The sequence below is a fragment of the Phyllobates terribilis genome, unplaced genomic scaffold, assembly GCF_046119375.1.
Source record: "Phyllobates terribilis strain yellow unplaced genomic scaffold, ASM4611937v1 Scaffold_94__1_contigs__length_6153435, whole genome shotgun sequence".
NCBI lineage: Eukaryota > Metazoa > Chordata > Amphibia > Anura > Dendrobatidae > Phyllobates > Phyllobates terribilis.
The window spans coordinates 2,030,295-2,102,383 of NW_027362854.1; positions in this window are offsets into that span (position 1 = coordinate 2,030,295).

A 72,089-nucleotide genomic window follows, 5' to 3' on the forward strand; every position below is an offset into this window, starting at 1 on the left:
TTTTTACAGTGGAACAGCAAAACCACAGTTATAATTTACTGGTGTATACCAGACTTTTTTAAATATATATATTTGCGGTTGAACAGTGAGTGACACACTCAAACTGTTTTTTTTAGATACAAATGGCCCAAAAGTGGATGATACAGAGGTTTGAACCGTGGAACTGCAAAACCACACTTGTATTTCTCGGGCCTACACCAAACTATTTTCAACAGATATATTTGTGTCTGAACAATCAGGAGACACTATTATTTATTTTTTGCAGCAAAAAATGCCAAAAGCAGGATAATAGAGATTTTTTACCGTGGAACAGCAAAACCACACTTCTGTCTCTCTGGCCTACACCAGACTATTTTCAACAGATATATTTGTGTCTGAAAAATCAGGGAGACACTATTATTTTTTTTTTTACGGCAAAAAATGCCAAAAGCAGGATAATAGAGATTTTTTACCGTGGAACAGCAAAACCACACTTCTGTCTCTCTGGCCTACACCAGACTATTTTCAACAGATATATTTGTGTCTGAAAAATCAGGGAGACACTATTATTTTTTTTTTTACGGCAAAAAATGCCAAAAGCAGGATAATAGAGATTTTTTACCGTGGAACAGCAAAACCACACTGCTGTCTCTCTGGCCTACACCAGACTATTTTCAACAGATATATTTGTGTCTGAAAAATCAGGGAGACACTATTATTTTTTTTTTTACGGCAAAAAATGCCAAAAGCAGGATAATAGAGATTTTTTACCGTGGAACAGCAAAACCACACTTCTGTCTCTCTGGCCTACACCAGACTATTTTCAACAGATATATTTGTGTCTGAAAAATCAGGGAGACACTATTATTTTTTTTTTACGGCAAAAAATGCCAAAAGCATTTAGATGAAAAAAAGGGACTTTTCCTGGCCCCCGAGACCTGGAGCTAAGTCCAGCAATTTCAGCAACAGGAGCACACAGGACTGTAATGCAGCGTTTGCTGGTATAACCACTGCGTCTCCTATACAGCCTGCCTGCCTGATATCTGGGATGGATATTAGTCCTTAGAAGGACTGTTTGTTTGATCTGGCAGCCTTTACAGACCCTACACTAACTATTTCACAGTTTATATCTCTCCCTAAATCAACAGCGCTGTCCCTACACTGTCTGTTCTGGAGCGACTGTGTCCAAGATGGCGGCGCCCAGTTTTAAATACTCGAGGTGACGCTGTGCGGCTAGCCAATCACTGTAATGCCCACAAACAACATGGCTGCGGCATTAAAGTGACTGGCTGGCAATCCCTGCATGTTCATTGGCTCTGTAAAGAGCGCCAAACATGCAGGGCGGAGACCCGAGCTCCCGCCCGAGTAACCCGGAAATGCTCGGTGCTCGCCGAACATCTCGAGTAGCGTGATGCTCGGGCGAGTACCGAGCAGTGTCGAGCATGCTCGCTCAATACTACACATTGCACCACAAACTGTCCAGGAATTGGCGGATGCTTTAGTCCAGGTCTGGGAGGAGATCCCACAGGAGACCATCCACAACCTCATCAGTAGCATGCCCAGGCGTTGTAGGGAGGTCATACAGGCACGTGGAGGCCACACACAATACTGAGCCTCATTTTGACTTGTTTTAAGGACATTACATAAAAGTACGATCAGCCTGTTGTGTGTTTTTCCACTTTAATTTTGGGGGTGACTCCAAATCCAGGCCTCCATTGGTTAATAAATTTGATTTCCATTGATGATTTTTGTGTGATTTTGTTGTCAGCACATTCAACTTTGTACAGAACAAAGTATTCAATGAGAATATTTCATTCATTCAGATCTAGGATGTGTTATTTGAGTGTTCCCTTTATTTTTTTGAGCAGTGTATATACACAGTGTGTCTATCTGTGTCTGTGTGTGACAGCTGAGTGTGTGTACACTTTATGGAACATAATACTATGTTGTGATTGGGGTCTGTGGGGCATCATACAGTGTGTGGGCATTGTTAGGGCTGTATACTATGTGTGAGAGGCTGTTGGGTATCATGCAGTGTTGTGGGCACTATTGGGGCCATATACTATGTGTGGAGGGCTGAGGGGGCATCATAAAGTGTTGTGGGCAAAGTTGGAGCTGTATACTATATGTGGGGGGTTTCAGGGGCATCATACAGAGTTGTTTGCACTGTTGGGGCTGTGGCGCCCCTGAGGGTTCGGTCGCCACAGAGGTATTGCATCTCATCCAGATGTGTGGTACTTCACTCTCAGGTAAGGAAGGAGTATGGCTCAGGATCCTAACACCAGCATTCGCTACACCACATTTCCGGGGGACAGGGCAAGATTGCTCCTACGGGAGAGCACAGTCCCTGATCCCTGGCTGGAGTGGGGGGAACCACCTAGAGAGGGGGAACCATGTAGTGGATGGGGTGAAGGATGCAGATCCTGGGAACACTTGAGTGGGAGCAGTATAAAATAGGGACACCATCTTAGAGAGTTCAGTCAGAGGAGGAGAAGTGAAGGAGCAGAGGCTCTGTATGAGCTCTGCTCCAGAGGTGGGCCTAGCCTGTGAGGCCCAGGACTGAAGGAGAGAAGAGAGGAGTGGGAGCAGGAAGGCTCCATGAACTGAAGGGACCCTAGGGGTATGGGCCGTGCAGAAGGCCACCCGTACGCCCGCTGCTACCAGGAGGTAGAGGGGTCAGGCCAGATAAGGGGAACCGGTCCCTCAACTAGCAGAGAAACAGCAAGGCTCAACTAGAAACCGGAAGCTGCAGCACTTTATGTACCGTAAGCCAAAAGTCCACACCAGTCTCACAAAGAAGGTAGCCACATAGGACCCAGGGGACGGAACACACGTCGCCCGCCAAGGCCCGAGGGTACCGGATAGAAGTGTCACTGAGTGTGAGGTGCAGGGAGAAGGCCAGAGAAAAGACACACAGAGGAGGATCCTGCTAAATACTCCGGAGTTACCTGGGGGTCGGTTGAACCCCTCACTGACTGAGCACAGAACGACGAGGGCCGTTACATGGGTCCCTGTAACCAGAACTGCAATAACTGTGAGTAAAGACCTTGGGACTGCATCACACGGACTCTGTTTTCATTACTGACTCCTTGCCCTACAATCACCATCATCCACTCACACTGCCCTGAAGCTACACTCTTCCTGTGGGGAGTTATACCACATGTGCTGCCAAACCATCAGCTTCAGAGGACTGTTCCGCAGCGGCGGCCTCATTGCCCGCACTCCACAGGTGGCGTAGTCGGACATTGTAAAACCCCTACAAACAAATACTACCCTTAGATTGACTGCCCTGGGTCACGGACCGGGTCACCGCCACAGTGACTACAACCCCCAGCGTCTACCGGCCCGGCTCCGGGTACCCCACGGCCCAGGGGGCACGTCAACTTTGGCGTAGTCGGCAGGATATGAGCCCACCCGTTATCACCGGGTATCGCGCGCCTAAAGACTGTTTTCTACTAAATGTGGCGCCCGCCCCAGAAGAATGGGCGCCATTATGTGCGTGCTAAAAGACGACAAGAAACCACCTCCCATCGTGGGCCAAGTCCCAGAATGGTGCCAGAAGCGGAGCCCGCCCCAAACAGCAGTGGTCATGTATGCAAGTGTGTCCATCAAGGTGGGGGGGCTGACCATGAAAGTAACCGACAGCAGATTGCCATGGGACCACAACAAACTGCCCTGGGACCGCCCCCAAAAGGGGAGAGGAGAGAAGAAAACTGGGAGACAGGGCGTGGTCTGGATCAGTCTAGACAGACCGCACCCTGTAGGGAAGATGGAGGACGGCAGCACAAGAGCCCCAGTCAGCGGCCTGCTGCAGGCCGCAGCACCCTACACCTTGGAGGAGCTAGTGGCTAAGCTGCCCCAGGAGGACTCGGAGTTCCTCCGCTCTGGGATGGAAGATCAAGGCCGGAGGATGGAGAGGGCCTAGCGAGACGCCATCACCGGGTGGAGACGGGAGATGGAACAGCAGATGGCGAACCGGCAGCCGACGACGCTACCAAGCACCGGCGGTGCCCCAGCCTTAGCGGAGCCCGACCAGCACCAGGAGGCGACACGTGACGCAGGAGCGGCCGCGGGAGCAGGTAGGAGGAGTTTCCCTGTCCCGGGCGCTGCCAGCGTCGACCTGCTCCTGGGCCCCCTGGTGGAGCCGCTGACCCCGGGCGCTACCAACACCAGCCCGCTCCTGACCCCGCAGCAAGGCTCCCAGCCAAGCCCTCCAGCCCCGGGCGCCACCAGCGGCGGCCCGCTCCTAGGCCCCCAGCCAAGCCCTCCAGCCCCGGGCGCCGCCAGCGTCGACCTGCTCCTGGGCCCGCTGGTGGAGCTGCTGACCCCAGGCGCCACCGCAAGTCCCGGGCGCGCCTGCCCTGCACGCCCCGCAAGCCCAGGCACCGCCACCTCCGGGCACCGGCACAGCCAGCCAGCTTCTGGGTCCCCTGCAGAAACCAACTCCCCCACCAGCCAAGTGGGTATACAGACGTCGCCGGTGGGACTGGTCCACGGAGGTGGAGGACCAGCGGCCCTCGCTCCTACCCGCTCCGCAGCCTGCCGCCATCTCCCGGTTGCCGGAAGACGAGGCCCAGTTTGAGTGGGATCACTCTGGGGAGGACCTGATGGGGTTGTCCCAGGAGACCAGGGCAGCCGCAGCCCGTCGCAAAGAGTTCTGCCACCAGCAGCTGGTCCAATTTCAAAAAGGAAAAAGAGCGCAGCTCACGGCGCGTGCGGTGGGAGAAATTAGAGGCCCAGAATATGCAGGAAAAGACCCGGGCCTGCCAGGCCAACAAAGCCACCCACGGTCCCAAGGAAGAAGGGACCGTAGTTAAATTCAATTTGGATGCCGGGTGGGGATTCATCCGGGACCCATACACAGACATTGATCTGTTCGTCAACAGGAGGGACGTGGAGTCCCACCTAATAGCAGGTCACCCTGATAGGGACCTCTACCCCGGAGACATCGTGACCTATACCCATCACAAAGGAGTCAGAGGCTGGTATGCCTTAAATGTCCACAAGGTGGTAGAAGAGCACGGCTTCTACCAGTATGAAGCTGAAGACCCGGCTGGGTCAGCTTGTGATGAACTAGAGCCTCCCTGGAGGGAGCAATACTACTAAGGACTGCCAGTAGTAATCAGTACCTGTACAGCAGCATAGACGCTGCAGGTTCACCGTTTGTGTTTTTACTAGGTTGTTTAGTTACCCGTAAAGGGTCCAGAGACTAACCGGCTGAGGACTGGGAGCAGCCGCTTCTTGTAAATAGTTGCACCTCTTGAGGTGCCCCTTATTGGTTTTATAAGAACTACAACGAGTGACCTCAGAACAAAAACCCGTTGTAGGTGACCGAAGACGAGGTCCAGCATCTGGATCGTCTAAGCCCTGCAGCCACCCCAGGGCCTCCGTTGAGGGTTTGGGACGGGTCCGTCATATTCATGTTTGCAAGTTTGCACTTTATCGAAAAATGGACACCTGGTTGCAGCCATTACTGTGACCGGTTGACCAAAAGTTTTACTTGAAAATGTGTTGATATGAAGAATGTTTATATTAAAAATGTCTTATATGTGTGAAGAAATATTTTATAAGTGTGAAGAGAAATGTCCTTTAAAAAGTATCCATAATGTTATATAATGTGATGCATCCAAAAATTTGCATGTCCTAATTTACCCTGTCTTTTGCTCTGTTCCAGCCCGTGGATGTGCTGTGTTTTACCAGGGGGGTGTGTGGCGCCCCTGAGGGTTCGTTCGCCACAGAGGTATTGCATCTCACCCAGAGGTGTGGTATCTCACTCCCATGTAAGGAAAGAGTACAGCTCAGGACCCTAACACCAGCATTCACTACACCACATTTCCGGGGGACAGGGCGAGATTGCTCCTACAGGAGAGCACAGTCCCTGGTCCCTGGCTGGAGTGGGGGGAACCACCTAGAGAGGGGGAACTATGTAGTGGATGGGGTGGAGGACATAGATACTGGGAGCACATGTGTAGGAGGTATAAAAGTAAGGAACCATCTTGGTTCAGACAGAAGAGCAGGTGGAGTTCCAGTCAGACAGACTGAGGAGAAGTCAGGGAGCAGAGGCTCTGTATGAGCTCTGCTCCAAAGGCGGGCCAAGTCAGGAGGCCTGAGCCTGAGAGAGAGGAGAGGGAGCAGGACGGCTCCAGGAATGAGGAGTGAAGGGACCCTAGGGGTACGGGCCGTGCAGCAAGCCACCCGTACCAGGAGGTAGAGGGGTCAGGCTAGAACAGGGAACCGGGTCCTTCAACTAGTAGAGAAACAGCAAATGCTTAACTAGGAACCGGAGGCTGCAGCATTTCAAGTACTGCAGACCACAAGTCAACACCAGTACACTAAGAAGGTATCAGCACAGGACCCAGGGGACAGAACACACGTCGCCCGCCAAGGCCCGAGGGTACCGGATAGAAGTGGCGCTGGGTGTGAGGTGCAGGAAGAGGCCAGAGGAAGGTACACAGAACGGGGTCCTGATAAGTGCTCTGGAAATACCTGAGGGTGGACTGAACCCCTCACTGAGTACGCACAGCACGACGGGGGAAGATTGCTTGGTACCTGTAATCTGAACTACAACAACAGTGAGTAAAGACCCTGGGACTGCATTATCCTGTCTCTGTGTTCCTTGCGGCGCCAGCACTCATAGCACTAGAACGCCCTGCACAATCACCACCATCATCCAAGCACGCTGCCCTGAAGCTACACTCCTCCTGTGGGGAGTCACATCACCTTGCTGCACATACCACCAGCTTCAGCGGACTGCTCCGCAGTGGCGGTTACCAATGACCGCAATCCACAGGTGGCTTAGTCGGACATTAACATTTGTACATATAGACTACCCCCTTGGTTTGACCGCCCTGGGTCACGGACCGGGTCACCACCACGGTGACTACAACCCCCAGCATCTACAAGGCCCGGCTCCGGGTATCCCCATGGCTCAGGGGGCGCGTCATCATGGCCAGGTATTTTTGACAAGGAAGGAAAAGTTTTCAAAGATGGTCAAGCAATACCTGGCCGACCAAACCAGCTTATTTGTTAATTCCTCTGCGACCTTCAGCTATTGGGTCTCAAAGCTGGACACCTGGCATGAGTTGTCCCTCTATGCCTTGGAGGTGTTGTGCTGCACTGCCGCTAGGATCTTGTCTCAGCAGATTTTTAGTGCCAAAGGGGGGTCATAACGGACAGGCGCTTTCTCCTGCAACAGAAAGGCTGACTGATAACAATGAACAAAGCATGGATTATACCAGGCTTTTACACACCACCTGATGACAGCAGCATATAAAGTGTTTTTAATGTTCTATATTTGAATGAGGCCTGCCAGTTGTTGCCTTCTAGGGTCTATGGATGACCTTACTTATAATTTGTTCCTGCCTTTGTACTTGTGCAAAGCCTTTATGAATGTAGGAGTACCACAACTACACTTTGTTCACAATATTTGAATGAGGCACTACAGTTGGTGCCTTCAAGAGAGTATGGATAACCCTGCTTGTAATTTTTGGCAGGATTTGCACTTAGTGCATAGCCTTTATGAGTCTAGGAGTACCACTACATGACAATTTGAACAGAATGTGTATGAGACCCTCCTTTATGTCTAATACAGGGTGTATCCGAGTCGATAATTTTTGGCAGTTCGTGCTTCCTTCATAAATTACACTGAAGTTTACTATTTTTTCATAAAAAAAACAATTTTGGTTTACTTAAATTATAATTTTTTTAAAATGCTTTTTAAATTTTGCCTTATATACAAGTTATTATACAAGAAACATATTTCTTAACATTTTTTTTCATCTAAAATGCAATTTATCGTTGATTTGGAATGTTTTATTGTCAGTCCTTAAAGTGGAGTAAAAGTGTGAAACCATTGTTCTCAGCTGTGATCTGGGAGTCAGAGATGCTTCCAGGGGTCTTCCCCATGCTGTTCTCCTTCCATTCAGCACCTTTCTCATCCATTTGCACATTTTCTCTGCCCCCCAGACCTCCTTGTAGGGTCTGCCGGAAAAATGCTCAGATTTCTCATTGACTCCCATTATACTCGTTACTCGAAACGAGCACCCGAGCATTAGGAATTGTTTGGTCCGAGTAAGGAGCATTTTAGTTACTCGTGCGTGCGTCCTGCAGTCACCGAGCACTGATCAGTGACACAAATCACTAATCGTCACTCGTGCTCGCTGTTTTCCAGTAATTTTTTTTCCTCTAATCCCCAACCTCCACCCTTCCTTTACACCACTTCCGTGCATGCGTCCTGCAGCCGCCGAGCCGCTGATCAGACGCGCATCACTAATTGGAACCAATGATCACATTTGGCTAGGACTTTTTTCTTTCCTTTCTATTTTTTTTATCCTCTTTTTTCACCAGATCTGTGTATGCGTCCTACAGCCATTGAGCGCTGATCGGCATCCGATTATTTATTTTTTTTGTGTGTGATAAAACAATTAAAAAAAATGAGAGTAATTAATAGGACTAGAATAGGGACAGCAAAAATATACATGGTGTGGTAGCCTTTTTATACATGGTGTGGTAGGTCGACTTGCTCGGCCGCTTCCGGAAGTAGACTCAGGAACCAGGTTTTCTCTGCAGGCTTTATTATATGGCATAATGCTGTCACATCAGGTATTAGTGCAATACAGAGGGAAAAGGGAAAGGGAGCCCAGACACTAGGGAAAGGGGGAAGTGGAGACCTCCTAGTCTAGTCTAGCATCACTGTTTCTCAACTACCGCCCCTATATTGACTCTTCAGCAATCGCTGCACGCGTGCCTCGCCCTACTTTCCCTCATGTATGGCTACGGCTAGGGATGGAAAGAGATGAGCACTAGTCAACCGCCACTAAACACTATAGACAACAAGGGAAGACAAAACGGGGAAATTGCTTAGCTTTAGATCAGTTCAAATATACACACGGCCTCAAGCTCCAGAAAGGACTAAGTGCTGCTCCTGATAAGCCTCACAAGTGGAAATGAATATAGCCGGCGACTCCCTCTCAGACACACCAGGTATATATATGACACGCCCCCTGGGCCGCGCGCGTGTGGGGAAACCCGGAACCGGACTCATTGCGGATGCTGGGGGTTGTAGTCTTCGTGCGGCGGGGACCCGGTCCCGTGGCTCAGGGTGGTCAACTCAAATGGCAGTCTATTTGTGTGGTTTTTATGATATTAAATGTCCGACTACGCCACCCGTGGATTGTGGTCAGGATGAACCGCCGCTGCAGGGCAGACCGCTGAGGCTGGTGTTGTAAGTGCAGCAGAGTGTAGTACAACTCCCCACGGGAGGAGTGTAGTCTCAGGGCAGTGTATGCGGAGGATGGGAGTGATGGTGCAGGAGTAGCAGTGACGACACAGAGTCAGTGATGCAGTCCAGGGTCTTTACTCACAGTTCTTATTATCCAGACCACTTCTGCAGGTAACGGCTGCCTACGTCGTACTGTGCTCACCAGCCTCTGCTCCCACCTCCTGCTCCCTCTTCTTCTCTCACTGAACTGTCTTCTCTTTTAGTGCTTGCTGGGCCTCACAGGCTAGGCCCGCCTCCGGAGCAGAGCTCCACAGAGGCCCTGCTCTGTCACTTCCTCTCTCAGACTGAACACTGATCTAAGATGGTGCCCACCTTTTATACCTCCCTCTAGGTGCACCCAGGAACTACCTCCTCCCTGCTCCTGCACTACAGGGTTCCCACTTCCTCGGTGTTCCCTCCCCCCACTCCAGCCAGGGACAGGGACTGTCGTGCTCTACTTGGAGCATATCGGTCGCCCTGCCCCCTGGAAATCTGGTGTAAAGCATGCAGGTGTCAGGGTCCTGATCCACACTGCATCCATACCTGAGAGTGAGATATCGCACATCTGGCTGAGATGCAATACCTCTGTAGCAACCGAGCCCTCGGGGTGCTACATATACACCCAGGCCAGAGAGCTAATTAGCAAGAGAGAGGTAGCCACTTGGTCCTAAAGACAGCTTCTTATCTACAATCTTATCTTATCTGTAATGCCAAACGTAGAGATCTCCTGCAACCCACTGCAGGGCGACTGTTTGTCACCTTTGACACACTTGCGATAGTAGCCCCCCCTCTACGAGTGGCCTCAGGACCGGGTTTCTCAGGAAAAGAGGTGTGGAATGAGCTAACCAATCTGGGAACGTTCACCTCTGACGCTGAAACTCACATCCTCTCCTCTGGACTATGGCCTTTTCAGTGCACCAAGTATTGTAAAGAACAACATTTGAGATGAGAATCTACAATCCTCAAAATCTGGAACTCCAGATTACCATCAACCAGTACTGGGGGCGGTGGTAGACTTGAGGGTTCAAGAGGTTCCACATACCTTTTGAGTAAGGATATGTGGAACACATTGTGGACCTTTAAGGGCCTGAGGAAGTTCAAGATGAAACGCTGCTGAGTTAATGACGGTGGTTATTTTATAGGGCTTATTAGCCTAGGTCCCAGCTTCCAAGAAGGAACTTTTAATCTTATATTCGTGGTAGACAACCACATAAAATCATTCACATTCAGGTCCAGACCTGGCAAGCTTTTTCTGTCGGCCATACGTTTATACCTGTTTCACATGGTCTTTAAGTTTCAAAGAACACCCTGCCATATGGAGGAGAGCAATGATGTAAACCGTTCCTCCTCAGAAACTCATGAAGCTCTTCCCCCACTGAAGGTACCAAACTGTGGATGATAACCATATGTACCGAAGAACGGTGACCTGCCAGTGGATTCTTGACGATGATTATTGATGGCAAATTCTGCTGGCGGTAAGTAGGATGTCCAATCCTCCTGATTTGCGGAAACGAAACACCTGAGGTATGTCTCCAAGTTCTGATTGACACGCTCGGTCTGACCATTCGACTGAGGGTAGAAGGCAGATGAAAAGGACTGCTGCACCCCCGGTCGAGAACAGAATGCCTTCCAGAACTTGGAAACAAACTGGGTCCCCTGATCAGACACCACATCAGAGAGAACCCCGTGAAGCTTCACAATATAATTTATGAACACCTGAGCAAGTGTCTTGGCATTGGGAAGTGCAGGTAATGCGACAAAGTGAACCATTTTACTGAACCTATCTACTACCACCAAAACCACTGTTTCACCTGCAGAAACCGGTAGGTCAGTAATAAAATGCATGGACAAGTGTGTCCATGACCTACTAGGGATAAGTAGCGGAAGAAGAGTACCAGACGGAGGGGTATACGAAACCTTAGAACGCGCGCAAATACTACAAGCAGCTAAGTGTTCAATTGGATCCCGATGCAACCCCAGCCACCAAAAACGATGAGAGAGGAGGTCCGCAGTTGCCTTACCACCTGGATGCTCAGCAAGCACAGAGTTATGATGTTCCTTGATTACTTTGCGGCGCAGGTCAGATGGTACAAATAACTTTCCTGAAGGGCAGAAGGCAGGGGCGTCCCCCTGAGCCTCCAACACCTCACCGTCCAGTTCAGGATAAAGAGCGAAAATGACTACCCCTTTCTGTAATATCAGGGCAGGGTTCTCATGGTCACCACCACCAGGGAAGCTCCGGGACAAAGCATCAGCCTTGACATTTTTGACCCCTGGACGAAGAGTGACAACAAAATTGAACCCAGGGTTGAGACATTTAGCTGACTGGAGATATGACGGGTTCTTATGGTCAGTAATAACAGTAATAGGATGGACAGCCTCCTCCAACTAATGTCGACATTACTTGAACGCCAATTTGATCGCCAAAAGTTCCCTATTACCCATGTCCTAATTTCTCTCTGCTGAAGACAATTTTTTAGAAAAGAAGGCGCATGGATGCCATTTACCAGGGGATGAACCCTGAGACAACACAGCCCCAACCCCAACATCAGAAGCATCAACCTCCACATTAAAGGGTTGAGAAACATCGGGTTGACTGAGTATACATGCAGTGGCAAAATGGTTCTTTAAGGAAGAAAAAGCCTGGAGGGAAGAATCAGGAAGAGGGTTTGGATCATGGATGGTAATTTGATGTAATTCCCGGAAATCTAAACAGGGACGTAGACCGCCATCTTTTTTCTTCACAAAGAAGAACCCTGCCGCCACTAGCGAAGATGAGGGTCTGATATATCCCTTCTCCAGACAAAGGAAAAAAAATTACAGCTTTTTTTTTTTTTCTTTTCAAAACGTGCTCGGCCGGCTATAATGTCACGCCAGGAGTTAGTGCAACACAAAGGGAAAAGGGAAAGGAGGAAGTAGAGACCTCCTAGTATGGTCTAACGTCACCCTGTCTTAACTACCGTACCTATATTGCCTCTTCAGCAATCACCGTATGCGTGCCTCGCCCTACTTTCCCTGGCGTACGGCTACGGCTAGGGATGGAAGGAGATGAGAACTAGTCAAACTCCACTAAACACTATAGACAACAAGAGAAGACAAAACAGGGGAAAATTGCTTAGCTTTAGATGATTTCAAATATACACATGGCCTCAAGCTCCAGAAAGGATGAAGTGCTGCTCCTGATAAGCCTCACAAGTAGAAATGAATATAGCCGGCGACTCCCTCTCAGACACACCAGGTATATATACACCCAGGCCAGAGAGCTAATTAGCAAGAGAGAGGTAGCTACTTGGTCCTAAAGACAGCCTCTTATCTAAGAAGCTGTCTGCAATGCCAAACGTAGATGTCTCCTGCAACCCACTGTAGGGCGACTGTCTGTCACCTCTGACACACCCGTGACAAAAGCTCTGCAACTCCAGCAAAGATAAACACAGCCTTACTAGCAAAACAACATAACAAAAGATAAACAATAGCACAGTCCATATGTGTATGTGCCATTCACCCACACAGGTTATGTCCACCCTTCAGCTCTGTCCTGAGCTATGGCTGTCCAGCCTGGAGACCTTGCCTCTCCAAACACAACACAAAGAAAAAAAAACAGGACTGAACATTTAAAGCTTGCTCAGCCACACCCTGAGGAGGAGATATGGGGAATGACTTCCCTCCCATCTCTACATCATTCCCATAAAACCACACCCTTTAAAAGAGGTAACCCACAGCATATAACATGCTGGCAGAGATTCAGTAGGTCTCAGTTCACACAGGAGAGAATCCTGAGTGACGCATACCTCCCCTCGCATATAATACCAGTGACTCTGTCACATATTCCCCCCCTCTGCCAAAAGCTGGGGGCACCTTCAGTCACCCAGCAGGGAATTCTGGAGAGGGCAGTAGCATTAGCGTGTAACTTCCCAGGTCTATGCTCCATGTGAAAATTAAAGTCTTTGAGACCTAAGAACCACCTAGTTGCTCAGGCATTCTTACCCTTCTTTTCCCTCAACCATCTCAAAGGGGCATAGTCTGACACCAATTTAAACTTTTGGCCAAGTAGGTAATATCTTAGCGTGTGTATGGCTGATTTTATGGCTAAGCATTCTTTCTTCACAATGGCATAATTTTTCTCACAGGATGAGAGCTTCCGGCTCATATACAGGATGGGATGCTCTTCCCCATTTATCTCCTGTGACGGCACGGCTCCTAGGCCAACTTCTGAGTCATCTGTCTGGAGCACAAACTCTTTAGTAAAGTCTGGTGCAACCAGGACCGGCTGCTTACAGAGTGCCAGCTTCAGCTGTTGGAACATCATCTCGGTTTCAACCGTCCATTTCGCCCTCGTTGATTTTGTGCCTTTCAGAAGGTCCGTCAGTGGTGCGGCAATCATAGAAAAATTTGGGATAAACCGCCGGTAATATCCCACGATTCCAAGAAACGCTCTCACCTGCTTCTTGGAGAGCGGTTGCAGCCAGTTCTGAATTGCCTCATTCTTATTGACCTGTGGCTTAATTTCGCCTCTCCCAACTACGTAGCTTAAGTACTTGGCCTCCTTTTTTTGTTATTTTCTGTAAAGTAGTTAAAAATTATATACATTTCTCTTCATGTTTTGAATTAGAAAACAGTGTGTAATGTTCCCAATGCTGGAAATAAAAACTAGTAGAAAGATTTTGTGCTTAACTCATGTTTTTGGACACACTGCTATTGTTTTGAACACTACTGTATTAAAACGAAATCTGTGTTCTAAAAGCCAAGTAGCGCTCCTTCCTATCCAACCCCTGCTGTGTGCTCAAACATTAGTGTACAACCACATATGGGGTATCACTGTGATCGGTAAAAATTGCATAACAGATTATGGGGTCCATTTTCTCCTATTACCACTTGTGTAAATTATAAATTTGGTGCTAAAACAGTATTTTAGTATAAAAAAATAATTTTTTGTTCTCACGTCTGGAAGTTATAAAGTTTTGTGAATCACCTGTAAGTTAAAAATACTCAATACATCCCTAGATAAATTCCTTGAGGGGACTAGTTTCCAAAATTGGGTCCCTTGTGGTGGCTTCTGCTGTTTTCGCATGTCAGGGGCTTTCCAAATGCGACATGGCCTTCACAATATATTCCAGACCAATAGCTCTCTTTCCTTTCCTAGTCCTGCCATGTGCCCAAATAGAAGTTTTTGATCATCGCGTTATTTTTTAACCTATTGTCCATTGTGAAAATAATCAATTTGGGGCTAAAACGTCATTTTTGTGAAATAAATGACAATTTTCAATATGACGACCTAATGTTAACAAATTATGTGTAGTACCTGTGGTTTACAAATGCTCACTATACATAACCCTGGATAAAATCCTTGAGGGGGGTAGTTTTCAAAATGGGGTAACTTGAGGGGGGATTTCCACTGCTTAGGCACATCAGGGGCTCTCCAAACGCGACATGACACCCGCAGACCATTCCATCAAAGTCTGCTTTCCAAAACGTCACTCCTTCCTTTCCGAACCCTGCCATGTGCCCAAACAATAGTTTTCCCCTACATATGGGATATCGGCGTACTCAGGAGCAATTGCACAACAAATTTTTGGGTCCATTTTCTCCCATTACCCTTGTGGGAAAAAAATTTGGGGCTAAAAGTATATTTTTGTGGTAAAAAATAGATTTTTTTTTATTTTCACGGCTCTGCGTTATAAACTTTTGTGAAGCACCTGGGCGTTCAAGGTGCTCACCAGGCATCTACATGCATTCCTTGAGAGGTCTAGTTTCCAAAATCGTGTCACTTGTAGGGGTTTTCACTGTTTAGGCACATATGGGGCTCTCCAAACGACATGGCGTCTGCTCTCGATTCCAGCTATTTTTGCATTCAAAAAGACATTATGCTCCTTCCCTTCCGAACCCTGCCGTGTGCCCAATCAGTAGTTTTATCCCACATATAGGGTATTGGCATACTCAGGACCAATTACACAACAATTTTTGGTGTCCATTTCTCCTGTTACCCTTGTGAAAATAAAAAAAATGGGGCTAAAGTAAAATTTTTGTGGAAAAAATGTTTATTTTTTCCTTGCCATTGCTTTAGTTCCTGTGAAGCACCTGAAAGGTTAATAAACTTCTTGAATGTGGTTTTGAGGAATTAAGGGGTGCAATTTTTAGAATAGTATCCCTTTTGGATATTTTGTGTCATATATGCCCCCCAAAGTCAATTCAAATGTGATGTGGTCCCTAAAAAAAATATTTAGTAAATTTTGTGGTAAAAATGAGAAATCACTGGTCAAATCTTGACCCTTATAACTTCCTAACAGAAAAAACGATGTTTCAAAGAGGACGCAGATGTATAGTAAGCATGTGGGAAATGTTATTTATTAACTATTTTGTGCGACATGACACTCTGATTTAAGGGCGTAAGAACTAAAAGGTTGAAAATTGTGAAATTTTAAAAATTTTCGCCAAATTTCCGATATTTTCACAAATAAATGAAAGTCATATTGAAAAAATGTTACCACTATTATGAAGTACAATATGTCATGAAAAAAACAGTCTCAAAATCAGTGGGATCCGTTGAAGCGTTAAAGAGTTATTACCACATAAATTGACATTGGTCAAACTTCAAAAATTTGGGCAGGTCATTAAGGTCAAAATTGGCTTGGTCACTAAGGAGTTAAGGAAGATTTGGCGGTATGAAACATGTTGTTGTTTTGCTTTAATAATAATAATAATCTTTATTCATATAGCGCCAACATATTCCTCAGCGCTTTACAATTCAGGTTCATATACAACAGTCATAAGTAACATAGCTAAAGATAATACAATAATTAAAGCAAAACTAATGAGGACCCTGCTGGTAAGAGCTTACAATCTATAATGAGGTGGGGGGACACAAAGTACAGGGGCTTATTTACAATGATGGTCCGCCATCTTGAGGGGATGAGGGAGAGATAAAGGCTGCAGGAGCTGTCACCAGCCAGGATTTGTAGGGGTTTTGGGTGCGGTGGAGTGACTTATGTTTGGAGAAATAATGAATGGGCTATAAATATATAAAAGGACTTTGATTAAGGAGCGTGATAGGCCGCCCTAAACAGATGTGGTTTTAGGGAGCACCTATCTTCGAGGAGTTAAGACTAAATCAGGGCCGGCGTCAGCACCCGGCGCACCCGGGCAAATGCCGGGGACCTGAGCAGGCAGAGGGGCCCACTGGCGGTCACGCACCCCGCTGGGCTATGGGCGGAGGAGAGCGGTGTCAGCGCCCGCCCTTCTCCGCCGCTTGCTCAGGGCCCCGGCAGCTGGATACTTACCTCTCCCCGTGCCGCCGCAGATCCGCTGTCTTCCTGCTCTGCGCTCCCTGTGACGTCTCAGGTCAGAGGGCGCAGTGACACCTTTACACCGCGCCCTCCCCTGAGCCGTCACAGGGAGCGCTGAGCGGGAAGACGCCGACAACGCTGGAGTCCGGACCCGAGCAGCGGCAGCAGGTGAGAAGGGAGGTGAGTATTTGATTTTTTTTTTTTATGTATGGAGGCATGGGGCATTATAAAGAGGGGGAGGGATTCCTGCATGGGGCATTATAAAGAGGAGGGGTGACAGCCTGCATGGGGCATTATAAAGAGGGGGGGGGGATTCCTGCATGGGGCATTATAAAGAGGAGTGGTGACAGCCTGCATGGGGCATTATAAGGTGGGGAACAGCCTGCATGGGGCATTATAAAGAGGGGGGGGGCATCCTGCATGGGGCATTATAAAGAGGAGGGGTGACAGCCTGTATGGGGCATTATAAGGTGGGGAACAGCCTGCATGGGGCATTATAAAGGGGGGGGCAGCCTGTATGGGGCATTATGTGGGGGGGTAACAGCCTGCATGGAGCATTAAAAGGGGGGGGCTGTATGGGGCATTATGTGGGGGGGAACAGCCTGCATGGAGCATTATAAGGGGGGGCAGCCTGTATGGGGCATTATGTGGGGGGTAACAGCCTGCATGCAGCATTATATGGGGGCCAGTATCCTGTATGGAGCGTTATAAGGGGACCGGTATCCTGTATGGAGCGTTATATGGGGGCCAGTATCCTGTATGGAGTTTTATAAGGGGACCAGTATCCTGTATGGAGCGTTATATGGGGGCCAGTATCCTGTATGGAGCTTTATAAGGGGACCAGTATCCTGTATGGAACGTTATATGGAGGCCAGTATTCTGTATGGAGCCTTATATGGGGGCCAGTATTCCGTATGGAGCCTTATATGGAAGCCAGTATTCCGCATGGAGCCTTATATGGGGGCCAGTATCCTGTATGGAGTTTTATAAGGGGACCAGTATCCTGTATGGAGCGTTATATGGGGGCCAGTATCCTGTATGGAGCTTTATAAGGGGACCAGTATCCTGTATGGAACGTTATATGGAGGCCAGTATTCTGTATGGAGCCTTATATGGGGGCCAGTATTCCGTATGGAGCCTTATATGGAAGCCAGTATTCCGCATGGAGCCTTATATGGGGGCCAGTATTCCGCATGGAGCCTTATATGGGGGTCAGTATTCCGCATGGAGCCTTATATGGGGGCCAGTATTCCGCATGGAGCCTTATATGGGGGTCAGTATTCCGCATGGAGCCTTATATGGGGGTCAGTATTCCACATGGAGCCTTATATGGGGGCCAGTATTCCGCATGGAGCCTTATATGGGGGCCAGTATTCCGTATGGGGCCTTATATGGGGGTCAGTATTCCGCATGGAGCCTTATATGGGGGTCAGTATTCCGCATGGAGCCTTATATGGGGGCCAGTATTCCGCCTGGAGCCTTATATGGGGGTCAGTATTCCGCATGGAGCCTTATATGGGGGTCAGTATTCCGCATGGAGCCTTATATGGGGGTCAGTATTCCGTATGGGGCCTTATATGGGGGCCAGTATTCTGTATGGGGCCTTATATGGGGGCCAGTATTCCGTATGGAGCCTTATATGGGGGCCACTATTCTGTGTGGAGCGATTCACCGGTTTCTGAGCTATTGTGGAATTTATAATAGATATCACTCATGTAATGTAAGAAGTGAAATCTTTGCATTGTACTAATATATATATATATATATATTTCTCCGCCGTGTCTCTGCATCATGAATCGTGGTATGTGTTAAAGGGGCCCACTGAGACTCTTTCGCCCGGGGCCCAGAAAAACCTGGAGCCGGCCCTGGACTAAATGAACAGGTCACCAGCCAATATCTGTACATATGTACAGATATTAAGTGCTGGGGGCAAAACTTAGATTAGTGACATGACTTGATAGTCTTGCTAAAAATTATCTGTTTTTAGTGAACACTTAAATCCATAGACAGTAGGAATGAACCTGATGCACTCCTGAGAACTGGTGCAGCACAGAAAAAGTCATGGACGTGAGAGTGGGAGGTCCTGATTATGGAGGATATTAGTCTTGGCTCATTGGAGTGTAGATATGGTAGTAGACTGACATATGGGAGGAGTTGTAGAACAGTGCAGCACTGTGGAGAGCTTTGTGGGAGAGTGCAATGACTGGTACTGTGGAGGCGCCGGTGTAGCTGCTGGACAGAAATATGAGCCTGGCTGCTGCATTCAGAATAATGACAAATGCATTTAGTGTTAAGAAGCACAATTAGTGAGTTACAATTAGTTGTGAACTCAAGATGAAAAAAAATCAGAGCAACAGTAACAGCTTTTATTTTTATTTTTTTATTATTAATAATAGGATAGAAGGTTAAGACATGAACAAAACCATGAATATTATTAATAGATGAAATCATAGTCATGAACACAGCTGGGGTCAGATACCAGGTGATCATTAAAAGCCAAGTCAGGCGAGTAGTATGAATACCGCGGAGCCTGGTGCTAGAGGCAAAACATATCCGGGTAAAGATGTTCCAGTGAGAAGGCCACAGGAAGCTGGTGAAGGTCCTTCTATACAGGTTCAGCAGTGATGGAGGATCTGCTGCATTTCTGGGCGCTAGATGCGAAGGTTTTCAGTCTTTTAGATGATGCTGGGGGAACAGTGACAACATGCACATATCCGAGCAGCCCTGGACAATCCACGCCGGCAGGATGATAAGATCCGGCGGAGGAGGGAACCTATGAGCAGAGAAATAAATATAATGTAAGTAATGGGACTCCGTATTACATGATACCACTGCGTGGACACTGCGGCCAAACGGCAGAGGAATCTTATCATACAGAGGTCAGGGATCATTGTCAGCCATCATACATGCGACAATCCCATCACTGACAGATGACATCTGCTCCACATGAATTATTCTCACTGACATCACACAACATAGAGCTGATTCTCACACTTACCTCGTCTCCTTCCTCTCTTTACTTCATTTTCTGAGTTTTGTTCCTGTGTACTCAGATTTTTTTCAGATTTCCTTTCTTTCTGAGCTGGAAATTCTGATCAGAAAGTAAAAAAAACCCTCAGTAACAATATATTCTTATAGGATCTGCTTTGTATTTATAATGTAAGTAAAGGAGCTGATTCTCACACTTACCTCGTCTCTTTTGCCTCTTTTCTTTATTTTCTGAGTTTTGTTGCTCTCTAAGCAAATACAGCGAAGATTTTCTTTTCTCGAGAGCTGGAATTTCTGATCAGAAAGTAGAAAAAAAAAACAGTAACAATATATTCTTATAAGATCTGCTTTGTGTCTATAATGTAAGTAAAGGGACGACTTATTACTTGATACTACTGTGCGGTCACTGTGGCTGAACGACAGAGGAATCTTATTCATAAAGAGGTCAGGGATCATTGTCAGCCATCATATATGTGATGGTCCGTACTGGACATCTAGTGTCTCCCGGAAGTCTGTGTTACTGTTTTGGTTCAGCAGTCCGAACAAAGCTTGTTGAAAGGATGCAGCACAGCCAATCAACAAACTTTTCTGGTGTGGGCACTTCAGGCCCCATCACAGCCATGCCAAGTATTGGTATGCCTGTGATTGGCCGGCGCAGTATAAAGGGGACCCCATGTCATTTTTGGGGGTGCACCTCCCTTTAATAATCAGTGAAGGCTATGCAGACAGCCGTGAGCTGATATTAATAGCCTGGGAAGCTTCATGGACATTGGCCTCTTCCCAGAATAATAACACCAGACCCGAGCTGTCTGCTTTCCCTCATCTGGGCATTTTTTTATTTTATTTTTTTAATTATTATCTAAATACATGTACAGTAAGCTACACACACACTGCACTAAATTATATATCTCACTGACAAATTTCTAACTATGCACAGGCACCGGCTGGTGAATACCGTATTTTTCGGACTATAAGACGCACCTAGGTTTTAGAAGAGCAAAATAGAAAAAAAATGTAAGCAAAAAATGTTGTCATGCTGCCCTGTTAAGGGGGAGGGGGTCTGCTGCTGACACTGTGTAATGTACCCCACTTCCGTTAATATACCCCATCCTGGTATATATGGCCCCCTCCTTCCTGTTATATGTGGCCCTCATCCCCATCCTGATATGCAATGGCACCCCAATCCACCATCCTGATATGCATGGCACCCCAATCCCCCATCCTGGTATGCATGGCTCCCTCATCCCTCTTCCTGGTATGTATGGCACCCTTCATCCTGTTATGTATGGCACCCCCGCACACCCATCCTGGTATGTATGGTACCTTCATCCCTCTTCCTGGTATGTATGGTACCTTCATTCCTCTTCCTGGTATGTATACTATGTATGACACTATTCATCCCTGTATGTATGGCCCCCCTCATCCTTCATCCCTGTATGTATGGACCCCCTCATCCCGGTATGTATGGCCCCCTTCATCCCTGTATGTATGGCCCCCCTAATGCCACATCCCTGTATGTATGGCCCCCCTCATGCCTCATCCCTGTATGTATAGCCACCCTCATCCTTGTATGCATTGCCCCCCTCATCCTTATATGCATGGCCCCCATCATCCCTGTATGTATGGCCCCCTCATCCTGGTATGCTTGGCACCCCCTGATCCCTGTCACGCTGCTCATAAAAAAAATAAACAATCAAACTCACCTCCTCTCTCCTCCAGCGCTGTGTTCCCCGAACATCCACGGGTCTGCCCATCCCTAATAACAACTGCTCCACATGAATTATTCTCACTGAATGACATCACACAACATGGAGCTGACTCTCTCGCTTACCTCGTCTCTTTTCCCTCTTTTCTTCATTTTCTGAGATTTCTTGCTCTATACTCAGATATATTGAAGATTTTCTTTCCACGTCAGCTGGAATTTCTAATCAGAAAGTAAAAAAAAGCCCTCATTAACAATATATTCTTATAGGATCTGCTTTGTGTCTATAATGTAAGTAAAGGGACGACTTATTACTTGATACTACTGTGTGGTCACTGTGGCTGAACGACAGAGGAATCTTATTCATAAAGAGGTCAGGGATCATTGTTAGCCATCATATATGTGATGGTCCGTACTGGACATCTAGTGTCTCCCGGAAGTCTGTGTTACTGTTTGGGTTCAGCAGTCCGAACAAAGCTTGTTGAAAGGATGCAGCACAGCCAATCAACAAACTTTTCTGGTGTGGGCACTTCAGGCCCCATCACAGCCATGCCAAGTATTGGTATGCCTGTGATTGGCCGGCGCAGTATAAAGGGGACCCCACGTCATTTTTGGGGGTGCACCCCCTTTTAATAATCAGTAAAGGCTATGCAGACAGCCGTGAGCTGATATTAATAGCCTGGGAAGCTTCATGGACATTGGCCTCTTCCCAGAATAATAACACCAGTCCCGAGCTGTCTGCTTTCCCTCATCTGGGCATTTTTTTATTTTATTTTTTTAATTATTATCTAAATACATGTACAGTAAGCTACACACACACACACTGCACTAAATGATATATCTCACTGACAAATTTCTAACTATGCACAGGCACCGGCTGGTGAATACCATATTTTTCGGACTATAAGACGCACCTAGGTTTTAGAGGAGCAAAATAGAAAAAAAATTTAAGCAAAAAATGTTGTCATGATGCCCTGTTAAGCTGGAGGGGGTCTGCTGCTGACACTGTTATAGGGGTAATGTACCCCACTTCCGTTAATATCCCCCATCCTGGTATATATGGCCCCCTCCTTCCTGTTATATGTGGCCCTCATCTCCATCCTGATATGCAATGGCACCCCAATCCACCACCCTGGTATGCATGGCACCCCAATCCCCCATCCTGGTATGCATGGCCCCCTCATCCCTCTTCCTGGTATGTATGGCACTCTTCATCCTGTTATGTATGGCGCCCCTGCACACCAATCCTGGTATGTATGGCACCTTCATCCCTCTTCCTGGTATGTATGGTACCTTCATTCCTCTTCCTGGTATGTATGGCACTCTTCATCCCTGTATGTATGGCCCCCCTCATCCTTCATCCCTGTATGTATGGACCCCCTCATCCAAGTATGTATGGCCCCCTTCATCCCTGTATGTATGGCCCCCCTCATGCCTCATCCCTGTATGTATAGCCCCCCTCATCCTTGTATGCATCGCCCCCCTCATCACTTATATGCATGGCCCCCTTCATCCCTGTATGTATGGCCCCCTCATCCTGGTATGCTTGGCACCCCCTGATCTCTGTCACGCTGCTCATAAAAAAAATAAACAATCATACTCACCTCCTCTCTCCTCCAGCGCTGTGTTCCCCTCTGTGCTGGAATATTCACTGCATGCGTGGGGAGCAGTGACCACTCATTTTCCCTAATAGTTTGCACGTGGTAGCCGCAGCGCGGCTCCTGCTGCGCTCAGCTGTCTGTGTGCCCGCTATTAAAGTCCCATGAATATTCACCACATCCCGTTCGGGTTCGGGATCACGTTAGGGTAACATTCTTGAGCCTGATGGACCCGAACATCCACGGGTCTGCCCATCCCTAATAACAACTGCTCCACATGAATTATTCTCACTGAATGACATCACACAACATGGAGCTGACTCTCACACTTACCTCGTCTCTTTTCCCCCTTTTCTTCATTTTCTGAGATTTCTTGCTCTATACTCAGATATATTGAAGATTTTCTTTCCACGTCAGCTGGAATTTCTAATCAGAAAGTAGAAAAAAGGCCTCATTAACAATATATTCTTATAGGATCTGCTTTGTATCTTTCCTGCATATAGTAGAATTGTTCTACTCCTGTCCCCTATACATCTGGTAATCTGGAAAAGCTTTACAAAATTAGGCAAATGGAGATACAGTATGGGCCTATGGGCAACATAATTGGAATCCATGAAACATGTATAACATAGAAGACCACTAACAAAAATACCATATGAAAATATTTGAGCCTTGACATCAACATTCTCATTTTTTGTGCTGTAGACATGTACATACCTGACAATGGGGGCGAGGGTGGCAAGCTGGTAATAGCATCATCTCTAATAGACACAGGAAAAGATTCTTTCTGCCTGTTTGGAAGAAGATAAACGTGTAAATTACAAGTAAATTCGGTATAGAAGGGGTTGTCTCACTAGATTAACATCAACAATAAGGCCTATTAGGATATATAACAGTTATGGTAGGGAAGGTTTCCTACTCAAAACTACCTTCTATAAAGCAGAGCGAAAAACCACTACCAAGAATGGCTGGCATGTAGTACTACATCTCTCCTACAGTGTGGGCAGCACTAAAAGTGCATGACTAGCTGCAATTATGGGCTGTCACCACCAGAGGTTTCTGAAGCCAAAAGCACAATGACTGCTAATCACGGGCGATGCATGCTGTATTTGTTGTTATGGTGTTTATGTCCTATATTTGGGTTTGTGCATATATATCAGTATGGAGCTCCCAGTAATGACCCTAGAATCTACTCACATTTCTGAGATGCTTGTGCTGGATGCCGGGGTACACTCTGGAGGGGACTTGGGATCCTCATTGTTCATCCTCCTGGTAGCGGTGGTACAGAGCTAAATGCGGACAACAAGAAGATATTAAATACTTTTTTTTTACTTTTAGAGGTCTTTTTTTTACATATTTTAGATTTATTGTTCTCATACTTACTTTAGAAAGCTTTTCAGAAGAAGATGTAAAATTCTGGAAGTTAAAGCTCTCATTGTCCTCCTCATCCTCTGAGACGAGATGTTTGTTTATATCAGAGTGATCTACCAGAGATAAGTAATGAAGTATTATTAGAGATTGTTAGTTTAGCACAGTCACCATTTATCCATAATATTAATGGGAGCCAAATGTCTCAAATTATGGTAGACGAGACAAATAGCTGTTTTGTCTAGATGACGTCTCCTTCTACTTACTGATAGGGGAGCTTGTGTCCACGTCTGACAAAAGCTGAGGAACGTACTCAGGCTTCTGACTTAAAAGGTTGTCAAAGTCTACATCACTCAGGAATGGATGACCTTTGATCTGAAATGCTCCTGCTGTAGAAGACAAAACAAAAGTATTGCGGATATTGTCAGAGACTGCTCCATATCTGAACTGTTTAACTTAATCTGAACTAATGACATAACTGAGCAAACATGCAGGAAATATACTGAAAGTCATATTATGGCAAACTAAAAATGGATGAGCTGATAGAGAAGTGCTGAGTCTCATGGACTTGAGCGATATGTCCTTGGTGTAATAAGTAAACTGTTACCTGTCCCAAGTCTTTGTGCAGGAATTTTTCTGAGCAGTTTAGTGATGAGGTTCTGAGCAACAAAGGGAGGAACGGGATTACAATCCCAAATTACGCCTCCTGTTATATAGAAAAAGACAGAAAATGAAACCTCTTTATTGGACTGTACGATAAAGCAAAGGAAATAAGTAAAAAAATGTAACCAATCAAAGCTATAATCGGATTATTCTACTTACCTGTGACAACATTTTCATAAATCTCAGTTGGGGAATTTCCATAAAATGGAACCAATCCCACAAGAAATTGATGTAGTATGATCCCCATTGACCACCAGTCAACAGGTCTCCCATAGCCTTTTTTCAGGATGACCTCTGGGGCTACATAATATGGGGTGCCACAGACCTGGAAACCAATAGAAGAAAGAGATGAGATTGATGATACCATTAATATGACAAGTTCTCACCATAAAAACACAATGACAGAAGATAAAATATCAGTGGAAAAGTTCTCTAGGAATGAAGAACGTAGAGAAGAAGCAATAGTGTGATGAGATTTGTAAAGAACAAGCTGGGTTTCTGTAAGTGATGCTGACCTCATGGTCCCGGAACTCTCTGGTGATGTCCTCTGTTAATTGCTTGTAGATGTTGGTTTTTGGTATCATGACACCAACTTTTGAAAGCCCAAAATCGGTAACTTTAATGTGTCCAGCAGATGTTATCAGGAGGCTGCGAAAAAAAAGATGATTTTAGCCTTACAGACTATATGATAATAAATAATAACTTTCCCTCCTTATTATACTACAGGGGCACTTACTTCTCCGGTTTCAGGTCTCTGTGCACCACACCACAGCTGTGCAAGTATTCCACAGCTACAACCACTTCTGCAAAGTACAAGCGGGTCAAGGGGACAGATAAATGACCCCTGGTGTTTAGAAGGGTCTGACAGTTTCCACCTATAGAAAAAAAGGAAATATGACAGGTGAGGGGTTTATAAATCAGATCCCTGTGACGAATAATGAGAAGTGAGCAGATATATTTGGCAGGAGAGAATATATACAGATGTAAAGGATAGTGCACATAATATTAGACAAAAGTAGTGGTAAAATGTGGTCCTTAACTAATTACATAAATACATGTCCCACTCAATATGAGTGGCCGCTCACACATAATTTTGACCACAACATAGAATGAGGATCCCCACACAGAATAAGGACTCCCACAGCACACCACTCAGTATGAGGACCCCACTCAGTTTAGGGGCATTCACAGTCGGCAACTCAATATAGGAGCATTCACAGTCTCCCATAGCCTCTCACACAATATTATGTCTCCCACAGCCCCCAATTCAGTATTATGCCCACCACCAGCCACATCACTCAGTATTATGGCACCCACCAGCCTCACTATTTCATATTATGGCCCTCACCAGCCATCTAATCAGTATCATGGCCCCCCACCAGCCCCACCAATCAGTATTATGGGCCTCACCAGCCCTCCAATCAGTATCATGGCCGCCTCCAGCCCCACCACTTATACAAATCAGTATAGTTGTTCCCACGAGCCTCTTAACTCAATATTATGACTCCCAGCAGCCCCACCACTCAGTATTATGGCTAACACAAGCCTCACTACTCAGTATTATGGCCCCCATCAGCCCCATCACTCATTATTATGGACCTCACCAGCCCCACCACTCAGTATTATGGCCCTCACCAGCCATCTAATCAGTATCATGGCCCCCACCAGCCCCACCAATCAGTATTATGGGCCTCACCAGCGCTCCAATCAGTATCATGGCCTCCACCAGCCCTACCACTTAGTATTATGGCCCTAACCATCCATCTAATCAGTAAAATGGCCCCAGCACTCAGTATGATGGCCCCCTCCAGCCCCATTACACAGTATTATGGCACCCACCAACTCTCAGTATTATGGCCCTCACCAAGCCTCCAATCAGTATCATGCCCCCCCCATCTTCCAAATCAGTATGATGGCCCCCATCAATGCTCCAATTAGTATGATTGGCTACCTTCAGCCCCCTATTCAGTATTATGGTTGCCACCACTCAGTATAATTGTCCCCACTAGCCCCCAGCTCATTATTATTGCTCCCTTCAGCCCCACCACTCAGTATTTTGCCCCCCTGAAATCAGCATGATGACCCCCACCAGTGCCCCAAACAGTATGATTGGCTACTGCCAGCCACCCATTCAGTATTATGGCCCCTGCAAATACTAACATAAAAAAGCACTACTCATCTCACCCCATTCCCCAGGCATTCTGGTCAGTGCAGTGTGAGTACTGAGTCGCCACACTACAGGCGTGATGCTATTGCGACTTTTCACCTTCAGTGCACAGAGTCTCAGACTCACCACAGGCTGATGGTGGATCAGGGAGCTTTTGGCTTCTTTATCCACCATTCTGTTCAGCCATATTCGCATTCTGAGGATGTGGCTATGCTGAAATTTTGATGATAGGATCAGGGATGGGAAACAAAGCAAAGTGGTGCAGGACCCCTCCGACTCATGGGCACCATAGCACCCGTGCACACAGATCAATGAATTTCCAGGTATCTTGGTAATATATAACCTATAGTAAATTCTCTGTGGGGATGTAGCCAACCACTTGGACAAATCCTAATTATATGAGCGGTGATAAGATGTAAGCAGACATGGATTGAATATAAAATAATGTATATGTCCTACCTTCTACATACTCCATAACCATACACAGGTGAGATTTAGTTGGAAAGGAGCAGAGCATGGAGACCACAAAGGGACAATCAGCGAATGTTAAGATGTCCCTCTACAGAAAGGCCAATTCCACTTTTCTTGGAGTATCCAGGTTCTGCTTGGCCATTTTCTTCATTGCAAAGATCTGGTGTGAGTCTTTATGGTGCACTAAGTATACGGCCCTGGAGAAAAGGAGAATCTATGGGTTATAATGAATCCTTATTAATAGTCCATCTATAGAAGTCATTACATGATCTTCTGTACCAATTCTTGAAATCTGTCCGTCACTGGATATTCATTTCAAGAAATTAATAAAATAGCACTTTCTAGATCAACTATGGGAGATCTGCGCAATGCCATGTCTGTCTGAGCCCTCACCTATGTCGCATTAGAGACATGGGAGAGAATCTACCGAAATTCTTCTTGGCCAGATTCTCTATATTTGGTGAATAGATACGATTCTGTCCAAGTGAAATTTACTGCAAATTGAAATTCCTCCAATTGCTGTAAGAAGAAATTTGTTATGCTCCTCCCATACCCTATGGCATAATAAAAGGAGGGGATGGAAGTAGTTAAAAAATAATAAAACATGTTATACCCACCTATCCTAGGCTCTCGCCTGTCCATCACTGCAGTCCTGCGTCCTCTGTGCCAGTCTCTGGATGTTCTGGCGCCCCCTTCTGGTGCTGAGGCCAGTGATTGGACTCACATTGTCATGGTGGAGGATGTGGGTGCAGATGTCATTGACGTCAGTATCGTGTCAATCCTCACATGACCGTGTGCAGCCAATCTCTCTTATCAGCTCCATAATGGAGCCGCCCCAAAAAAAACAAAGTCCGCTGAGGAGGAGAAGGAAGCCCTGGTGGAGGTGCAGCATAAGAACAGGTGAGGGGCGAGGACAGGTGAATGGAATATATTATTTTAATCTCTTTCCTTTAGGGTATGTGTCCATATGAAGTATTTGGAGCAGAAAGTTTTCCACCAAATCTGCATCCCTAGGCAGGAAAAACTATGCAAAAAAGAGGTGCATTTTGTCATGTTTTTACCTGCGTTTTTGTTGCAGATTTTTCCCCACTTATTATTATGTGTGAAATCTGCAGAAAAAATACTGAAAGAAATGACATGATGCAGATGTGCTGCAAATCTGCAAGGAAAAATAAGCATCGTGTGCATAAGATTTCAGGAGTCTCCATCACTTTGCTGGCAACATGAAATCCCTCAGGTTTTGTGACAATTCTGAGCAGAAAAAACAGCAAAAATGCAAAAAATCTGCAATGTGTGCACAGGCCCTTACAGTCTGATTTGTTATAGATCAGTTTGCTCAACTGTATATAAATGACCTGAATAGTGAGAATTAGAACAGTGATGTGGACTCAGATCATTTCCCTATGATAACGCTGAATGGCAGAGCACAGAGGCAGAAGCATTGTCATAGGGAACCTGAGAAAAATGGATTATACCAACAGAAATCTCACCCAAAAGCTCCGCTGCCGATCAGATTGGATGTTTGGAAGTCGCTCATATGCGGCTTTCTCGCCGGGATCAATGATTCGATCACACTCTATAAAAAAATAAGAAATGATTTTCAGATAAAAAAGCTGCAAGAAAAAAGCTCCGGATACAAAACCATCTTCCACCTATGTTATGTCCCGGCTGATTTACACTGATTGTATGTAGGGGGCGATACAAGCAGGACGCCCCGCAGACATGGGGGTAATTTAGGGGGATCCTCCATACACCGAATCATTGTACAGTGCAGAATAATATGGGAGATCACAGAAGAGAACTGAAAAGGAATCTGTCAGCAAGTTGTTTTTTATATGTAATCTAAGAACTGCATGAAGTAAGGGCCGAAATCCTGATTCCAGCGATGTGTCACTTACTAGGGTCTGTGTCGTTGTTTTATTAAAATCAGTGTTTAATCAGCAAGAGATTATCACTACAGGACTAGTTGTCTTGTGCCATGTAGTCCTATTGCTCTGTGTAACCCTGCCCCCACCACTGATTAGCGGATTTCTGCCTATCCACAGCGTACTGTACAAGAAAGCTGCCAATCAGTGCTGTGGGCAGTTATACATAGCCCAGCATGCAGAGAAAGAGAGATTTTATCACAACTGCTGCACCCAGTAAGTGACATTGCTGGAATCAGGGTCCCTGCCCCTACATCATGCTGCTCTCAGATGAGTAGCACAATCTGGTGACAGATTCCCTTTAGTATAAGTGCTATTATCTAACACAATAGTGTCATCTACATTTAGAATAGAGATGTCCCATGGTTATATGGGGATAATACAGGACGTGTCATTCACACCCCATGATCTGGTGATATACTGACATCTCCCTCTATGATACTTACAGCGGCAGGTTCTTGGATCTCTGGGATCTCACAGATTACACTGTCAGCATCCGCCAGCACAGTTGTATCTAAAATAGCGATAAAACAATGAAGAAATAAAATGTATTAGATGATATCAATCCTATATACACAATACAGCAATATAATGGAGAAATGGCAGGACGTCTGTAAATGGGTCTATTACTAATTATATGGGGATTCTAAATATGAGAACGTACGGCACATCCATAGACAGATACATGTAATATAAATGATGGAGGAATCCCCAATCATCACATGAATGAGGAACTCATCACCCTCACTGTACATGTGAGTGATGGGAAGAGACAGTTCAAGCAGAGCAGCCATATGCAAGTTAGCCTGGAAGTGCACTGGGGGCATGTTACTGCACTCTGACTTTTTCTTCCCCCCCAGTGAACTTCCATCCAGATTTATATTAGATTTCTCCTGACTAAGACAATGGATCCTGATCCTCCATCCTGGTATATGCTACCCCCCATCCTGGTATATGCTCCCCCATCATGGTATATGCTCCCCCATCTTGGGCCCCCATTCTAGTATGTGCTCCTTCATCCTGGAATATGCTCCCCCATCCTGGTATATGCTCCCCTATCCTGGTCCCCATCCTGGTATATGCTCCCTCATACTGATTTCCCATCCCGGTATATGCTCCTCCATCATGACATATGCTCCCCCTCATCCTCTGGCGCCAGTCTCCTCCACCAGCCTCTCAGAAGATCAGGGTATGTCTCCACTGGAGATCGCAATACACGGTAAGCGCCTACGCATACCGCTTTATCAGTCACCACACTCCTCCTCCATCCTCATCCTCCTCCCTCCCTGTCTGGGATGTGTCTTTCTGTCTCTGTCACATCCCTGATTATATTATAGGTAGAAGGTCGGATGATCGGCTTACCTGTAATCAGATCGCTGGTCAGTTCCGGCTGACTCGTATTAGGGTCAGGGATTATTTCCGGGTGTAGATTTTGCCCATCTTTGGTGTTGCCTTTTGCTGTTTCCTAATAATTATAATATATATATTTAATATGTGGAAGATTTCACCAAATCACGAAACACATAAATCAGGAAGCACTAAACCCACATTTACAGATGCAGCAATTGTAACTATACAAATAATGCGCCATCTTGATAATATTTCTCAGAAAGTTCTCTGATTTACGTGGATTAAGATAAATTTAGATTGAAAAATCAAACGTTCAGTGTAAACTTCGACTTTTCTGCACTGATACCCCAGAGCTGTGTTGCCTGCATTCTTTATATCATGGGTACATCTTGTACTCCATTCCCTACAGTATTGGGTGGAATTGCTTTACACTGCAGTTCCTCTCCACAAGTCCATGTTAATATAGTGTAGAAGAGACTTGTGTGCACTATTATCGCCTATTATCTCAGCTTCAGCATTTACAAGCAGGAAGACTCTGATAATAGTGATAGACAGAAGCGGTAATACAGACTTCCCACCACTGAGCTGTGACTACATCAGCAGAATACAGACTGTCCTCACAGGCGAGGGAGCAGCACAGACTGGCGGCCATACATATGCTGAGCCTGCCAGGAGCTGACAGGAGGCCTGTAACATCTACTACCAGATCTGATATCTGACTGCTGATCTGGAGAAGATCAGAAAACAAGGACGTGTGATAGGGAAGATGACGGCTCCTTACCAGGCGTTCCGATGAGCGGGCCGGATGTTCCAGGACAGACAGGACTTTCTCGGCGAGTTCTTTAATAAAAGCCAAATCGCCGTTTTGAAATCTTTTTTCAGCCTATAAAAAAGAAAAGAAATAAAAATGAAAATCCTGAGTGAGAAAGGGCACAATGGAGGCGGCCATTGTATGTGACATCTGCTCCTCTGAAGAAGTTTCTGTCCCACTATTATTATCTATGATTATGGAGAAGATTTGTGCGGAGCGTCCGCCACTTACCTGCTGTAGTAAAGTCCTGATGTTCTGAGGTAAATCCATCAGATAGTCTGACGTTAGATGACCTTGGTAGTGTTTGGTCAGGCAGTCATTTACTAGCTTTATCACCATCCGGTGAGTGAAGCTGAGGACGCCATCAGGTGGTAGAAGCGCAGTGTCTGGGTTATTATTGATAATAATCTCCCATAGTGCGTCTACCTCAAGATTATCCAAAAGTAATTCAGCCATAGCGAAAAACTGCAAATGCTATCAGTCACTATGAAGCCAAGAAAGGCACCCGTGACCCTGTGTACATTCTATAAGTAATGGCTGTGAGCTGTGATGTCATAATGGCCGACCATCACCAGTGATGTCATCATGGAATCTTGTCACAGAATGTTAAACTGGCGGCTCTGCACAAAAAGATGCCACCTAGCAATACTGAAAGTGCAAACACCATAGAATGAATTACATCTCCATGTTATTATGGACGTTTTATTTTATTTCCAATTACAGCACAACCAGGATAAGGGGATGTTCACACGTTGCATTTTCACTGCATTTTTTTCCACCCCGAAAACCTGAGTGGTAGGAGGAAAAACGCTGCATACAATACTCGCGTTTTTGCAGCTCTTTTAATGTTTTTTTTTTATTTTAATGGGTGAAAAGCGCTGCAAAACTGAAAGAATTGACAAGCTGCAGATTTAAAAGAACAGGAAAAAAAATGCAGCGTGTGATTGAGAGTTTAGAAATCTCATCTCTAAGCCGGCTCTGTAAAATGCAGCGTTTTATTTCCTCAGAAGAAAAAAAAAGGCTGAAAAAAAACTGCCAACTGTGAACATACCTTAAAAATATACTCCGCTATGTTACTGGAAACATTGTGTAGATTTATTTCTCATGTGTCTTTTTTTACCATAGAACATTTAACTCATTGGCTGCACATGACTATTAACAACTGTGACAACTATTGAGCAATTAAAGATAAGCGACTCAAGTTATAAATCATTTAGATCAGGGGTTGGCAAGGGGCCACATAAGAAATTGTGACTGTTGTGGCTGAACTAATAGGCTGAGAATTAATTCTACTATGCTCACGCGCCATGCTCAAGTCCCCGGCCCGCATATTGTGCGGCTGTGACAGCTGACAAACATGCAGGAAATGTTTTCCATACACATGGCCTTAGCCATGTTGGTTATTGGCATTCCTGTGATTGGCCGGCTGCATTGCGTCATCGGGTTTATAGAAGACCCTGTGAGGCGAAGCTTACCACACTGTCCTCTGGAAACAGTTCAGAGAGAGTTGACCTAAAAAGGGAGAGCTTATATTATTCTACGTCCCACCCTAAATATTATAAAATTGTACCCTTTACTACCTTTCATGGTGTTTTTAATATTTTCTGACCTATTTAATAAGTAATGAATTTAAAAAATGACGTGGCGTCCCCCCTATTTTTGATAACCAGCCAAGGTAAAGCAGACATCTACAAGCTGATATTACTGATATTATCAGGCTGGGAAGGTCTATGGATATGACGCGCCCCCTGGGCCGTGGGGTACCCGGTGCCGGGCTGGTAGATGCTGGGGGTTGTAGTCACAGTGGCGGTGACCCGGTCTGTGACCCAGGGCGGTCAATCCAAGGGAAATTATATGTATAGGTTTTATTAAAGAGTCCGACTACGCCACCTGTGGAATGCAGCTAAAGGGGCCGCCGCTGCGGAGCAGTCCTCTTAAGCTGGTGGTATTGCAGCAAGGATGTTATGACTCCCCACAGGAAGAGTTAGCTTCAGGGCAGGGTGTAAATGTTGGTGGTTGTGCAGGGTGTCGTAGTGCAGTAATAACCACAGAGTCAGTATAGTGCAGTCCCAGGGTCTTTACTGATGACAATTAGGCAAGACTGGATTGGGGTACTGGCTAGAGGTAACAGTCCGGTCAGCCTGGAAGCAAGCATAGAGTCCTCCTTGCCAGGTGAGGTTGTAGGCCTCCCCTTCTCACTATACTCTTTGGCTTTGCTGCTTGTAGCTGTGCTATAGCCCATGTCCCTGAGTATAATGTTCTGTGCTCACCCGTATGGCTTGCAGCTCGGGCCTTACTCATGCATTGATCCCACGTAGCGGTGCTGGTCCCTCTGTGCTGCTGAGCCTCCGGGCGTCTGATGGGGCCAGGAGACCTTCAATCTCCTGCCCTACGGTATCTGCTGCTGGGCCTTCAGTGCCCCACAGCCTCAGACTCCGGTGTCCGGTCCTCTGTGTTTTTTCTAGCTAGGACGAGCTACCTCAGCTCCAATCCCTAGCTCCTCTCTCTTCGACGTCCTAAACTCAACTCCCAATACTAAGACTAACTAACCCCGCCCCCAGATCCCAGTTACCAAGGGGAGGAGCTCCCCTTGCTGGTCTGGAGCCAGGAAAATGTTGCATGCTTAGTATCCCTGACTAGGGGATCCCTGCTTGCTTCCAGGCATGGCATTACCTCTTTTGAGGAAGGCAAAGCCACTGTGGCAACCGTACCACTAGGGTGCCACATTCCCTCCTTGTTAATTTCAGTACTCCCGGACTGAGAATATTTTTCAAAAGTAACAAATAACAACAACAAGGCACATAGAAAATTATTAACATTACAGTCTTTAACAGGTTACAGTATAATCTGCAACCAGGTGTCCATTTTCCTTATTAAGGTGCAAACTTGAACATGAGGGACCCGTCCGCAAACCCTCAATGTAGGCCCTGGGCGTGGCTGCAGGGCATGGATGATCCAGGTGTTGGACCACGTCTTCGGCCACGCCAAACGGTTTTTTGTTCTAAGGTCATTTGTTATAATCATAAAACCAATAAGGGGGGCACTCTAATAAGTGCAACTATTTACAATGGAAAGTTCTTTGGTTATTCACTGTCCATAACCTACAAGTCTTTGTACCCCTTTCAGGTAACTGGATAAACACATATAAAACTTATCAAACTGGCAATGTCTCTGGCATACCCTTACGGGTAACTATATACAGCATACATTTTAATACTTTTATACTTTAAACTTTACATTTTAGTTTCTCCAACGGGCAGGGAGCTGACCTTTTGTACTTCTAGTCGATCTACGTAGTACATCGGTAGTTACTGCTCTACCCTGGTCCCTTGTGTCTACCCCTGGTGTGGTGGGTTCAGTGTGAACTACACTACAGGTATTCTGAGGTAACACTGGTAGGATGGGTAATTTCCTATGAATTCTTTGGCTCACCATGGGTACGACAGGTTCACTGCTAGCAGAGGGTTGATTCTCCTGGTTTGCTGATGATGAAACTTCCGTCTCTGGGGCCAACTGGTCTTCCAGCTGTTCTGGGAGTTCTGCAGTTTCCGGTGAGGCTGCTTGGAGAAAGTTAATGACCGGTACTACAATTGCATTGTTTACCTGTGTCCACGACCGGGGAAATTCTCCGAGTACTGTTTGGACCACTTCCTCCAATTCTTCTGTGGGCTGAGGGTTGTCTTGATTTTGTTTAGTGTGTTTTAACTGCTCAGGACATATCTTCAAGTGGTCTCTTGAGACTGCCGCTGAAATTTCTCCTCCATCTTTGCAGATGAGGCACACTTAGGTGTTATCTTAACTCGAGGGTAGGATGGTGTACGGCTCTACCTCCCACTGATCATCTAGTTTGTGGAGTCGTCTCTTTCTCTTAAGGACTTGTTCTCCAGGTAGCAAGGGGACAGCAGGTGCATGTTGATTTTAAGTTTTCTCTTGCTTCTGTCTTGCCTGGGACAAACTTCTTTCAACACACTCTTGCACTTTGTAGTATTGTTGCTGCCGCTCGGTATCCCAATCCACATCTGGTGAGGTTATATCTGGTGTTAGGACTCCCATGTCCAAGTCAACAGGCAGCTTACCAGGTCTTGCCCTCATCAGGTAAGCGGGTGTACAATTGGTTCACCGGGATGTGATTATATAGATCCACCAGATCTGGCAACTTCTTTGGCCACAGGCTACGTTCTTCAAGGCGCAACGTCTTCAACAGGTCTATCACCACCTGGTTCATCTTTTCACACAACCCGTTGGTTTGGGAGTGATACGGCATTGTCCTGATTTTCTTGCAGCCGTACAGGTTGCAGAATTCCTGGAACACTTCCGCTTCAAAGGCTGGACCTTGATCAGTAAGCACACGGTCAGGGTAACCGTGCAGGCGACAGAAGTGCTTTTGAAATGCCTTGGCTGCCGTCTGAGCCGTCTGGTCTTTCACTGGCACTACTACCAGAAACCGGGAGTAGTGGTCTACGATGGTGAGAGCGTAGACATAGCCTGACCTGCTTGGGGCTAGCTTCACGTGGTCCAAGGCTACCAGTTCGAGTGGCTGTTTGGTGATGATGGGCTGCAGGGGAGCCCTCTGGCTGTCACGGTCTTTTCGTCTCAGGTTGCATGGTCCGCATTCTCGACACCATCTCTCGATTGCTTTTCTCATGCCAGCCCAGTAAAATCGCTCATGTAGCAGGACTTCCAACTTCTTCCACCCGAAGTGTCCTGCTGCATCGTGGTACGCTTCTAAGACCATCGACGCATCCCGCCTCGGGACTACCACCTGCCAGACAAGTTCATGCGTCTGGGAGTTGATGCTTCTTCGACACAGCTTTTCTTCGTAAATGAACAGTTTGCCCTTCTCCTTCCACAACTGTTGGGTCTCCTGTGGAGTATCTGGGTCAGGGCGCGAGTCAGCTTGCGTCAGCAACTCCTTGACTAGGCGGACAGCCGGGTCGCTATCCTGCGTTTCTGCGCATCCATGGTGGGGCAATGAGTTGAACGTGACCTCTCTATTGGCGTAGCACCTGTTCTTCACACAATGGGAGCACTGTGTTACCCCATGACGATGGAAAGCCGGTATCTCTATCTCTTCCAGGTCTACCCCCCATCTGGAAAGTTGGACATCCTGGACAGTGCGTCAGCATTTGCATTTTTGTGCCCAGCCCGATACTTGATGGTGAACTTGTAGTTAAAGTCGGGCCATCCATTGTTGTTCCAGGGCACCAAGCTTCGCAGTTTCCAGGTGCATCAGCGGGTTATTGTCCGTGAAGACTGTAACTTTGGAGGAGGAGAGATAGTGCTTGAAGTGCTCTGTCACAGCCCAGACTACGGCGAGGAACTCCAACTTGAAGGAACTGTAGTTATCGGGGTTCCTTCCCGTGGGCCGGAGCTTCCTGCTGGCATAGGGAATTACTCCCTCTCTGCCCTGCTGTATCTGGGACAGCACCGCTCCTAACCCCACGTTGCTCGTGTCCGTATGGAGTATGAAGGGTTGGCCATAGTCGGGGTAGGCCAGGACTTCGTCTCCCGTGAGGGCCATCTTCAGTCGGGTGAAGGATTCGTCTTCTGGCTTATCCCATTTGAACGGAGGCTTCGGGGTTTTGGCCTTTCTGGACTGGCCTACTAGGAGGTCCTGCATAGGTGCCACTATCTTGGTGAAGCCTTTGAAAAACCTTCGGTAGTAGCCTACCACCCCGAAGAACTGCCGCACTTCCTTAATAGTGGAGGGTCTTGGCCAGTCCTTGATTACGGTGACCTTTTCAGGGTCTGGTGCTACACCTTCGGCGCTTACCACATGACATAGGTACTGTACCTTGGGCTTCAACAGGTGGCATTTGGACGGCTTCACCTTCAGGCCAAACCCAGCTAGGGCTTCAAACACCTCTGCCAGGTGCTTCACATGGTCTTCATAGGACTTGGAGTAGACAATGACATCATCCAGGTACAGCCGGACAGTCTCGAAGTTCCCAGACAGCACTCCATCAACTGCTGGAAGGTTCCTGGGGCGTTGCAGAGCCCGAATGGCATGCAGTTGAACTCGCTGAGGCCCATCGGCATTGTAAATGCGGTCTTTTATTTATCCGCCTCTGCTACAGGAGCCTGCCAATACCCACTGGTGAGATCCAAAGTAGAGAAATAATTAGCAGATTTTAATGCAGCTAGGGACTAGTGTTGAGCCACCCCCGTAGTGTTCGGGTTCGGTTCGGTTCGTCGAACACCGGGATGTTCGAGGAACTGTTCGTCGAACTGTTCGTCGAACACCTTAGAACACCGTCGAACACCGTTAAAACCAATGGCAGGCAAACAAAAACACATAGAAACACATAGAAAACACCTGCAAAGGTGTCCAAAAGCTGACAAACTGCTCAGAAGACACTCTCTTTAAAAAAGCCGGCCGGCAAATTCAGCAGCGGCATACACCGGTACCCGACAATTTAGACAAGAAGGAATAGAGCTTCACACATAGATTAGATAGATAGAAACATGTCAGTCACACATATAAGAAGCACAGTGACAGTGTTGGTTACAGCACTTGTCATTTAGTGTAAAGGATTTATTAAAAAAAATATTAGTGTTTTCATGCACCGTCTCTTTAAAAAAGCCGGCCGGCAATTCAGCATCTGTACCCGACAATTTAGAACAGAAAGAATAGAGCTTCACACATAGATTAGATAGATAGAAACATGTCAGTCACATATATAATAAGTACAGTGACAGTGTTGCTTACTGTACTTGTCATTTAGTGTAAAGGATTTATTTAAAAAAATAATAGTGTTTTCATGCACTGTCTCTTTAAAAAAGCCGGCCGGCAATTCAGCAGCGGTACCCGACAATTTAGAACAGAAAGATAGAGCATCACACATAGATTAGATAGATAGAAACATGTCAGTCACATATATATGAAGTACAGTGATAGTGTTGGTTACTGTACTTGTCATTTAGTATTAAAATAAAGGATTTATTATTAAAAAAATTGGCGTGGGGTTCCCCTTAATTTTAGGCTCTAGCGGAGGTTAAGCAGACGGCTGGGGCAGATGTTTGAAGCCTGGGAAGGGGGTAATACCCACGGAGCTTCCCAGGCTACTAATATCAGCCCCCAGCTGAATACATAGCCTTTACTAGCTATTAAAATGGGGGACCCCCCCCAAAAAATGACGTGGGGTCCCCCCTAATTTAATAGCTAGCAAAGGCTAGGCAGACAGCTGGGGGCTGATATTAATAGCCCAGGAAGGGAGCCATGAATATTGGCCCCCTCCCAGGCTAGAAACACCAGCCGTCAGCCGCCCCAGAAATGGCGCATTCATAGGATGCGCCAATTCTGGCACTTAGCCTCGCTCTTCCACGCTGCCCTGGTGCGGTGGCAGGGGGTAATAGGGTTGGGGTTGATGTCAGCTTATAATGCCAGCTGACATCAAGCCCAGGTTAGTAATGGAGAGGCGTCTATAAGACACCCCCATTACTAACCCCATAGTCAAAGTTAAAAAAAACACAAACACCCAGAATAAAGTCCTTTAATTGAAATAAAGACACAATCCTTTATTGTTCTAAATTAAACCATACTTACCATCACGCCCATTCCAGCTGAAGCCAACGATCTCCTGCAATAAAAGAAAAATAATAAAGCAACCTCATCCTTACCTTTCCATGGTTCCCACGACAGCTTCAGCTCTGCTACATCGAGATGACAGGCTGGACCGCAGCAGAACGCTGCCATCCAGCCTGTCATCCCGCAGACACTGAGAAGTGCAGGCTTGCTTGCGCTGCTCAGCGTCTCTCTGTGACGACATCCAGATGAGCCGAGTTCATGTCCAATGAACTCGGCTCACCTCATGCACGTCACTGACAGCGTGGGAAAATTCTCACGCTGAAGCGCTGATTGCAGGAGAATTTTCCCACGCTGTCAGTGACGTGCAGGAGGTGAGCTGAGTTCATTGGACATGAGCTCACCTCATGCACATCACTGACAGCGTGGGAGAATTCTCCTGCACTCAGCACTTCAGCGTGAGAATTTTCCCACGCTGTCAGTGACGTGCATGAGGTGAGCCGAGTTCATTGGACATGACCTCGGCTCATCTGGATGCCGTCACAGCGAGACAGTGAGGAGCGCAAGCATGCCTGCGCTTCTCAGTGTCTGCGGGATGACAGACTGGATGGCAGCGTTCTGCTGCGGTCCAGCCAGTCATCTCGATGTAGCAGAGCTGAAGCTGTCGTGGGAACCATGGAAAGGTAAGGATGAGGTTGGTTTATTATTTTTCTTTTATTGCAGGAGATCGTTGGCTTCAGCTGGAATGGGTGTGATGGTAAGTATGGTTTAATTTAGAACAATAAAGAATTGTGTCTTTATTTCAATTAAAGGACTTTATTCTGGGTGTTGTGTTTTTTTTAAATACTTTACTAGAAATTCATGGCGGTCATGTCTAATACTGGCGTGACCCCATGAATTTTGGGCTTGGGGCCAGCTGATAATACCAAGCTGGCCCTAACCCCTTTATTACCCAGTGAGCCACCGCACCAGGGCCCTGGATGAGTTGGGTACAGCGCCAGAAGATGGCGCTTCTATGAACGCGCCATTTTCCGGGGTGGCTGCGGACTGCAATTTGTAGCGGGGTGGGGGGCCCAGAAAGCTTGGGCCTCCCTGCGCTGCAGATTCCAGCCCCCAGCTGCCTAGTTGTACCTGGCTGGACACAAAAATAGGGCGAAGCCCCACGTACTTTTTTTTAAATTATTTCATGAAATTCATGAAATAATTAAGAAAAAAAGGCCTTCCCTATATTGTTGTGTCCGGCCAGGTACAAATAGGCAGCTGGTGGATGGGGGCAGCCCGTTCCTGCCTGCTGTACCTGGCTGGACACAAATATAGTGCGAAGACCCACTTCAATTTTTTTAAATTATTTCAGGAAATTCATGAAATAATTTAAAAAAAATTGACGTGGGGCTTCGCACTATATTTGTGTCCAGCCAGGTACAGCAGGCAGGAACGGGCTGCCCCCAACCACCAGCTGCCTATTTGTACCTGGCCGGACACAACAATATAGGGAAGCCCTTTTTTTCTTAATTATTTCATGAAATAATTTAAAGAAAATTGACGTGGGGCTTCGCCCTGTTTTTGTGTCCAGCCAGGTACAACTATGCAGCTGGGGGCTGGAATCCGCAGCGCAGGGAGGCCCAAGCTTTCTGGGCCACCCCCGCTGCAAATTGCAGTCCGCAGCCACCCCGGAAAATGGCGCGTTCATAGAAGCGCCATCTTCTGGCGCTGTACCCAACTCATCCAGGGCCCTGATGCGGTGGCTCACTGGGTAATAAAGGGGTTAGGGCCAGCTTGGCATTATCAGCTGGCCCTAAGCCCGAAATTCATGGGGTCACGCCAATATTAGACATGACCACCATGAATTTCTAGTAAAGTATTTAAAAAAAACACAACACCCAGAAAAAAGTCCTTTAATTGAAATAAACACACAATTCTTTATTGTTCTAAATTAAACCATACTTACCATCACGCCCATTCCAGCTGAAGCCAACGATCTCCTGAAATAAAAGAAAAATAATAAAGCAACATCATCCTTACCTTTCCATTGTTCCCATGACAGCTTCAGCTCTGCTACATCGAGATGACAGGCTGGACCGCAGCAGAACGCTGCCATCCAGCCTGTCATCCCGCAGACACTGAGAAGCGCAGGCTTGCTTGCGCTCCACAGTGTCTCTCTGTGAGGGCATCCAGATGAGCCGAGTTAATGTCCAATGAACTCGGCTCACCTCATGCACGTCACTGACAGCGTGGGAAAATTCTCCTGCACTCAGCGCTTCAGCGTGGGAGAATTCTCACACTGAAGCGCTGAGTGCAGGAGAATTCTCCCACGCTGTCAGTGACGTGCAGGAGGTGAGCTGAGTTCATTGGACATGAGCTCACCTTATGCACGTCACTGACAGCGTGGGAAAATTCTCCTGCACTCAGCGCTTCAGCGTGGGAGAATTCTCACGCTGAAGCGCTGAGTGCAGGAGAATTCTCCCACGCTGTCAGTGACGTGCAGGAGGTGAGCTGAGTTCATTGGACATGAGCTCACCTTATGCACGTCACTGACAGCGTGGGAGAATTCTCCTGCACTCACCGCTTCAGCGTGAGAATTTTCCCACGCTGTCAGTGACGTGCATGAGGTGAGCCGAGTTCATTGGACATGAACTCGGCTCATCTGGATGTCGTCACAGAGAGACGCTGAGCAGCGCAAGCAAGCCTGCGCTTCTCAGTGTCTGCGGGATGAGAGGCTGGATGGCAGCGTTCTGCTGCGGTCCAGCCTGTCATCTCGATGTAGCAGAGCTGAAGCTGTCGTGGGAACCATGGAAAGGTAAGGATGAGGTTGCTTTGTTATTTTTCTTTTATTGCAGGAGATCGTTGGCTTCAGCTGGAATGGGCGTGACGGTAAGTATGGTTTAATTTAGAACAATAAAGGATTGTGTCTTTATTTCAATTAAAGGACTTTATTCTGGGTGTTTGTGTTTTTTTTAACTTTGACTATGGGGTTAGTAATGGGGGTGTCTTATAGACGCCTCTCCATTACTAACCTGGGCTTGATGTCAGCTGGCATTATAAGCTGACATCAACCCCAACCCTATTACCCCCTGCCACCGCACCAGGGCAGCGTGGAAGAGCGAGGCTAAGTGCCAGAATTGGCGCATCCTATAAATGCGCCATTTCTGGGGCGGCTGACGGCTGGTGTTTCTAGCCTGGGAGGGGGCCAATATTCATGGCTCCCTTCCTGGGCTATTAATATCAGCCCCCAGCTGTCTGCCTAGCCTTTGCTAGCTATTAAATTAGGGGGGACCTCACGTCATTTTTTTTGGGGGGTCCCCCATTTTAATAGCTAGTAAAGGCTATGTATTCAGCTGGGGGCTGATATTAGTAGCCTGGGAAGCTCCGTGGGTATTACCCCCTTCCCAGGCTTCAAACATCTGCCCCAGCCGTCTGCTTAACCTCCGCTAGAGCCTAAAATTAAGGGGAACCCCACGCCAATTTTTTTAATAATAAATCCTTTATTTTAATACTAAATGACAAGTACAGTAACCAGCACTGTCACAGTACTTCATATATATGTGACTGACATGTTTCTATCTATCTAATCTATGTGTGAAGCTCTATTCTGTCTGTTCTAAATTGTCGGGTACCGCTGCTGAATTGCCGGCCGGCTTTTTTAAAGAGACGGTGCATGAAAACACTATTATTTTTTTTGATAAATCCTTTACGCTAAATGACAAGTACAGTAAGCAGCACTTTCACTGTACTTCGTATATATGTGGCTGACATGTTTATATCTATCTAATCTATGTGTGAAGTTCTATTCTTTCGGTTCTAAATTGTCGGGTACCGGTGTATGCCGCTGCTGAATTGCCGGCTTTTCATGTTTCACTGTTGGCACTGTTCCCATCGATTTGGGCAATCACTGTAATGCCACAACCACCATGGCTGTGGCATTACAGTGAGTGGCAGACAATCCCTGCATGATTGGTGCTCTAAATAGCGCCAGACATGCAGGACACGCTTTTGGTGCACGAACAGTTATCGAACATAACCTCGAACAGCCGAATTTTTTGCAAATCGTTCGGGTTCGTCGAACAACTCGAACACCGCCCAAAACAGCTCGAATTTGAGATTGGCGAACAGTTCTAGTCGAACACCGCTCATCTCTACTAGGGACTCTTCAATTCTGGGCAACGGGTAGGCATCCTTATGTGTAATGCAGTTAATTTGTCTGTAGTCAACACACATTCTCATTGTACCATCCTTTTTCCTGACGAGAACTAATGGAGAAGCCCAGGGGCTACAACTATCTCTTATCACCCCAGCCTCCTTCATCTCCCGTAACATCCCTTTGGCACATTGATAGTGAGCTGGGGGCACAGGCCAGTACCGCTCTTTAATAGTTGGATGATCTCCCGTGGAGATATGGTGTTGTACCCCTTTTACCTGCCCATAATCTAGTGGGTATTTGCTGAAGATCCGCTCATACTCCTGGACCACCCGGTATACTCCATGTTTTTGGTGCTGAGGGGTGGAGTCAGTGCCCACGTGTAGCTTCTGACACCAATCCTCCATCTGTCCCTTAGAGCCATTATCCTCCGCCGGTTTGGATAGAGGCAGGGGCTCTACTGCTTTTGTAGAGTTGTTACTAACTATGAATAATTTAGCAAGGGTAGCATAGCGGGGTAAATGGACCTCCTCCTCCCCACAATCAAGGATGCGGACTGGCACTCTGCGGACATCAACCACCCCCCTGGCTGTCAAAATGGTGGGCCTACTATTAGAGTAGACAATAATTTCTGAAAGACAATTTTCTATAACATTAGTGCCTAAGGTTATCATGGGATGACTTTCTCGGCGATCAATATCAACAATTATCATTCCTTGTGATAGCAATTCTACTTTGCCAACTTTTATGGTCACCTCTTTATACCCCACGTGAGGCAAGGGCTGACCATTGCTGTCATAGATGTTAAGATATTCATCTGGACGGCGAGTAATGTCTAAATCAGCCCAGTATTGTTTATAAAGGACATATGACATCGTGGTCACCGGGGACCCAGTGTCCAGCAATGCGTTCATTGGGATGCCGTCAAGTACGACAGGTAGGACCGGCCGTGATCCCACGTACTTGTCTCGTCAACTTTGTGGGCCTGGTCGCCTTACTCCTTGGGGTTGGCCCTCTGCCCCAGGTGTTGCTCATTTAAATTACAGTACCTTGCGTAGTGTCCTGCCTTTTGACAGCAGCGACAGATGGGTTGTCCGTCCTGGTCGTAGCGATCGCTGTTCCTCCCTCTGATCGGTGGGATTCTTTTCTGTCGTCGCCACGGGACGTCATCTGGACTGGAAGCCAGCTTGATCTTTTCCTCTGGAGACACTTGCATGGCCTGCACTGTTTTGGTTAACGCGGCCACGCTTTTGGTCAACTCTTGGACTTGAAGGCGCAGGTCTGCAGACGGGTCATTGTCCAGCGTCTGCACGTCAGCCTCCACAGGTGTTGGGGGAAAGGATGCCACCTCCTGGTGGTAGGTGATAGCTGGGCGCCGGTGGGATGTGGTGCCTCGTGGTGTTGATTCCCGCAGCACCCTGATGGCTCTGTCTTTAAATTGTGCAAAGTCCAGATCAGGGTTTTGCAGAGCCATAATGCACAGCTGCGTCCTGTGAGCGCTGGACAGGAGTCCCTCAATAAATTGTTCAGTTAGCAATCTGTTCTCATCATGCACACTGTCAGGGTCTACCTGTTTGATGGCCCGCAGCACCTCCTGCAGGTTTAGAGCATAGTCCCGTACACTGTCCTGTACTCTTTGTTTGCATCCGTAAAACTTCATTTTAATTTCCGCTGCGGTGCGGGTGTCAAAGGTATCCTTTAATCGGGCCAGTATTTCTTTTACAGTGCCTTTGTCTCTGCCTGGCCAGGACTTCACCTCTCTCTGGGCTGCACCGATTAGCTGGCCTATGAGGATGCTGACTTTATGCTCCTCAGACAGGGGGTATACTTTAAACAAACTGTGCAGTCTTTCCTCAAAATCATTCAGGGTGTGCGACTCCCCTGAGTACTGGGGCAACCATGCCGCCCCCGGTATGTATGGCATTGATAACGGCATTACAGTGGCAGCGGCCGCGCCAGCAGGTTGAACCCTTTTCCACGTTGGGCATCTTCCTCCCCCCTAGTGAACCGCGTCCTACCTTCCTGCTTGTTGAGCCGGCTGCGGTCCCTCGGACGGGAAGAGGAGAACTGCTCGACTAGCAGTTCCCGCTGCAGGACCAGGCGTCCCTTGCATCTGACGTCAGGGCATTTGCTTACTGTCACGGCGACTTCCTTCCAGGACCTGACGCTGCGTCAGTGCGTGAGGCAGGGCTTGGGCTTCGCGAGCTTCCAGCGGTTACGCCCCTCTTCTTCCCACACGGCAATTCGGAAATGGCGGACAATGGCGGGAAACAGCGGTAATTGGCGCAAAACTTCACCACAGTATGCGACACAGTTCGTTAAAGTGCACAGTACCCGGTGGCAACAGGCACGAGATCCTGCCGACTACGCCAAAGTTGACGCGCCCCCTGGGCCAATGGGTACCCGGTGCCGGGCCAGTCCTCTTAAGCTGGTGGTATTGCAGCAAGGATGTTATGACTCCCCACAGGAAGAGTTAGCTTCAGGGCAGGGTGTAAATGTTGGTGGTTGTGCAGGGTGTCGTAGTGCAGTAATAACCACAGAGTCAGTATAGTGCAGTCCCAGGGTCTTTACTGATGACAATTAGGCAAGCCTGGATTGGGGTACTGGCTAGAGGTAAGAGTCCGGTCAGCCTGGAAGCAAGCATAGAGTCCTCCTTGCCAGGTGAGGTTGTAGGCCTCCCCTTCTCACTATACTCTTTGGCTTTGCAGCTTGTAGCTGTGCTATAGCCCACATCCCTGAGTGTAACGTTCTGTGCTCACCCGTATGGCTTGCAGCTCGGGCCTTACTCATGCATTGATCCCACGTAGGGGTGCTTGTCCTTCTGTGCTGCTGAGCCTCTGGGCATCTGATGGGGCTAGGAGACCTTCAGTCTCCTGCCCTACGGTATCTGCTGCTGGGCCTTCAGTGCTCCACAGCCTCGGACTTCAGTGTCCGGTCCTCTGTGTTTTTTCTAGCTAGGACGAGCTACCTCAGCTCCAGTCCCTAGCTCCTCTCTCTTCGACGTCCTAAATTCAACTCCCAACACCAAGACTAACTAACCCCGCCCCCAAATCCCAGTTGCCAAGGGGAGGAGCTCCCCTTGCTGGTCTGGAGCCAGGAAAATGTTGCATGCTTAGTATCCCTGACTAGGGGATCCCTGCTTGCTTCTAGGCATGGCATTACCTCTTTTGAGGGAGGCAAAGCCACTGTGGCAACCGGACCACTGGGGTGCCACAGATATTGGCCTCTTCCCTGCCAAACAATACCAGCCCGCAGCCGCCCATGTAATCCATGGCGATCCCACGACATCTACCGATTCTGTAGTACAGCCGTTGGAGTCTCGTTCTGAGAACAAAGCCTCTTAGGTCACTCCCGGTCAAGCTGTGCTCTGCGAGACCCGGCGAGATCAGTGATGACATCAGTAATGTTACTAAATATATATCTAAAATATTTACAGCGTCTATCTATCCATCTATATACAATATCACCTATGGCGTATGTACATTCATGGCCGAAAGTGTTGGCACCCTTGAAATTGTTCCAGATAATGAAGTACCTTATTTTTCGATTTATAAGACGCACTTTTTCCCCCCATATTAGGGGGGAAAATAGGGGTGCGTCTTAGAAAGCGAAATCACCTTACCGGCTGCGGTCGAGCGGGTCCCGGAGATGCTGCGGGGTGCCAGAGATGCGGACGTGGTGCCGGAGATGCTGCGGGGTCAGGATGGGGTGTTCTGAGGCGGCCCCCATGTTGTCTGCCAAGTTCTACGCTGTAGATGTCCGGTGGTGAGGGGGATCCGCTGACATCTTGTGGCAGCCGGAGCCCCGCACCTTCCATGCTGTCCTATGCGATGGGCTCTGGGAAAAAGGCCGCCGGATTGAGATTTCGTCTCCTGAGATCTTGGTGCCGAGATCTCAATCTGAGCATGCGCCGCCTCTGGCGACCATTTTCCCGGAGTTCATTGCATAGGACAGCATGGAAGGTGCGGGGGCTCCGCCAACATCCGGCTGCCACAAGATGTCGGCGGATCCCCCGCACCACCGGACACCTCCAGCGCAGAACTTGGCAGACAGCATGGGGCCTGCAGCTACTTCTGAACACCCCGTCCTGACCCTGCAGCATCTGCGGCCTCAGCCAGCGGCAACCCTGGGACCCCGCTCTACCAACGCCACCGCCCCCCAGGCAAGCTGATTATAATACGCACCGGTTTATAAAAAAAAAATTTCATATTTTCCTGCCCAAAATTATAAACTGGTGCGTATTATAATCCGCAAAATACGGTATTTCTTCCAGAAAATTAATGCAATTACACATCTTTTGTTGTACACATGTTTATTTCCTTTGTGTACTGGAACAACACACAAAAAACAGAGATAGAAAGACAAATTGGACATAATTTCACAAAAAAAAACTAAAATGGGCAGGACAAAATTGCTGACAACTTTCCAAAATTGTGTGGGCAATATGAAAATCACACCTGAAACAAGATAAAAATGGTAGAAGTTGACTCAATCTTTGCATTGTGTGTCGAACTGTCTGGGGACTTGAGAACTCAAATTGTTGAAAAATATCAACACTCTCAAGGTTACAAGTCCATCTCCAGAGATCTTGATGTTCCGTTTTCCATGGTGTGCAACATAATCAAGAAGTTTATAACCCATGGCACTGTAGCTAATCTCTGTCGACATGAACGGCAGAGAAAAATTAATGAAAGGTTGCAACGCAGGATAGTCCGGATGGTGGATAAGCAGCCCCAATCAAGTTCTAAAGAAACTTTAGCTGTCCTGCAAGCTCAGGGTGCATCAGTGTCAGCGTGAACTATCCGTCGACATTTGAATGAAATTAAATGCTATGGCAGGTGATCCAGGTGGAACCCACTGCTAACACAGAGACATAAAAAAGCTAGACTGCAGTTTGCCAAAATGTGTGTGAGTAAGCCAAAATTTCTCTGGGAAAACGTCTTGTGGACAGATGAGATCAAGATAGAGACGTTTGGTAAAGCACATCATTCTACTGTTTGGAAGGCCTACAAAGAAAAGAACACAGTACCCACAGTCAAATATGGTGGAGGTTCAAAGATGTTTTGGGGTTGTTTTGCTGCCTCTGGCACTGGGTGCCCTGACTGTGTGCAAGGCATCATGAAATGTGAAGATACCAAAGGATGCAATGTAATGCTGTAGTGCTAAGATGTTAATGGTCATCAGGAATTCATATTGGTATCCTGTCTTTAAAGAACCCTTTAAGATATTTCACAGTAACAGTTCAACTTGATAGCCTTGTACTTTCTGTAATTTTCTCAAACACCTGGACTGCATAGCTCCATTATCATTGTTTAGTTTATAGTATCACCCAGTACCATATAGCTCCATTATCAATGTTTAGTGAGAATGATGCATGTTTATATTCGTTGGCAATATTTGGTGAGAATATGCTGTGTTTATAGAATGGTAAGACATCTGGTACCAGGAGCATTTGGCATATTTCATCTCCGGTGATATATTTGATATATTTGTTGGTGTTAATTGACATCTGAACAGCTGGCCACTCAGAAGAAAGATACTATATTGAACAAATAGAACCTGGCAGAATTTGTGTAACATTTGGTTGCGCAAGCATTTGTTTTTGAACAAGATATAAGCTAGTGAAGTTTTCAGCTAAGACAGAAGCCTGTTGACCTGTGGACTAAAAGGGGACGCCCTGACGTCGCAGTGTGGATTCATCCCAGGACTTTTCTCTGTCTTCGCTGTTCTGCTTCTCACAGCTGATATTTTTCCGGACAGATGATGTATGTTGCTCCTGGTGAAGTTTTTCCTGTATAGTGTGCGCTGTAATACGTTACCTTTGTGATTTATACTATGCAAAAGTGTACGCAATATCACACCATTTCCTATTTTCTGTAATGATTTAATTATAATAAAAATTAATTGCCTTCTTTAAAGCTGTATCCGAGCCCTTTAAATACTTGGCAAAACATTTTGGTGTCAGAAGTGGGATACACAGAAGGCTTAAAATATAAATTTTAGCTAAATTCCGATAATCTGGAATTTTGAGATCAAATTCCAATAGTCCGGAAAAGTGTGCGTACACCCCAGCAAGCTACTACTCTGCTGAACCAACTCCCAGATCCAGAAAAACAGCCGATGCCTTTCTATAGAAGCATGCTTCAAATCCAAAGGAATTACTCCGCCACATGGCAAGATCTCATTTCCCTGGCAAATCTTAAAGCAGGTGATGCATATTGGCCTGTTATGGACACTGCATTTAATGATGCCTCACTTGTCAGTGACACCACATGGGACTCTGATGTTCAGTTCTGCCAAAAACTTAAGCTCCGAGCTGTTAACGTGGCAATCGTAATAGAAAGTCCCATTGTGCCCAATCCACATACATTGTCAGAAATGCCATCAGATGCAAAACGTGTCATCGATCTGGTCAATGCTTTCTTCAGTGTACCACTGCATCCACTGTTTACGGCCATGGAAAGAGACTAACCATCAAGTTGTCCTTCTTCAGTAAGTGGATGATCTCCTACTATGTTGGCCGGATCAGGTGACAGCTGAAGAGTCGAGTCTCAGTCTTCTCTTTCATCTTGCACAACAAAACTGTAAGGTGTCCCTCAACAAAATCCAGTGGTGTCAGCCCAAAGTTGTGTTTTTAGGCCACTGTCTCTCTCCAAACCTGAAACACCTAACGGGTGAAAGGAAACTTGCTTTTGAGACCGTTCCTCTACCAAAAGGACCTAAGCAATTACAAGCTTTCTTAGGAATTAACACATATTGTCGCCAAGGGATTCCAGATGCCTCAAAGCTGATGCAACCATTGTACTATTGTAGCAAAGGCGAGAGAGCTTGTAAGGGAATTCCTACATGATATTTCAAAGATAGAGAGAGGCTGCCATCTGCTGGCCAGACACAGTCAAGCGGAACCAAGATATGCAAGGGAAGTTGAAGGGAGAGCAGATTTAGATACTGGGCCCAATCAGGTAACTTTCAGGAAGGAGTTCCGGGAGATAAGAGGCCAGCGCGCCAAACCTGAGGGGTCTTTGGCGCCAAGCAGCAGAAAGGAGCAGACGTGTTCCCTGCGTGCTGAGAAGCCCCGCGTGACAGGCCTAAGCCAGAGGCCTGTGAGGTGCCACAGCCGGGCACCAGTAGAAGAGCTCCGGATCCCTCACAGATGTGACCCGAGTGCTGTGCCTGCTGAGGAGACTCGGAACCTGCTTGTGGTGCTGAGTGAGTTCGCGGAACCCGACGCCGCCCGCTGACAGACGAGGACTGGACCCCCCTACCCAAGGCTTGAGAGACTGCCTTCAACGGTCAAGCAGAGAGGACTTGAGAGACGGCTGCCCCAGGAAAGTTACGCCAGCGAAAGCAGAGGAGCTGCATACGTGAACAGGGCCGTCACTTCTACTGTTCACTCATGGTACCGGGGACAATTGGGTTTAGGTACTCAGGTGGGGAGGGGAACAGTTGGGGCTAAAGAAGCTCAACGTGACCTAATTGAATTTTTCCGGAAAAAGACTCGCGGCCTAGCGGGAATAACCGGTGACCCCCGCTAGAGCTATATGCACAGTTAAGGAACTCATGTGGTGTCTCCCATGATCTAGGGCACCACATTACCTTGAGAGACTTTGCATTTTGCTAATACTTCAAATTACTGTTTATTACCCTTGTTGCAATCCCTTATTCAGCGTACCTGTTAAATATATATATAAACTGTTTATATTCAACTCTTACTGTTCTCGCCTTGTGTCTCTGTGCGTTGCATTCCGGCACCTGCATTACATTTAGCGTAGTCGGCAGGATGCAACATTCAGACGCAGAGATGGCGGAGCAGCCTGTGACTGGGTCCGGCCGGAGCCATATACCTTTGGGGGCTATGCTCAGCCACCTACCCAAGTTTACGGGGGATGGCATGTCACTGTGGGACTGGATAGAAAGACTGAGAAGTATACTACGTATGTATCCCCTCGATCCTCTAGCCCAGGCGGAGCTGGCCCTCCTAACCCTTGATGGAGAGGCCCGGCAGACTGTGATATACCGCCCACCTGGGGACCGTGACACCGTGGACAAAGTGATAAAAATTATAGAGCACATGCACGGTGACACCACAGATCTGGGACACTTGCGCTTACGGTTGTTTCAGCGGGTCCAAGGGGAAAATGAGACAGTAAATCAGTATGTTAATGCATTGCAGGAAGTGACGGCCCATATCACCAAGAAAGCTCGAGATGGGAACCGAGGACTGGGACCATTGGATGAGGTGTTGCGTGACCAACTGATTGCTGGCTTGAAAGACCCTTCCCTGAGGCAGATCCTGAAGGAGCGGCTGCGATTGAGCCCTGATCTGGGCTTCCCGGAGGTAGAGTCTGAAGCTAGAGTCCTGGAGAGAGAAGTTCCTGTTCTCAAAGCCACAGTTAGAAGTCATGAGGAAATTGCCCCTGAATTCACCAACAAAGAGCCTGATTGGGTATGGGAAATACGTCAGGAAATTCGAGACATTCGGGGTGAGTTGAATGCTATTAGAAAGACCCCTACTGCCCCCTTACCTACGGACCGTACTGCCCAACGCAGACGGAGACCAGAGCGAGAAAGACGTTCCTACCCGGCCCCAGCACGGCATGTACCTGACCTATCGGTAGAACGAGGACCAGAGTGCTGGACCTGCGGAGGTAGGGGGCATATGTCCAAAGACTGTCCCAACCGAGAAAGGAGGAGGAGGGTCAGCCGTTAAACTAAAATGCCCCACGGTTGTGGAGCATACCGTGGGGTCTCGAGCTTCAGAGAGTGGAAGAGGGAGCTCTAAAGACATTGTCTCCGAGAGGCCCATTATCTGGGCTGAATTCAATGGGCAGCGGATCCGCTGTTTAATGGACACTGGGTCTCAAGTGACCACTATGCCTGAGACGTATTTCCAAAGTCACTTTCCTGAAGTCCCTCGTTCCTGCCGGGAACCCACTGTCAAACTGGTGGTGGCTAATCAACTACTTATCCCAGTAGCGGGAGTAGTATGGATGTCTGTTCGGGCATGTGGAAAGGACCTCGGTCGGAAAGGGATCGTACTGACCACAGGGCCCGGAGGCGATGGGCCCATTGTAACCCTGGGCATGAATGTGCTGAAAGAGGTCGGACAATTCCTGGCTGAGGGCTGTAACAAAAACAACTGGACCCGTGCCACTCGAGATCCAGCTAACAAGAGAGTATTCCAGCATCTCGTGCGGGTCAGTCAGATTCAAAAATTGCCCGCTACCTCTCAGTACCTTGGTAAGGTATCGATACCACCCGAAGCCACAATGACACTGCCAGTGGGACAGACTGTACTCACTCTACCGGTGCTGGCACATGTGTCCTTAGAGGGCGTGGACATTCAAATTGAACCAATGGAGGGAGAGGAAGCACCCTCTGGACTCCTGGTTGCTCGGACCCTGGCCACCGTGCGGCACGGTCGAGTACCCGTGCGTTGCATCAATTTAAGTGGCACAAGTTTACAGTTGGTGCCCTGACAAGAGGTGGTGCGAGTGTGTATAATGCCAGAAGCCCTTACTAGAGCTGACGCTATAGGGCTGGCACCTGTAGAAGGAAAGCCATGGACCCTGGAGGTGTCCCTCAATAGCCAGGAGAATGGAAGAGAACCGTTGACTGGCGCCACCTCTTGGAGGAAATGGAGGCTAATCTGACTGAGTTTTCTGCTGGACAAGTAAGGCAGATCGAACAACTTCTACAGCGATATCAGGGAGTGTTTGCACAGCATGAAGATGATTTCGGGTGCACTCGGGACATTCAGCACGAAATACCCACCGGAAAAACTGCTCCCATCAGAAAGAGATATTGGCAGATCCCACCTCAAATGTACCAGGAGGTGAAAGAGCTGTTGGCCCACATTTTGCGGAACGGTGTGATCCGTGAAAGTCAGAGTCCTTGGGCGGCTCCGATCGTGCTGGTCCTGAAGAAGGATGGTACCCTGAGATTCTGCGTAGACTATCGAAAGCTGAATGCCTGTACAGTACGGGACTCCTATCCACTCTCCTGAATTGAAGAGTCTCTATCTGCACTAGGGAGCGCCAAGTTGTTCTCTTCCCTCGACCTGGCCAGTGGCTATTGGCAGGTCCCAGTAGCTGAGAAGGATCGTCCGAAGACAGCTTTTGTTCTTCCTATGGGCCTGTTTGAGTTCAATCGGATGCCGTTCGGGCTAAAAAATGCGCCGGGAACCTTCCAAAGACTGATGGAGAGATGCTTGGGGGACCTCAACTTTGAAGCCACTTTAATATATCTGGACGATATAATTATCTATTCCGGTACGTTTGAGGTTCATCTCCGCCGATTGGAACAAGTGTTAGAACGGCTTCAAAGGCACGGCCTGAAAATTAAGCCTCGTAAGCGTCGTCTCTTCAAACGAGAAATTGAATATCTGGGGCACACTGTGTCCAGTGCAGGAGTGCACCCCACTGCGGAGAAAGTAGCTGCCGTGCAGAAGTGGCCCACACCCGCCAATCTAAGGGAACTGAGGGCGTTCCTGGGGCTTGCTGGATACTACCGCAGATTCATTAAAGACTTCGCAAAGATTGCGATCCCGCTCAATGAATTGCTGAGAGGAACGGCTGGGGGAGCCAAGCGGCAGCTAACGGACAGATAACATCCCTTTGGCCCACATGGAGAACGCCAAACTGGGCGCGTTAGAACAGCGGTGGGTCGCAAGGATGTCCAAATACCAATATAAAATCGCCTATCGGTCCAAGGCCCTGAACACTCATGCAGATGCCCTGTCCCGGGTCACTCAGGCGGGGCCGAAGAGGGACAGAGATGAGGAGCTCGAAGGCAACGAGATCCCGGATTTCAGCCAGTTCGCCGCTGCTCTGGTCGACGCCCAGGAGACCAGAGAGGAGCCGAGGCCCACTCAAATTCTGGGCCCTTTGTAAAATAGTTAATTATGGATATTCATTTTTCTTAAATCTGAGTTCTATGCATCAGCCATCGTGTCTAGTTGACATGCGCTATTTGTGTGTGTATTTTTAGTTCACTACCATATGTAGAACAGGTGTGCCATACGACTGGCTATAAAAGCCCATGGTACAGAAAGGGGGGGTTCTCTTGCTCTTCCCACCCTACAAGACACAGAAGAAGGATCTTCATGCTGAGAAGCAGCTGACATGTAGGCCTGGAAACGTGTTGGACAAAGACATGATTTACCAGCCAGAATCCAAGGAAAGATGGACACTCATGATTGAATCTCTTTGTAACTACTTCATCGATTTTATATTCTGTTTCAATTATTTTTTAACGGACAATTCAAGAATAAATAGATACATTTTTTTATAAGAAAATCTTGAAATTGATACTTTGCGAAGTCCTCAGAAGAGAAAAATAATACAGAAAGAAGTATTATTTAACAATGGTGAGCCAGCCAGTCCTGATTTAAGTGAGTAAGTGAATTTCTTCCCTGAACAAAGGGGGGAGTCCTGACGAGTTGAGCAGCTGTTGTTCACGTGTCAGTAAATTCACTAATTTGTCACGAGAAGCAGAAAGGACCTACAGACTGAGGACTAACAGGAAGCAAAGGTACTAACAAGGAACAGAATCAGACAGGAAAAGAATCAGACGAACTGAAGACAGGACGTGCTGATAAAGAGAAGCTAAGGAATCTTAAGGTAAGCAAAATATGGATATAATTTCTTCTTTTGCTAAACAAAGTAATATTAATTTCAAAGTTAATGTAGGAAATGACTTAGACGTTTTGTGGCTCAGTTTATACAAAGAATGTGAATTGCAGAATTTACAGTTAACTTCTAAATTGGTAAATAGAGAGAAACACAAATTGCAGAATATTCTACATCTTGTACAGGTATTTCATAATTTTGTACTTGAGAGGTCTAAGCAGGACAATAGTGTAGAAGAAGTGTCAGATGGTGACAATGATTCTGACTGTAATGTGGAAAATGAACAAGATTTGAGACACGTGTATATAACTGAAGGTGACCTTGGGTCTGACCAAGAGACGGACATACAGAAACCTGACATGGGAGGAGACATGACTGACATACGAGAAACTCACATATTAGGTGATGTGGGAGAAGACGTGAGTGACGTAGGAGGAACGGACGTACAAGAGCCACTAAAAATATCAGAGAATTCAGGAATTACCCAGGCTCAACTACAAATTAAAATGAGGAAAAATTTGCTGAAATTATACAAAATCATGCCAAAATATGATGTCAAAATCCATGCCTGTAGAAATTCAGAGACATTTGAGAGCTTTTCTGATAAGTTTGATTTATCCAATGAGGAGAGGAATCAATTATTTAAAATATGGATTCCTGTGACATTGTCCAGATGTTACTCTCCTAATGGATGGGAAAATGATTCGGACAGGTTAAAATATTTGATTTATTGTGTCACAATGGATTTTCCCAACATAGAAGATCTGCAGAAACTAAGGATTGGTAGGAAGGAATGTACATATACATTCATGTCCATATTTGAACGGTTGTACAAAGCTCTCATCAAAAATGGAAAAGTACAACAAATGATAACAACTTTTGTACAAAAATTCAAATTCCTAAATCCAGTGTCTCAAGTTATGGCATCACAAAAAATTCATTATTTGAATGTGCTCAGTTGCTGGATTTTGTTAGAAAACATGAGAATCGTGAAAAGAAAATAAATCAAGTTAAATTTATAAAACCAGAAAAGGTAAAATCTTACCAAAAGCCAATATCAAACTCTCCTAGACTGAGTCATCCCCATAGTGAACTCTATCAAATACGCAGAAGATTTCATATCTGTTATAAGGTCCATCTCTTCACAGAAAGAGTTAAAAATTCAAAGCTATGACTTCTCCCTGGAAAGGAAAATGGCTGAAACTGATGGACAGAGTCAGGTGAGACGACCAGCTGAGAGTGACATCAAGGAATGTGGACAGAAGGACAGACAGTTCTCTGAGGTTTTGAAGGATAGAAAAATGTCTTTCCTAAATAGGGCGTTTATGGAGATATTTGAGAGAGACAGAAGATTTGGTTTAGGGAGTGGCTAAGAAAAAACTGTAATTGTAATGTTGTATCAAAATGTAATACAATGTATCATTATTAATTTATAATCTTATACAGTAAAATTGTAGTTACATGGTTTCTAATAGTTCATATATATATATATATATATATATATATATATATACACTTGTCTAAGTAGAGATTGTGTATAATTGTATATATATATATATTTATAGTAATAATTAAAGAAATTATTAATTAGTAAATTAGAATTTCACATATAAATTAAAATAGCAATATTTTGAATTACATTAGAACCAACTAATATATGTATAAGATATTTAAATAATTCTGTTTCTGTATGAATTTGATATTTCATTTTATTTTCTTATATTTCCTTAGAGTTTTCATTCCAAAGCAGGATTTGATCAAACAGCTCTAAAATGGATTTATTTCTTTATTCACACAGGAAGTTGAAAATTGCATGATTTATGTGTATAACATTTTAAAATAATAACAATATAACTAGTTGAATTATTTTGTGTTGCTAATATTTTCTGTGCATGAAGTGTTCGTGCTAATTAAAGTAGATTTACAGCATGACGTGTGACAGCTGCAGCCTTTGAACTTTGAGCTAATAAGTATAGATCCCATTCATTCTATTTCCAGCTGATGTAACTTAAAACCTGGCAGCCAGTGAAAAAAGAATCTAAGTCAAGTCAAGAGTTTTTTTCAAGTGTCTGAAATTTCAGTGACTTACTCTCATATTATATAATATTTACTTGGGGAATATTCAAAGAAATATTAAGATATTAAATTTAATTGATAAATTGGGATACAACAATTTTGGGTTAAATATATATATATCTAAAATTTCATATGTGGAATGTTTGAGTTGAACAGATCTGTGAATGTCAGAGTGAAAATGACAGGAGATGAATGTGAGCAGCTGCTAAGTTATTGAATGTGAGGCCTCATGTGTACAAGAAAAAAAAATGTTTCTTTATGTGAAGGTACAAAAAAATATATTTAATTCTAAGAAAATTATAATACATAATTAGGTATTATCTACATATATATATATATTTCTATATTTCTTTAATAATTATTATTTCTTGATTTAACTAATAGTGGATAAGGGAAACCACACATCAAAATGGTTTACAAAGTAAATTTACATTTAGAATCATTTTTCCACATGATAATATCCTTGAATAACTATGATATTATTATTTTTTTAATGGTTACCTAAATAGGTACACACCTCTCTTTAGACAAATCTATGCTACTCATCGATATGAAATTTATGCAAAGTATTTATAGAAGAATAATTATTTTTTGATTTGGTTCTGATTTATACATACATTTTATAAAATAATATTTTTTGATATTTAGGTGGAAAAATGTGTTTTTGATCCTGATTACATAATCACTTTTGATCAATACTTATTTTTCACACATTTTAATAAAGGTAAAATATTAATAAGGTACTATGGTATAATTAAGAAGGGTATTACATGCAAAGTTGCATAATTTAATATTTTTTGGTGATACAAGTTTATGACAAATATGAAATCATCCAAATAATGGAGATATAAAGGTATTTTTTATGAAGAATGATTGTTCTGCATTTGTCATTAAAATTTAAAGGCCTTATTTTTGTTTTTATTCTTATTTTTACTCTTAATTTTATTTTTCATTTTTAAAATTTTATTCTTACTTATTTTCTTATTTTTCCATTTTTCATTTTTAATTCTCAATTTTTGATTTTATTTCGGTTTAATATCTCAATTGAGAAAACACATTAATATTTAATAAAGTAATGTCTAGTACAAAGAATATTGCTTCATTAAATATAATGATATAAATTAATAGAAGGAAAAATGTTTACATTTTCTGAGTAAACACAACAATTCATTCATTCATTCATATATTTATTCATTTTAGTTCAGGAGTATACATTCTTTGGTATTATTGGTTTAATAAAGATATAAACACACTGACACCTATGGGTTGGAAAAGGTAATTACACCTATGACATAATATTTTATCACATGAAGAACTTGATTAATAATGAATCATTATCTATTATTGTTTATTATTCCAAACATAATTTATTTAATATTTTGATAATAATTAGATGGATATTATTGATTGCTATGGTACACTGTGATATTATAGGTTAGAAAAAAATGCCAGATTTGGTATCAGATTAGGGAATGAAGACTTCAATCAAGACATCGCAATTATGAATTTTATCTTAATAAAGACTTTTAATTTTTATAAATGAAAGAGACTCTCAAAAGTTACAAGAAGAAGCAACCGATATCCGGAAGTCTCAGAAGGTAACAGGTGTGAATGCTGAGTGATAATAGACTGTGTCCATTACATACAATACAATTCTCACCACTGATCACCAGGACGGCAGAGGACGATGATCCTATATGAACTGTGTTGTGCTCAAGTTTCATCACGTTCCAGTGGTTTCTCATCACCTGCAACGCTTCAATGAAAGCTGGTGAACAGGTAATACCTGGCATATGTGTCCTGTACATAAAGGACTGAGTACTGGTTATGGTGCTATATAAAGCAGGGAAGTGTCTAGTTAACCCTTGCTTTACTGACCAAAGACGTCACATCTGTTCCAAAAGTGACATGAGACCAGTGTGGACGACACGGAAGATTCCAGAACTATCCAACGTAAGTCCAGGTGACATCGCACAGATATTAAAGCTACATTTCATCCATGGACTTTGTTTTCTTATCAATTGATCTTTCTAATAAAGAGTACAGTTTATGGACTGCACAATGATGAATACAATTATGGGCTGTACAATATCTACACGCTATCATTTATTTCAAAGGAGTTTTCATCTAAAGACTGTGTTATAAAAGAACCAAGAAGAAGACGAGACGAAGACCCGATGACATCAGACGATGACGATTGAACCCGCGATTGCTTCAATTTAGATATAGGGAAGTATAATTATACATATTAAATGAATATTAGTCACGGCTTACCATAACATGAATTCACATCATTATATAACAATAATCAGATATTGATACTATTATCATTATTATTATTATTATTATGGAAATTTAATGATATTGCCAAGGAAGAAGGAAAGAAAAAATGATTGATGAATGTATCTTCTTTTGTGGATTTTCAGTTAAAGTCCTTTTATCCTCAAAAAAAAAGGGGGGAATGTTAAATAGTTAATTATGGATAATCATTTTTCTTAAATCTGAGTTCTATGCATCAGCCATCGTGTCTAGTTGACATGCGCTATTTGTGTGTGTATTTTTAGTTCACTACCATATGTAGAGCAGGTGTGCCATACGACTGGCTATAAAAGCCATGGTACAGAAAGGGGGGGCTCTCTTGTTCTTCCCACCCCACAAGACACAGAAGAAGGTTCATGCTGAGAAGCAGCTGACATGTAGGCCTGGACACGTGCTGGACAAAGACGTGATTTACCAGCCAGGATCCAAGGAAAGATGGGTGAATCTCAACAATTAAGCTAATTATGGACAAATGGACAATTACTTTATAACTAATTATTGTATGTACCTGCTGCAATCTGATTCTTTTTAATGGACAATCCAAGAATAAATAGATACATTTTTTATAAGAATATCGTGATAGTGATACTTTGAGAAGTCCTCAGTAGAAAAAATAATACAGAAAGAAGTATTATTTAACAGCAGGATCCCTTCTGCGCAGTTAGAAAGCGGGTGGCATTACCAGACAGGCTTTGGGTGCAGGTGGAGGACCGAGAGGAGGCAGAAGCAGTGGAGGAACTTCTAGATAAAGAGGATTGATGCACAACTAGTGGGGACAGCAAGATTTGGACAGCAGCCCCTTGTCCTGCTGTCACCATAGTTACCCAGTGCCCAGTCAGCGACATATAACGCCCCTGTACATGCCTACTCGTCCAAGTGTCTGTGGTGAAATGCACCCTGTCACACACAGAGTTTCTCAAAGAAGCGGTGATGTTGTGTGCGACATGCTGGTGTAGCGCAGGCACACCTTTCTTTGAGAAGTAGTGCCGACTGGGCATCTGGTACTGGGGCACTGCGACGGACATAAGGTCTCGAAAATCCTCTGTGTTCACCAGGCGGAAAGGCAGCATTTCTGGAGCCAACAGCTTGCAGATGGTGAAATTCAACCTCTTAGCTTTGTCATGGCTAGGAGGAAATGGTCTTTTACTTGTCCACATTTGAGGGACCGAGGGCTGGCTGTTGTGCTTAGACGGGGTTGAATAGGGTGTCCCCAGCAAACTGCCGGTCTGTGAGGAAGATACAGGCGGAAAAGTTAGGTTGCCTTGATCCAAAGGTGGTGCTCTCGATGTCGAAGAGTGCTCAACACCAGCTGGTGTTTCCACTTCCAAATGAAATGATGACCGGCCAATCACACTGGCTGTTGCGGGTAAAGAGGTGGCAGGTCTGCGTCCAAAAACATGCGTGACTGCTGTCCCCCCAGTCACAGAGGATGAAGAGGCCGCAGATGCACAAGATGGGGCAGACGGTGGATTGCCCGGCCCACTAGGCCGCATTGTAGCACAGTGAGCTTCCCACTGCAACTTATTCTTCATATCCATGTGACGGTTCATGCATGAAGTACTCAAACTATGGATTTTTTGGCCTCTACTTAGCTTTTGGTGACAAATATTACAGATAACACGAGTTGGGTCATCCTTATCGATCTGAAAAAAAGCCCAGGCTATGCAAGGCTTAGCACCCATGCGACCTGAAGAGCCACCACGACTTGTGGTCAGAGGCAGAGTTGTGGTGGAGGATGCAGTTGTTGACGTGCTTCCAGTACTCCGTCTCTGTCCAGGAAGGCGCAACCTAACTTCGTCGTCACTAGCATCCTCCTCCACCTCCTCTGCTGACCTCATCAACTGGCTGACTGTGGGTTGACAGTAAGTGGGATCTCCAACCTCGTCATCATCACCCTGTGTGTTCTCACACCCGTCGTCCTCAGAGCCAACCTCTTCCTGCCCTGACCGAAAAATCAAGTTGTCGCTCCAATCAGGTATTTGAGTCTCATCATCATCTTCATCATTGTCTCCACCATCAAGAGTTACAGTTTAGGAACGAGGGTCTACATTATGCTCAGAACCTTCTTCATCTGGTCCTGGATCCGACTCATAAAGATTCTGGGCATCAGTGCAGATCATTTCTTCGTCTGGATTAACAGAAGCTCTGGAGCAGACCTCCATTTCCCAGGCTATAGTATGAGTAAACAGCTCTGCAGACTCAACCATCTGTGTTACCCCATACTCAGACCGGCAGCTGGAGACTTGGGAGCGACACCTCTGAGGACTGGAGTATTTGTGATGTTGAAGTTGAGGTGGAGGAGAGCCCACTTGAAGGAGCACTTGATATCCGTTGAAGCACCTGCTGTTTTTGTGCCTCATCTGGAATGTAGCGATGGGCGTGTCCGTAAGAAAGGGATCGTATCAGATTGTCCACGAAAAGAAGTAGACATCTTAGTTTGGCTGGAATATGGTCTTTCTTCTACAGATGTTACTCCCCCCCCACCGCGGGGGGGGCTCGACCCACCAGCGGACAGGCACCAGTATTGGGAGAGGGGGGCTTGCCGTCAGGGTTCACCGCGGCTCTGGCACAAACCCGGCGACACGGAGGTCACACGGGCAGGAACGGACTGGCCGTGTCGGCTTCGCACTCCAGCGTAGACTCTCTGCCCGCTCGCGCCCGTAACCTCAAAGAGATGCGCAAGCGGCTTTTCTTCCCAGGGCTGTTCTCCGCCCAGCAGGAACGTGGGGGAGCTCAGGTTGGCCTCCCACTGTACTCCCTTACCTCCCTCGCCCTCTTTCCTTCTTCCATTCTCCATCTAACCCCTCGGCTCTGTGGTGTCCGCTCTCCCTCCAGCTCTCTCCTTCTCACAGGCGGACTACCGCGTGTATTCTCACTGTGGCGAATCTTTTGGGCCCAGGCATAAGAAGTTGTCGAGGTAATGGATAATATGTGCCCCCTTAGAAATGTCCATTACAACCCATTCGAGGAAGCAACTAAACGCCTCAAATAGTGAGCAGGATCTGGACCACCCCATGGGCAAAACAGCGATCTATATAGTATGCTCCTTCCCAGAAGCAGCCCAATAGGTGGACACTATTCGGAGGCACAGGTAGTAAGTAACCAGAACGCCGCATCAATGTCTGTTTTGGCCATTAGGGTGACCCTTCCCAACTTCTTGATCCGCCTGATTGCCTTGTCAAAGGATGTACAGTATATACTACTGTACTTGGTTCCGCGTCGATGTTGTCGTTTACTGACCTGCCCCTTGGATATGACAAATGGTGGATTAGTCCGAATGTATTGGGTTCCGTTTTTGGCACAACTCACAACGGGGATACCACTACGTCTTGTAAGGAAAGTGTTCTGAATGGAACAGCCATTCTACCTAAAGATATTTCTTTTTTTAATTTTCTTGTCACGACGTCTGGGTGTTGGTAGGCTGATTTTAGATTTTTACTCCAGCCTTTCTTGATTTTAGAAGGGCATGACATGCCGATATCTGTGTCTCCCCCTCCTTTTACTCCTCCACCTCTTTTCTTTTCGCATGACTATATGTACTTGTCACTTTTCCATGTGTTAGTTGTGTCTTCTGAGAAGTTTGTCAGCTTTTGGACACCTTTGAAGGTGTTTTCTAAGTGTTTCTATGTGTTTTTGCTTGCCTGCCATTGGTTTTAACGGTGCTCGACGGTGTTCGACGAACAGTTCGACGAACAGTTCGGCGAACATATGGGTGTTCGGCGAACCGAACCGAACCCGAACACTACGGGAGTGGCTCAACTCTACTCTTCACTGGTCTAAGTGCCAGCACACTCTCTCACAACTCCGAACTAACTCAGCTCCTGGCTCCACCTTCCTTATATATATGTGACGCGCCCCCTGGGCCTGTGTTGTGCAGGGGAACCCGGAACCGGGCCTGTTGTAGAATGCTGGGGGTTGTAGTCTCCGTGTGGCGGTGACCCGGTCCGTGCCCAGGGTGGTCAAACCAGTGGCAGTCTTAATGTATAGCAAATGTCCGACTACGCCACCCGTGGATTGCGGTCAGTGGGGACCGCCGCTGCGCTGCCGACCGCTGAGGCTGATGTTGTTTGCGCAGCCGAGTATGGGATAACTCCCCACGGGAGAAGTATTGCCTCAGGGCAGCTAATGTGAGAGATGATGGGAGTGATGGTGTGAGGGTCCCAGTGCTAATGGTGCTGGTGCGGCAAGGAATCACAGAGACGTGAGGTGCAGTTCAGGGTCTTTACTGATGGTACAAGGCAGACCCTCCCGGGAGTACTGGCTAGTATAAGGGGCCTGGTCAGTCTGCGAGCAAGCAGGAGTTCCCCTGGCCAGGTGGAGTTGTAGGCCTCCCCGTTTATCTGCACTCTTCCTGGCTACCTTGCTGTCAGCAGTTACAAGTAGCCCACGTCCCTGAGTATACCGTGTGGTGCTCACCCGTATGGCTGGTGACTTGGGGCCTTCTGTTAGCCTCCGCTCCTGGATGGCGGCGCTGGTCCCTTCTTTGTGACTGAGCCTCCGGGCTTCTATGGCCAGAGGACCTGGAATCCCCTGCCGGCTGGTTTCTGCTGCTGGGTATATATCAGTCCCCACAGCCTCGGACTCCTGTGTCCGGTTTTAGTAACTTCAGCCAGGGCGAGCTATATCTCTGCTCACAGCCCCTGGCCTTCTGCCTCTGCTCCTACAGAGCTCCTGATGTATCTTTTCCTGTGTCTGCAGCTTCACTCTAGGCTCTGACTGCTATGCTTGTTCTGCAGGCTCTGTCTGACTTAATCCCGCCCCAGACCCAGTTTATAAGGGCAGATTCCTCCCCTCCCAGGTCTGGGCGGGCAGTGTTGCATGCTTAGGGCTCCTGACCAGAGAAACCTCCCACTTGCTCTCAGACATAATATCTCTATTACTGTGGCAACCAGACCCCTGGGGTGTCACATATGTCCCTAACGGGTTCCCTCTGCTGGTGTGAGGTGGAAGGGTGGAGGTCTATGAATGTAGTGAGGGCCTCTTATAGAGAAGTCCATCCATGCACCCTACTGGGTTCTGTGGCACCTAGGCGTAGCAGGGTGCCACATAAGGGCTGTAGTCAGGACCTGGTAGGAGCCCCTACATTCTGCTGCCTCCAATAATATATACCCGAAAGTAGCCCATACATTCTGCTGCCTCCAATAAGATATACCTGAAAGGAGCCCATACATTCTGCTGCCTCTAATAATATATACCTGACAGGAGCCCATACATTCTGCTGCCTCCAATAATATATACCCGACAGGAGCCTATGCATTCTGCTGCCTCCAATAATATATACCCGACAGGAGCCCATACATTCTGCTGCCTCCAATAATATATACCCGACAGGAGCCTATGCATTCTGCTGCCTCCAATAATATATACCCGACAGGAGCCCATACATTCTGCTGCCTCCAATAATATATACCCGAAAGGAGCCCATACATTCTGCTGCCTTCAATAATATATACCCGACAGGAGACCATATATTCTGCTGCCTCCAATAATATATACCCGACAGGAGCCTATAAATTCTGCTGCCTCCAATAATATATACCCGACAGGAGCCTATAAATTCTGCTGCCTCCAATAATATATACCCGACAGGAGCCCATACATTCTGCTGCCTTCAATAATATATACCCGACAGGAGACCATATATTCTGCTGCCTCCAATAATATATACCCGACAGTAGACCATACATTCTGCTGCCTTCAATAATATATACCCGACAGGAGCCTATAAATTCTGCTGCCTCCAATAATATATACCCGACAGGAGCCCATACATTCTGCTGCCTCCAATAATATATACCCGAAAGGAGCCCATACATTCTGCTGCCTCCAATAATATATACCCGACAGGAGCCCATACATTCTGCTGCCTCCAATAATATATACACGACAGGAGCCCATACATTCTGCTGCCTCCAATAATATATACCCAACAGGAGCCCATACATTCTGCTGCCTCCAATAATATATGTAACATACCTGGCGGCGTCCTTGCATAGTGGTCCATTTCCCACTGTGCAGGAGCGCGCACTTGATCTCCTGTCCGGAATGTCTCTCTGGCTTCCCTCCATGCTGTCTGTTTGTGTCTGTCTCTGCTGCTTAAGGGCGGCGCCCGATCACTTCCTGCTTTTTGTACCTGCTGTGGGTCACACCCCTTGTGCGTCCTCAGCCTATTGCTGTCTGACACTTGGTATATAGCTCAGCAGCTCCCTTCTATCCCTGCCTGAGCATAGTGTTTTCCTTCAGTGTGTGCTTGCACTCTGAAGGTGCCAGGTCCCGTCTTTGTTTCCTTGTCTGCCTTTCCTGGAGGCTGTATTTCCAGGCCTGTCTGAACTTAGTCCTGTTTGTCTCCTGCTTTGCGGTATTAGTTCCCGTGTCTGAACTAAGTCCTGTATGTCTCCTGCTTTTCGGTATTAGTTCCCGTGTCTGAACTGAGTCCTGTATGTCTCCTGCTTTTTGTATCAGTTCCCGTGTCTGAACTGAGTCCTGTATGTCTCCTGCTTTTTGTATCAGTTTCCGTGTCTGAACTGAGTCCTGTATTTCTCCTGCTTTGCGGTATTAGTTCCCGTGTCTGAACTAAGTCCTGTATGTCTCCTGCTTTTTGTATCAGTTCCCGTGTCTGAACTGAGTCCTTTCTGTGTTCTTTTGTCTGTCCTGTCTGAACACGCTCCTTGCCTGTTCGTTCCGCCTCTCTGGGGGCCGTATTCCCAGACCCGCTCCTGTATCCCGCTGCAGTGTCGGTCTCCGCCGTACACTCAGTTCCAGTCTGAACACTCTCCTGTCCTTTACCTGTTTTGCCTCTATGTCCGTTCCCTTCCTTTTTCTGCAGAATCTGAACTCGTACCTAACTCCTGCTTGTTTTCTCTGCAAGTACTGTGTGAGTATCTGGCTCTGTCTTTCCCTTCCTGTCTGTTCCGTGTGAACAGAGCCCTGTCCTCCCTGCTCAGCCTTGTCTGCACTCTAGCAGTGCTTGCCTGTAACCCTCTGCCTGTATTGTTCCTGAGTCCCAGTGTGTACTGGGTCCTATCCCGCCTGTGTTCCTACCTGCTAGTGCCTTCCTGTCTGCACTCTAGCTGTGCTTGCCTTTACCCCCCTGCCTGCATACCCGCCTGCCTGCATACCAGTCGTGCCTGCCTATACCCACCAGTCTGTGTGCCAGCCTACCAGCCTGTTCCTGTATTCCCCTGTGTGGGTCAACAGCCGTGTCCGGGGTCTGTCCTGGAGTAGCACCTGGTCCCTCTGCTCGGTTCCTCCTTGGTGCACTGGCGTCATATGCCGTTGTGCGACCCTGGTCGGATCGGGTGAATACTTAGTCACGCCCCTCCAGGCATTCACTCTCCGGCACGGTCCAGTGGAATCACTACCAATCCCACGCACACGCCGCTTAGCCCGGGCGTGTGCATAACAGCATGCTCAGGCCATGGTTCCCGTTGAGCCCCACGGCCTTCGCTCTTTGAGAAGTTTTTCCAGCGAATACATGCATTAAAATAAAATAAATAAATTTTTTTCCCCCTTTAGCTGAGTTCCAGGCGAGTTACGCACCCGTCCAGATGGATCTATCAGCCCTCGTTCCTGCGGATCCGCCACGTTACTATGGGGATCCAAGACAGTGTCGTGCATTTGTGGAGCAATGCATGCTACACTTTAAGGCCTACCCTCTCTACTTTCCTTCCGATTGGGCTAAAGTGGCCTTTATGATGTCTTACCTGGCGGGTGATGCCTTGGAATGGATCAACCCCCTATATGAAACACAGGATCCGATCCTCCGGGACCTAATGGCCTTCCTGGTGGCCTTTCTAATGGTCTTCGATGATCCTAACCCGGAGGCTCCTGCTGAAGCTTCACCTCCCAATATCCCGGAGCAGCCCCGATGGGTAATGTGTGTGGGTAGCGCAATAGTCCTCCAGCCCAATGAGACTACTGCCCACCCAGAATCCTCACAGGGTGACTACGCTTTCCGGAATACTTCTCTCAACCTCAAGAGGCAGTCCAGACGTGCTAGACGTAGAGGCAAGCCGTCACGCCAGGGTCTGTCCTCCCTGAGACCTCCTGACCCCAACCTTGAAGTCCCTACTGAAGCTTCATCTCCCTGTATCCCGGAGAAACCCCAATGGGTAATGTGCGTGGGTAGTGCACCAGTTCTCCTGCCCGAAGAGACTTCTGCCCATCCAGACTCCACACAGGAGAACTTCCTGCACCCGGCATCAGATGCTTCTCTCTCTTTAACCGGTGTGCATGTCCAAGGATGCTCCAAAGCTGTGGTTACCTCTGAGTCTGTGCACCTCTACTACCTGGCGGAGGATCCCCTGTTGCCTCCTGAATCCTCCGGGATACCACTCGATGACAAATGGAGAGAGACTTCTCTACACCCGGTACTCAATACTTTGTCCGCTTCGTCCTGTGAGCCTGACAATGGGTACCCCAAAGTGGTAGTTACCTCCGAGTCTCTACACCCCTCCGACCAGGCGGAGGATCTCCAGTTGTCTCCTGAACCCTTCGGGGTGCTACCTGGTAACGAAAGGACAGAGACTCTCCTATACTCTGTACCTGATACCTCGCTCGCTTCGTCCAGTGAGTCCAACCTAGTGTACTCCGAAGCAGAAGTTACTCCCGAGTCTCTACACCCCTCCGACCAGGCGGAGGACCTCCAGTTGTGTTCAGAACCCTTCGGGGTGCCACCTGGTGGTGAATGGACAGAGACTTTCCTATACTCGGTACCCGATACCTCGCCTGCTTCCTCCAGTGAGTCCAACCTAGTGTACTCCGAAGCAGAGGTTACTCCCGAGTCTCTACACCCCTCCGACCAGGCGGAGGACCTCCAGTTGTGTTCAGAACCCTTCGGGGTGCCACCTGGTGGTGAATGGACAGAGACTTTCCTATATTCGGTACCCGATACCTCGCCTGCTTCCTCCAGTGAGTCCGACCTAGTGTACTCTGAAGCAGTTGTTTTCTCTGAGCCTCTGCACTCCTCTGACCCGGCGGAGGACCTCCAGTTGTTTCCTGAATCCTCCGGGGTACCACCAGATAACAAAGAGACAGTGACTTTTCCTCATTATGTACCTGATAACCCGTCTATTTTTTCCTGTGAGCTTGACAAGATGTACCTCGAAGCAGAGATTACCCTCAAGTCTCTGTCCCCCTCCAACCCAGTGAACGACTGGTCCTCGAATTCCCTGCGGAAGATTCTGGCAGGTCTGAAGAAGAGGGGGCGTAAGGGGGGAGGTACTGTAACATACCTGGCGGCGTCCTTGCATAGTGGTCCATTTCCCACTGTGCAGGAGCGCGCACTTGATCTCCTGTCCGGAATGTCTCTCTGGCTTCCCTCCATGCTGTCTGTTTGTGTCTGTCTCTGCTGCTTAAGGGCGGCGCCCGATCACTTCCTGCTTTTTGTACCTGCTGTGGGTCACACCCCTTGTGCGTCCTCAGCCTATTGCTGTCTGACACTTGGTATATAGCTCAGCAGCTCCCTTCTATCCCTGCCTGAGCATAGTGTTTTCCTTCAGTGTGTGCTTGCACTCTGAAGGTGCCAGGTCCCGTCTTTGTTTCCTTGTCTGCCTTTCCTGGAGGCTGTATTTCCAGGCCTGTCTGAACTTAGTCCTGTTTGTCTCCTGCTTTGCGGTATTAGTTCCCGTGTCTGAACTAAGTCCTGTATGTCTCCTGCTTTTCGGTATTAGTTCCCGTGTCTGAACTGAGTCCTGTATGTCTCCTGCTTTTTGTATCAGTTCCCGTGTCTGAACTGAGTCCTGTATGTCTCCTGCTTTTTGTATCAGTTTCCGTGTCTGAACTGAGTCCTGTATTTCTCCTGCTTTGCGGTATTAGTTCCCGTGTCTGAACTAAGTCCTGTATGTCTCCTGCTTTTTGTATCAGTTCCCGTGTCTGAACTGAGTCCTTTCTGTGTTCTTTTGTCTGTCCTGTCTGAACACGCTCCTTGCCTGTTCGTTCCGCCTCTCTGGGGGCCGTATTCCCAGACCCGCTCCTGTATCCCGCTGCAGTGTCGGTCTCCGCCGTACACTCAGTTCCAGTCTGAACACTCTCCTGTCCTTTACCTGTTTTGCCTCTATGTCCGTTCCCTTCCTTTTTCTGCAGAATCTGAACTCGTACCTAACTCCTGCTTGTTTTCTCTGCAAGTACTGTGTGAGTATCTGGCTCTGTCTTTCCCTTCCTGTCTGTTCCGTGTGAACAGAGCCCTGTCCTCCCTGCTCAGCCTTGTCTGCACTCTAGCAGTGCTTGCCTGTAACCCTCTGCCTGTATTGTTCCTGAGTCCCAGTGTGTACTGGGTCCTATCCCGCCTGTGTTCCTACCTGCTAGTGCCTTCCTGTCTGCACTCTAGCTGTGCTTGCCTTTACCCCCCTGCCTGCATACCCGCCTGCCTGCATACCAGTCGTGCCTGCCTATACCCACCAGTCTGTGTGCCAGCCTACCAGCCTGTTCCTGTATTCCCCTGTGTGGGTCAACAGCCGTGTCCGGGGTCTGTCCTGGAGTAGCACCTGGTCCCTCTGCTCGGTTCCTCCTTGGTGCACTGGCGTCGTATGCCGTTGTGCGACCCTGGTCGGATCGGGTGAATACTTAGTCACGCCCCTCCAGGCATTCACTCTCCGGCACGGTCCAGTGGAATCACTACCAATCCCACGCACACGCCGCTTAGCCCGGGCGTGTGCATAACAATATACACCCGACAGGAGCCCATATATTCTGCTGCCTCCAATAATATATACCTGACAGGAGCCCATTCCTTCTGCTGCCTCCAATAATATATACCTGACAGGAGCCCATACATTCTGCTGCCTCCAATAATATATACCCGAAAGGAGCCCATACATTCTGCTGCCTCCAATAATATATACCCGACAGGAGCCCATACATTCTGCTGCCTCCAATAATATATACCCGAAAGGAGCCCATATATTCTGCTGCCTCCAATAATAAATACTCGACAGGAGCTCATACATTCTGCTGCCCCCTATAATATATACCCGACAGGAGTTCATACATTCTGCTGCCTCCAATAATATATACCCGACAAAAGCCCATACATTCTGCTGCCTCCAATAATATATACCCGACAGGAGCCCATATATTCTGCTGCCTCCAATAATATATACCCGACAGGTGCCCATACATTCTGCTGCCTCCAATAATATATACCCGACAGGAGCTCATACATTATGCTGCCTCCAATAATATATACCCAACAGGAGACCATACATTCTGCTGCCTCCAATAATATATACCCGACAGGAGCCCATACATTCTGCTGCCTCCAATAATATATACCCGACAGGAGCTCATACATTCTGCTGCCTCCAATAATATATACCCAACAGGAGCTCATACATTCTGTTGCCTCCAATAATATATACCGACCGGAGCCCATACATTCTGCTGCCTCCAATATTATATACCCGAAAGGAGCCCATAGATTCTGCTGCCTCCAATAATATATACCCGACAGGAGCCCATACATTCTGCTGCCTACAATAATATATACCCGACAGGAGCCCATACATTCTGCTGCCTCCAATAATATATACCCAACAGGAGCCCATACATTCTGCTGCCTCCAATAATATATACCCGACAGGAGCCCATACATTCTGCTGCCTCCAATAATATACACCCGACAGGAGCCCATACATTCTGCTGCCTCCAATAATATATACCCGACATGAGCCCACACATTCTGCTGCCTCTAATAATATACACCCGACAGGAGCCCATACATTCTGCTGCCTCCAATAATATATACCCGACAGGAGCCCATACATTCTGCTGCCTCCAATAATATATACCCGACAGGAGCTCATACATTCTGCTGCCTCCAATAATATATACCCAACAGGAGCTCATACATTCTGTTGCCTCCAATAATATATACCGACCGGAGCCCATACATTCTGCTGCCTCCAATATTATATACCCGAAAGGAGCCCATAGATTCTGCTGCCTCCAATAATATATACCCGACAGGAGCCCATACATTCTGCTGCCTCCAATAATATATACCCGACAGGAGCCCATACATTCTGCTGCCTCCAATAATATATACCCGACAGGAGCCCATACATTCTGCTGCCTCCAATAATATATACCCAACAGGAGCCCATACATTCTGCTGCCTCCAATAATATATACCCGACAGAAGCCCATACATTCTGCTGCCTCCAATAATATACACCCGACAGGAGCCCATACATTCTGCTGCCTCCAATAATATATACCCGACGGGAGCCCACACATTCTGCTGCCTCTAATAATATACACCCGACAGGAGCCCATACATTCTGCTGCCTCCAATAATATATACCCGACAGGAGCCCATACATTCTGCTGCCTCCAATAATATATACCCAACAGGAGCCCATACATTCTGCTGCCTCCAATAATATAAACCTGACAGGAGCCCATACATTCTGCTGCCTCCAATAATATAAACCTGACAGGACCCCATAGATTCTGCTATCTTCCAGAACGTATGAGCTCCTTCCAGGTCCTGACTGCAGCCCATACATTCTAGCTGGCTCACTAGTAAAGACGCTAGAATGTATGGGCTCCTTCCAGGTCCTGACTGCAGCCCATACATTCTAGCTGGCTCACTAGTAAAGATGCTAGAATGCATGGGCTCTTTCCAGGTCCTGCAGTCAGGACCTGGAAGGAGCCAATACATTCTAGTTTCCGAAAATGATGATGTGCGCACACACCCTTAGGGTGACTCGTCACACCCAGTGCCATGGAATAGTGGAGCAGTTGCCCAATCAGATTCCATAGGTCATAGCAGACAAGAGAGTGAGTTGCACATGTGCGACCATCTCTCCTCTGAGAGTGGTGCGAGGCAATGCCCCATTACTG